The sequence below is a fragment of the Castor canadensis genome, chromosome 1 (assembly GCF_047511655.1).
Source record: "Castor canadensis chromosome 1, mCasCan1.hap1v2, whole genome shotgun sequence".
In the NCBI taxonomy this organism is placed as follows: domain Eukaryota; kingdom Metazoa; phylum Chordata; class Mammalia; order Rodentia; family Castoridae; genus Castor; species Castor canadensis.
In genome coordinates this window covers 81,114,059-81,186,147 of record NC_133386.1, presented here as the reverse complement: position 1 = coordinate 81,186,147, position 72,089 = coordinate 81,114,059, and the positions used below count along the sequence as shown (strand labels likewise).

At 37.6% G+C, this 72,089-nt stretch overlaps 1 long non-coding RNA gene and 2 pseudogenes across 1 annotated transcript; 1 reads left to right on the top strand and 2 right to left on the bottom strand.

Moving 5' to 3' along the window:
• Positions 1 to 42,794: 42,794 nt before the first annotated feature.
• On the top strand, positions 42,795 to 43,686 carry LOC141421576 (flotillin-2-like; annotated as a pseudogene).
• A 505-nt stretch (positions 43,687 to 44,191) lies between these two features.
• On the bottom strand, positions 44,192 to 54,941 carry LOC141420782 (uncharacterized). Its single transcript, XR_012445417.1, has 3 exons — positions 54,841 to 54,941; positions 54,344 to 54,439; positions 44,192 to 44,271 (listed from the first exon to the last, which is right to left on the bottom strand). It is a non-coding gene; the product is annotated as an uncharacterized lncRNA (long non-coding RNA).
• Positions 54,942 to 69,435: 14,494 nt separating this feature from the next.
• Positions 69,436 to 70,327, bottom strand: LOC109674692 (flotillin-2-like; annotated as a pseudogene).
• Between the last annotated feature and the right edge of the window lie 1,762 nt (positions 70,328 to 72,089).

The window sequence follows — 72,089 nt, the reverse complement described above, 5'->3', positions numbered from 1 at the left end:
TTAATGATCTTTCTGTACTTGTTCTTATTATGTCGTCACACAGCTTGAAAAGTGAGTTCTGGTTGAAAACATATCACATGGAATCAAGAAAAGACTAAATAGAAGAAATGTGAATTAACTACTGGAAATTAAATCCAGTTTAACCCAGATGTTTCCAGTGATTTATTTATCTCTTTTTAGCTAAGCAATAAAATTTCTTACCTCATACCAAAGAACATGGCTTTAAGAAGAGAAAACATCAGACCTCTACTTAAAAATCAAGAAGATTTTGTTCTTCATAACCCTTCATATTTCCTAGAATAACATAACCAGGAATGGGAATGCATAGTATTTTATAAGTTAAATAGATTTTTTAAATTTAATATAAAAGTGCCTCAAAATTACAGATATCTGCCAGAGATTCCTCCTCATTTTTCTCCTTTTTTCTCATCCCATGTAAAACCATAGTTGGTGTGGGAGAAATATCATTTAGTGTAGAATGTAACACTTAGTTTAATATTAAGATTTGATAGCATGAAACGAAAATATGTAGAAAAAAACCAAAAAGTTCTCCAAATGCATATTTTAGCAGCCCCAAATGAAACTCAAATACTTCAGGCTGAGCTACAACTTTAGAAGTTGTAATTTCTCAGTATATTCAATATTTGTAAACATACTTTCACAGCTATACTCTTATCTGGAGATGCACATTAGAGAGACTTCCTGGTTAAGACCTGACATGTGACAGACATCCTTTGCTTCTTTTCTGCACCAGTGTCTTCTTAAAAACCTACCTGTAAATTCCGCTACAAAACAATGAGAAAGTTTGCATACAAAGGGCAAATGACAGCCTTTACTAGCACGGGGAATTCTCAGCATTCTGATTAAAATTTAATTTTGGAAAAGTCAGCCTAAATTAATGTTTACTAATTTTTTTCTCATGTTGTAGTTTTCCATCTTTCGTCATTCTGATTTTAAGTAAATAAGACATAAAAAATGATTGTTCACATCACGAAGAGAATTGCTCTTTTTTAGATAATTTTGTCAAGTTTGTAATAAGGAACTAAACATAGAGGGGGTATAATTTAATTTTTTTCAATCTGAAACAGAATTTTGTTTATTATTCCAAAGAATATTAAAGTAGACTGAAAAAATTATATCAACCAGATCTCTGTACAATTAAACATATATGTGATTTGAAATACATTCTCTTTTTCCATTTCAGAATATTCACTTTGCATACCATTAAGTCTGGCAGTTCTAGAATAGTTTAATAAATTATATTATAATTTTTGTTCTTTCACAGACTTACTTCTTCTCATTTTCTTTCTATTATAAATAGCAAGTAACTAAACACATTATTGCATTCAGCTTTTGATTTTTTTTACAATTTTCCATTACAAACTTTAAAAAAAAATTTTTAATTTTATTTTGAATTAGCATACATTAAAAATACAAGGGAATTTCATTGTGATAATTCCATACATGTGTACAGTAACTGTTTTTTATACTGTGGATTGAACTCAGGTCCTTATATTTGGTGGACAAACACTATCTCTTGACCCATACTACCAATTCTTTTTATCCTTTCATTTTGTATTCAGATAGGATCTCTCACTTTTGCATAGACTGGCCTCAGACTATGATCCTCCTACCTTCTCCTTCTGAGTAGCTGTAATCTCAGGTGTGTGCAAGCACACCCAGATGGTTTTTGAAGATAGAGTCTTGGTAACTTTTTTCCCATTCTGGCCTCAAACTGCAATCCTCCTATCTCTTCATCAGTAGCTGGGTAACAGGTGTATTCCGCCATGCCTGGCCAACTTTTTAACTTCTGGAAATACTTTGCTTAATAGCATTCAAAGCTAATCTACACATTACCAGTACTTTGCATTTACCAGTTTCATCACAATTGGCTGGCAATGTGGAATTTTCTCCTCTTTTGCCTATCCAGTAAGTTGAAAAGTCACTCATTATTTTACTTAACAAATATTCTCTAAGCATTATTTTGTTTGAGGCATTATTCTAATTCCAGAGCAGCTAACTATGAAAAGACACAAAAATTAATTGGTTTTTAAATTTTTTAAAAACATTTTTATGAACATAAGTTAATTGTACAAAATAGTGGGTTTCCCGTGACATTCTCATATATGAATTTAACATACTTACCTTCTTGATTCAAAAATATGTTTAGTCCAGAGAGACAAAATTGAAACATACACAAGACGGCCTTAATAGGAGAACTGGATCCCTTGATTATGGAAGCTGAAAAGTCCCACAACAGATCACGTGAAAACTAGAGATCCAAGAAATCTGGTATCACAGTTCTGTCCAAGTTCAAAAACCTCAGAACCAAGCAACCCTATGATATAACTCTTAGTCTAAGGCCAAAGATCTAACAGCCCAGCAGACCACTGGTATACCTTAGATTCGAAATGCTTAGGAATGTTGAATTCTGATGTCTAAAAACCAAAGAAGAGAGGCATTTGAGTTCTTGACTCTGGAATCTATACCAACATACATTTTAGTTTTGATTTGTTTTTAAGAAAATACATAACACTTGTTTTGACTGGGAACCATTGTAATGGCTTCATTTACATTAAATGACTTAATCTTCAGAATACTCTTGCAATTTTATAGAGTGATATAAAGATATGTTAGATGTATATTCCCATCTTTCAGGGAAATTAAAGAACAAAGAAGATCTCGCAGCTAGAAAAGGTTGGACACAAGACTGAGCCCAGGGAGTCTGACTCCAGGAGCTGTGTGCCTATTGATTACATTCTGTATATTTTCCATGATTATCAGTGGGGATGGTTATTTCTCAATATACATTTTGTCATACTTAGATCAAAAAATCATGCCATACACCATAGATATAGACACAGTTGTTAACTTAAAAATATTTATTTTTAAAAGAAATGACTGGACATGTCAAATTCATTTCTAATTTATAGAGAATTGTTAGTGTATTCAATTCATCAAAGTCAGATAGAAAGTTTGTGAGAGAGGAGAATTCTCTTGGTTCGTCATCTGATTAGTCTGGTTCCCAACCTCATTTTGAAAGACATGTGCCAAATTCTGACTTCCTCACTGGAAAAGCTAGCTGGCTAACCCCCTCTCTTTTGTCTCCACAGAACAGATGTGCACATGGAATGAAGTAGAGAGAGTATGTACAACTGAGTTATACAGAAGCCACAATAATTTGGTTGAGAAGTGGAAGAGAATGAGAAGGGAGTGGACAGAATATATACTAGCACTACACAGACCTTCATTATTTTACACAGTTTCATAACAAGCAGAGTTCTCTTGAAACTTCAAAGCTAGCAGCATAAATAAAATTGGTGCCAGCATTTTAATGCAGTCTGTATAGCATTACTTATTAATAAGGAAACTACCTTCTACATAGAGCTTTAGTTATTGTGATAATTAAACATGTTAGGTATTAGTGGCCAGGTGAAATTATTGAGCATCATTATTCCTATTTCATTATGAGAAAATTATGTCATGCAGGGAAGCAAAATCATTTTCATAAGCCTACAATTAAGAGCTATTGTTAACCCAACAAATCTTTATCTTTTCCATCTGTAGCCTCTCTCACATTGCCTGTCCTTCCCCACTCTGTCACCCTGGAATTAAAATTGAGAAAGCTCTTTACACAGCTCTGTGCTGATGTGTTCAGCAACAATGAGTCTTCCCAAATCCTTCTCTAAAGTGGACAGGATATAAATAAAATCTAAATGAACAGACATCACTTAAAACACATGTACGTTTTAAGAATGATCTCACATGAATGCAAAGACCAAGGGAGCTGTAATTGAGCTGAAAGAATGACAAGGTTGCAGCTGTCTTTTAAAATGGTTCAACAGGGAATTTCAAAAATCAAGGAAACTGTGCTGTGGCAAGAGAGACTGAAATATATTCTATAAGTCCTTAAAGAACTAAAAGTAGGTGTGGAAATGGAAAAGAGATTCTTGGAAGCTGTCTATACTGGGAATGTCTTCATCTGTCTCTGACACATAGAAAGTGAGCAGCACTTGTTAGGTTCTGAGCTCTTAAAAACAAATGAGTAGAAGGCAAGAATGAGCAGTGTAATGGTGCTACAGACTTAATTCACTATCATCATTCATCAGGGAAGTACCTCTATGACCTAATCACCTCTAACTTTGGAGGGAACATTCAATCTATAGCCAATACCAGGTGCAAATAAAATTGCAATGTTTCTACGTTTGCAAAAATACATTGTTAAAAAAGATGTAACAAAACTTGGTAAACATTCACCCTCCAAAATTGAAGGGTAAATTTCCAGAAACCCAGAATGATGGATTGCTGTTGTCAGGCTAACAGAGAGTTATTTTGTTTCATAATTATTTTACTCTTAGTTTTGTTTGTAGGGGAAGATTTAACATGTGAGAGTTCATAACAACCAAAGAAAGGAAAGAAGGAGGAAGGGGGAAAAATGAAAGAAAGAAGAAATGAAGAAGGGAGGGAAACAAGAAGATTGACCATTTTTTAACTCATATCTCAAGAGGAAAAGTTTTCTAAAACTGAATCCTCTGGAAAAACACTTCTGAAAAATCACTTCTGAAAAATCGTATTTAAAAAAAGGATGCTAGCAAGATACTCAAAGTTTGTGAACAATTATTTCACTCTGGTCCCTCAGGCCTGAGTCTTTTTTACAGTCCAAAATCATCAATCCAAATAATATCTCTCAACCCTCTTTGCTTCCTAAGAAACTATTCAAATGCGCTTCACTGACTGTTTCACAGCCTTATAAATATTTCCCCTGAATGAACCCTTTGCAGGACAGTCCACAAGCATGCAAATTGTCTTCTGGATGTGACGGGACCACAGCCTAGCCACAAAACTCTAGCCCTCGGCAGTGCTAACTGGTTCTGCAGGACAGGCATTGCAGCAAACATTGGGAGGAGAGCTTAACCAAAATGATGCTGTCAATTTTTGTTATAAGCAAAGTTCCATATCATGTCAAAAATAAATTCAAACCCAAAAATGCAACACTTGTCTTATTCAGTCTTCTATCATATCTCCCACATGTTGACCTCAGATTAGAAAGTGTTTGTGCCTATTCTTTTCAGACTTTTGCCTCACAGGCGTGTATTTGAGGTTAAAAAAATACAATAAAAATTTAATGCATAAGAGAATTTTAATTTGCTTTTCTAATTAATACCTTGCTTTGATAATCATCTTGCATCATAAACTTAAGTATTTTCATTTAATACAACTTTAACACATACCTATTTTATTTTATATGTAAACTGGCTAATAATATTTTTCAAAAATTAATTTGTTATATCTAACCTTAGGACTAGGAAGAAACTTTCCAAACCAAACTTGAAAAGAAAAATCATAAAAGTTGCCAAAATTATGTGAAAGTGGAAGCTAAAGACTACTCTGAAAAAATTATCTTTAAACATATGATACTTGGTATATTGTAAGAAAAATTGTAAATGCTACAATGTACCCACACCCAGCACAATAATTTTTTAAAAAAAGAAAACACAAACACAAACAAAGTTAATTAGGATGAAACATAAAGATCTTTTAAAATTAATAAGATAGACATACTAATAGAAAACGACAAAGATGTAAACAGGTAATTAATTATACAGAATTCAACCTCACAATCAAAAGTGAAAATTCAGCATGGGCATAAAATGTTCTTTTTCATCTATCAAGCAGTCAAATATAAAAAAAAAATAATGTCCACAGCTTCTAAGGGAGTAGAGTAATTGGCCCATTGTAAGTATATACATTCACAGTTAATACTGTAACAGTTTGTAGAAAAAAAATGTAGAAGTAGGCATTTTAAGCTTGTTAATAATATTTATACCTTCAAAAGTTGAGACCAGCACAGAGATTTAGTCAAAGAAAACTCTAGATTTGTATGAAATGTGTTAATTTTGTTTTGATTTTTTTACTTATTCAACTATAAGAAGACTCTATAGTACTCACGTGATTTTAAAAAGCTATGCCCAAATAATCTTACATTAAAATGTCATATATACCTGAGAACTTAGTCATAAAATATTTTGAGAAAGACCCAAGCACCAATACCAGGAAAAATTTGACAAACCTAAGCTGGGTGTGGTGGCTCACTCCTGTAACCCTATCTACTTGGGAGACTAAATTGGGAGGATCATGGCTACAGCCCAGTTGGGCAAAAATTTTTGTGAGACTCTATCAGAACAGAAAGAAGTTGGGCATGGTGGCATGCACCTGTCACTCTAGGGATGCTGAGAAGCATAAAATAGGAAGACTGTGGTCCCTGCCAGTCTGGGCATAAAACAAGACCCTATCTCCAAAAAGGACTGAAGGAGTGGCTCAGGCAATTGAGCGCCTGTGCTGAGTTCAAACCCCAGTACTGCCAAAAAACGAAAAGTTGACAAATCTACAGGAACTGTCTAGGTGCCTGGGTACAACACCCAAGGATACAGTTTCATCCTTTGGTCCAAGTTTGCTTGGGACTATGGTGAGATGGCATTCATTCAGATAAAGAACACAGCAGTGAAAAATACAGGCACCAGTCAAAACTTAAGAGTCAGGAAGATGACCATACACAAATACCTACATAGCCATACAGCTACTTTAGCTGAGTTTTGACATAGAGACCTCAAGGCAGGGTAAAATAAATTCTGCAAATAATAGCAGGATAGTTATATATTAAGTATGAATTACCAGGGCAAACTGGGGAAGAAGGTTCAAATCAGTCCTGTAGACTGTTTTTTATTTATGAAAGAAATATTTGTATACCACTTCAGAAAAGAATAAATGAAAAAGCAGGCTTTTATCCTGCCTTTGCTCAGTCGCACTTCTGACAAGTAAACTCAGTCATTTCTTAGTTTAAATTTTGTTATAGATGCTGTATCATTCCAAATAATTAAGTTTTACCTTGATTAATATAATTAAATTTTATCTCTAAGACACGTGTATCTTTTTGCTTGAAAAATTAGGAATTTAGCTTATGATATTCCTGTCTACATTCCTGTGTGTACATTGTTATTTTTCAGTCATTTCTAGATTTACTTACATGTGTATACACTTCTTGGGCCACCGCCCCTTCCCTCCTCCCCCTTCCTCCCCCCACTCCTGCTTCTACATGGAACCTGTTCCACCCTCTTGTTGTCCAACTTTGTTGAAGAGCAAACATAAGAGATAATAAGAAAAACAGCCTTTTTGCTAGTTTGAGATACAGATAGCTATACAAAGAGATTCCTAGTGTTGTTACCATGCACATGTGTGTTATAACCCATATTGGTTCATCTCTACCAGACCTCTTCACTACTTCCTAGTCCCCATCCCACAGTGGCCTCTGCCAGTTTAACATTACTATATTAGCTTCTATACAGTGAGCATACCAGCCTCATTTAAGTTTTACGTTTCCTTCCCTTTCCCTATTCCACTCTTGTGCTGTCTCCTCTTAGTGTGTGGCCCATGCCCAATAATATGACTGCATTTGTTTTCAGTTTATAATCTGTATATGAGGGAGAACATGCGATTTTTGGCCTTCTGAGCCTGACTAACTTCACTTAAGATGATGTTCTACAGTTCCATCCATTCACTTGTGAATGACAAAAGTTCATTCTTCTTTGTGGCTGAATAATAATCCATTGTGCATAAAAACCACATTTTCTTAATCAATTTGTCAGTAGTGGGGCATCTTGATTGTTTCCATAGCTTGGCTGCTGTGAATAATGCTGCAATAAACATGGGTGTGCAGGTGCATTTGTAATAACCTGAGTCGCATTCTTTTGGGTATATCCCTAGGAGTAGGATTGCTGGATCATATGGCAGATCTATATTTAGTTTTTTAAGAAGCCTCCATATTGTTTTCTATAGTGGTTGTACTAGCTTGCATTTCCGCCAGCAGTGTATGAGGGTTCCTTTTTCCCCACATCCTTGCCAACATTTTTTGTTGGTGGTGTTCTTCATGGTAGCTATTCTAACAGGAGTGAGGTAGAATCTTAATGTGGTTTTGACTTGCATTTCCTTTATGGTCAGGGATGGTGAGCATTTTTTCTTGTGTGTTTTGGCCATTTGGACTTCTTCCTTTGAAAAAGCTCTGTTTACTTCAGTTGCCCACTTCTTTATTGGTTCATTGATTTTTGACAATGGAGAAAATACAGCTTCTTTGACAAATGTCACTAGGAAAAGTGGTTATCTGCCTGCAGAAAACTAAAATTAGATCCATGCCTCTCACCCTGTACTAGTATCAACTCAAAGTGGATTAAGGACTTTAATCTCAGACCCAAAACCTTGAGGTTAGTACAGGTAAGAGCAGGGAATACATTGGAAGCAAATAGGTAAAGGCAACGACTTCCTCAGTAGAACTCAAGTGGCTCAGCAACTAAGAGAAAGGATTGATGGATGGAAATGCATGAAATTAAAAAGCTTCTGCACAACAAAAGAGATGGTCTCTAAATTGAAGAGACCACCCACAGAACAGGTGAAAATCTTTGCTAGCTGTACATCAGACAGGGGACTGATAACCAGAATATACAGGGAGCTCAAAAAACTAAACTCCCCCCAAATCTATGAACCAATGCATTGTTATGGTGTTATTTTTAGTTTTTCTACTAGTTGTAACGACTCTCCACATAGACAATCTTAGCAACTGCTATGAGAAACCCACAATCCAAATGACTTAAGATAAAAAGATTTCCTATCCATATTACAGTTTCCCATATACTTTGTTATTTCAAGGCTCAAACTGGTGGAGCAATCAATATCTTGAAACTTCCTAGTTGGCAGGACAAAGAGTAATTAAATGTCAGTTGGCCCAGAAGTAACAGTTGTCATCTTTTGTTCAAAACTCACAGGTCGAAATTGTTAAAAGTTTGAATTCAGCTTTCACACATTCTTCTTAGATTTTGTAAATATAAACATTTATACACAATGGAAGTCTCATCTGATTTTTATAACACTACAATCTGAGACCAATCTAGACATATTTCATAAAATACAGTTTTAACCTGTCTAACTCTCCCTGTAAATCAATCTAACTCACTTTTGAAAACCAACTAATATTTATAGCTATGCTTCTAAAATAATAATAGCCACAACTAAATTTTAATTAATTTAAGTGAAATTTAAATTTTAGTTCATTTGCACAAGTCACACTTCAGCTTTTCAAATGAATCTAATAGCAACTGTGCTAATAGTGCAGTTATAGAACATTGCCATCATTCTAAAACTTCAGAAAGTTCTATTAGTCAGAGAAAGTTTATTGTATGAATATATGGTTCACTCAGTCATCCTCCTATTTCCTAATCAGTTCTTTGCTTTCAGTTCCATGGGACTATGAACAATGTTGAAAATATGCCCTTGCTCACAGCACCACATATATAATTAACTTTTGTTGGATTGAATTCAAAACAGGACCTTTATTATGACTTTTAGTTCTCATCAGTTCTTTTTTAGCAAAAGTATCCATCTTATATTGCCCATATGTTATTGTATGTTTTTTTACCTTTTCCATTAGAGTATATTGATGCTAATGAACATATTAGTCACAGCTAGTTTAAGTTATCAGTCTTGTTCCAAAATCTCTGTTGTATTTGAATCTGGTTCTGATGCTGCCTTGTGCTCTGTGTGTGTGTGTGTGTGTGCACTCTTCTTTTTGCAGGCCTTGTAATTTTTTTCTGAAAATCCAACATGATATGTCAGGCAAAAGAAGATAAGGAGTACAGTTGTATTTTGTTCTGAGAAGGGTCTGTGTTTATTATTTGCTGTAACTCTCATAACTGAGGCTAAAATTTCCTGTAATTTTCTTGGCTTGGTTTCTTCTGTTGTTTTTGGGCTTCCCTAGAGATTCTTCTTAATAAGGGTCTTCAGTTTATAGTACTTTTTAGATATAAACCAGGAGCTCTATTGATGTAGTGGTAAGACATAGGGGTCTAGGAAGCATTCTATAATTCTATGAATAGGTCTCAGTCTTGTGAAACAGAATACCTGAACTCTGACCTTCATAGTTATCAGTTCACCTTCCTTGAGTACAATTGGAAGAGTTGAGGTTGGTAGAGTTGGGTAATTCCTTTCTTCCATGTTGAAGGCTAGGAGAGGCTCGTATGAGGGTTTTGCTTTCTCCTAAGTGGTTAGATTCTAATAAAACAAAGTTGATTAGGTCATGGGAAAATAGTTTCCTTGAGGTCAGGCTTTTGTTAAGGAAGATATAATGCTTGGGCTATATTGCTGCTGGAAGCACAAGGGATTTTATCCACCTTTTACCCTGATAATCCATTGGAGCTTTGAATATAAAAATTTAGCAAAGGATATGCCCACTAGAGCCCATCTCCCAAACTATTCCACACTCACTCTCCAGCAATTACTCAATTATTTTTTAATTGCCCTTACAAGATGCTGGTTATAAGGGCCCCATTCACAGTAAACTGTAATTCTTTTACCTGCCCTTTCAGTTTTGGGGGTCCCAGTTTATTCTGGAACTCAATTATCTGATGGATCTAAGAAGAGTAATTGATTTTCAATTTTTCAGACATTTTTCTTGTTGCAATAATAAGAATGATGACATCAAGTTCTTTTCATGTCATACCAGAAACTAGAAGTCTCAGACTTTTTCTTATCTCTGCTTTGAACATAGCAAAATTATAAAACTGTCATCTTAATATTTGTTTTAATAAATACTGAGGGTCTCCTTTGTACCAGATACGTGATAGGGACTGGTTATTCAAATCTTGAGTCTTTCTCTTCTAGAAACTTGTGACTGAATGGTTAACCTTAGGTGATGCGGCCAGGAGATCAGGTGGCATGAGTAAAAGGGAAAATGTGTGTTCATTTTGCCATTGCAGAGCAGTTTCAGTCAGGAGCTGATGGCAGCAGTCATACTGTGGAGGCTTAGAACTCAATGAAGGGAAGAAGTAAGAGAAAGATTAGAGTATTGAGTTGCGAACAAGATTATTTTTATGATCCTGACAACTCTAGTACTTTTAAGTATTGATGTAATAAAACAAATTACAACAGAGATGCAGAAAAATTAGGATACAATTGAAATACCAAGACTCTCTACATAAGAGAATGAAATTCAAAACATCGGCGATCAAAACTAGCTTTTGTCAAAAGGAAAGAGATCACTTCATACACAAATGTGTAATTTTGGTTCAGAATTCCATAAGGTTTTTTTTCAATCATTTCTGTAAAAGTTTTTGTGTATTAACAGTACCTCTGATATAAAGAGAAACTCTTCTACTAAAAGGGGAAGTGTTTGGTCAAAAAAGAGAGATAAGGAGATAATGAGAGGATCAAAACTTTCAAAGTATAGAACTTTATAAACAATTATTGTTACCTGAAGAACCACAACAGTAACAAAATATGATGGCACCATGAAGTAGCACTTAAGTCCCCTTGGGTTGTTTGCCATCATGTATAAAGTGATCAATATGTCTGGTTGTGGTGTTTTCTCCAGGCAAGGAAGAAGCAGTTACTAGAATTTCCCTGGGAATGTGCAAAAAGGAAAAATGTGTCATGGAACAAAGAAAATTAGAATAGGAACAGGAGAATAGTCAGCGATAACATAATGTCACTTGGGAGGAAATGAAGAAGACAAAAGTAATATGAATGGAAGGTTCAAAGTAGTTAAAGAACACATGTTTTGGTTGTTATTGAGCCCATTACTCAAGTGGACTCAGAAGGACCTCTGAGTTATAATTTCTATGACAAGTCAGAGGCATGGCAATGTGAGTAATTAAAAACAAAAAAGGAAGCAGAAAAGATGTTTGGTGGAGATATGGACATAAAGGAATCCAGACAATAATGGAACAATCAATCTTATGGATGGAGATGTTGCTTGGAGCATTGTTAACATTTAGACTATTAAGAAAACAGGAACAGATGACAAAAATTTCAAAAATGAGGAGAAAGACTAGGAATGTGTGGAATTCATGGACACTATGAGTGGATCATGCTCAGTGTAATTCACCAGCCTCACAACAACTATACTATCTCATGAGGAAAGAGGGACATGTTGGAAGCAGTGGGGAAGAGCGGAATGAAGTAAATGCATGAATATAGTCCCCAATGTACTAAAAACAGCACTGACTGAATTAGATGTTCATTATTTAAAACTTTTATATATCTTAAGGGTGGAGATATTATTTAATCATTTTATCATATTATATGACATAGAAGATGCAAATATTTAATTTTTCTAAAAAATAGAAAATTAACATAGTAGTTGAATTTTTCATTGCTGTGAAGAATACCTGAGAAAAACAATTTTAAAAAGGAAAGATTTTATTTTGGTCCACAGTTTAAGAAGTTTTAGTCCACAGTAGTCCACAGTCAGCTGAATCCATTACTTTGGGCCTGAGATGAGACAGGAATGTGAAGAATAAACCTCCTTATCTTATGGCAGGTGAGAAACAGAGCCAGAAGGAAAAAGAAAGAAGCCTTCCTTCAAAGGCATGAGCCCAGTAACCTACTTCCTCCAATAAGGCCCCAACTCCTAGCTTCCACTTCCTTCAATAATACAATCAAATTATGAATCTACCAGTGGTTTAATCCATTTACTAGATCTTAGAATGCAAAATCCAATAACTTCTCAATGACTGAATCCACTGGCTAGATAACAAGCCTTCAACACATGAGACTTTTGAGGAATATCTCATATCCAAACTTAACCACTAATTTACAAAAGATCTTTCTGACACTAAAACTTCCCCATTATTGACATGTCAGTCATAAAAATCTAATTTAAGAAAGGTAAGTTATAAGTCTTCTCCATTATAAGATTCTAAATTCAAATATGTAGTTCATTACATGTCTCTTCACCTTTAGGATACAGCGTAGAGTAGGAAAAAATCACCAATGCATTTTTTCTAGTCACTTTTAACCAAGCTATATTAAATCTGATTACCAAGTTTTATTTGATCTTGATCCTGAATAAGTGTTTCAGAAAGTCAATAATTCAATGATTTCAACTGGAGAACTCATGCTTAGAAAAAGAAAGAAAAATGGCCTCATGTCACATAACCAAATGAGCTGATCAAGAAGATGGGTGAAGCATGGCTATTGGTAAAGAAAAGAATTCCTTGGCTGTGAAAACTACCAAATAATGAGTGGAAAAAGAGAGAGTACCAAGTGACAGTCAACAGCTTTGATTTCAACATTATTCTGTGTCTTTCATGATATAACTATTTAGAAAGTCATTTAACTTGAATTTTCTCTCATCACTTATGCAATTAGGTTAGGTTATAACCTCCTCAAAAAGTCTTTTAAGTTCATAATTAACAATTTTATTGTTTTCTGATCCTCAATAAACTCATCCCCTGTCTTAGTTGATAGCAACTCATTCCCTACTTCAGTTTTCAGTACATTTCTCTCCTTTGCCTTCTCATAGGGCAACTTGGGTCTAACAATACTGATTTAAAGCACTATACTTGGAAAAATTTAAGATAAGATCTGAAATAACCTAAATTAAGTGAATTAACTTTTCATCATTGCTGCCTAAAAGTCTTGAAACTAAGCCACCACCTCTTCTCATTTGAGAATGAGATAGTTTCCTGCACAGTGAAATTATCTTAGTGTAGTGCCAGAATGTAGTGTGTAGTAATTAAATATTAGCTCCTCTTTCCAGACCATATGTGCCTTTAACTAAAGCTAAATGCCTGCCTTCAACCAGGATGAAACATAAGCACCCCAAATTTAAAATGAAATTAATTAAGCTCAGAGTAAAAATAGAGTTTATCTGGCCCTGGTCCTGTTCCTCTGACTTTTATTTTCTCAAGAAGTAGGAACTAATTTGAGATTGAGGTGGAGTGGTTTTCTGACTTCTAGTTACAGTTCAAGTATAAACTGAAAATATTAAGCTGCTTTCTTTAAACCTTATAATCAGTTCAATTTTGTACAAAGAGAAAATTCTTTAGCGTTCATGTTTTCTATATGGAAGCTTAATTTGTCTGCTACTGACAACAACACAATTGCTTTATAAAAGAAATACTACTTCAGATAATTTCTAACATTGCTCTGATGATACAATGGCATAACAGATTGTATCCTGTGTTAATACTTACAAGTTTTAGTTTAAGAGATAATACTACATAAAATAGGATTACTTTGAATCAGTAAGAATATTACTTAAGTAGTACTTCATTAAGTAGTACTTAACCCTCTATAATTACTGAAGCACTAGACTGTAATGGAAATTCTGAATGTATGAATGTCCTACAATAATTTTATCTACCTGCAAAAACATAATATAGATCCTCTCAGAAAAAGATAAAAGCATCAGCAAAATATAGACAGGAAGGGTGTGTGTGCGTGTGTGTGTTATGTGTGTACAGCTATGTAGTATACATTTGCACACAGTGAAATAAGTAAAAGTTTAAATAAGTTGACCTTTTGGTACTTATTGAAGAATGCATAAGAGAATGGGGAAGTGGGAGAGAATTCATTACCAATAATAATTTTAGAAATACTGTGTTACCAGAGTAAAAGAGATATTTTCCCCTGAAAATCTTGCCTTAAAGTTACCTTGAATCTAATGCCCGGTTGCTATAGACAGTCAGTCAGCCATCAGTGGATTGATTTGCCTTCAGAGAGATGTTCACAGCCTGTAGAATTCATGCCAATAATATTCAGCAATATTTTAAAACTCTTACACTATTGAGCTAACTCTGAGATGACTACATTATCTCTTTCTTGTGCACTTTAAATTTCTTTTTAAGTTAGGAACATTTTGAGGAATATTCTTAGTGAGCATTCTTACTTAATATAACTCACTGTGCTTACATGTTAATTTCTCCAAAAAAACTCTACTCATTTTAGGTAAATATGAAATAAAAATGATTTAAATCCCTTTGAACTATGATTTTTAACTTAAAATAGGAATATTTTTACATCTTTCACATAAAGGAAAATATGAGGTCTTTGACAGTCAATCCCTTTAATAACAAAAAGGTGGAATACTGGAGCTTCTTTGAATATTCACAAACAATATCACTATCCAAATTGAGAATGAAAACCGTGTGTTTGGACATTTCCTGTTGATATGGACTAGTAGTGAGATAAAAAAGATCAGCTTTCAAAATTTGCCGTAGTTTTATTAAACACACACGATGTTGTTCCCTTCCGTTTGGTATAATTAACTGCTTTAACCAGAACAGAATTATTTTCCATTTGAAAGAGTTAAATGCTTCAAAAATGCACTCAACAAAAGGAGTTGTTAAATTCTGGTTACCAATAACTCTGATGCTAATAGTTAAAAGTCTAGATTTTACTTATTAAAGATAAAATCAATTTTGCCTCCAATAAAGTTTCCTTCCCCATACATTAGCACCTATCCTACAAAACAAATAAGATGGAACTAGTCTTGGGCCATATTAGGAAAAGTACTACTCCAATGGAAATACCAACTTTGTGGATGGAGATTCTGAGCCCCACCATCTTCTATTTGTATCTCATTCTCTGCTTGAAGTCTTAGATGACCATAACTTTTTCCCATTTTGAAATATTTTAGCTTTTATGTTTTACTTCTGAAGAACCTGACCTACCTTGGTTGACAGCTCTAACATTTATAGAGAAGTCTCCCTCTTCTGCATACAATGCCCAAAGGACATGTTCCAGAGCTTAACCACCCAAGTTCAGCTCCCACAGCTTTCACTTACTTTGTATCTCACCACAAGCAAGTTAATTCACTTCTCTGTGTCTTTCTTTCCTTATTTGTAAAATAGAGACAATAGTACTATCTCAAATTTTTTTCCAAAAAATAATGCCTGTAACAGGTCTAGCACATTTGTCTAGAACTTACAGACATTCAACTCATATCAGCTGTTATGACTTTGCAGGTGTGGAGGAGGAGCAGATAGGAGTGCAGTTAATGTTCTCTGTTGTTTCTGATGATTCGTATTATCTTCTTTTCTTTTGGCACACAGCTAGTGCCTTCAGGAACTGGATAAGTTCTAGAGACCTGTAGATTCCTATATTATTATATATTTCATAGCTCATATCTCAATATCAAATGATTTATTCCTAATTTTTACATTTACAAATGCTTTTTGACATTTTAATACTTCCATTTATTCTTCACTTGTTTATACAGAAGAGATGCATGCCTTTTCAAACATGAGATCTTTGTCATCCCTGATAAGATATGAAGTGCTTAATAAAGTCTTTCCATTAGGGATATTAGGGATAGTACATCATGTCATTTGCCATTCAAAAAAGCTACAATTTATCTCATGGTCTTTTTATCGGTAAGGTATTTCTTCTAGTCATGACAATACATTTCCCTCAGTCTCTTAATATATCATTTCCAATAACTTTTGGCAATAAAACTTTGGCAAAGAAACTTGCTCAAAATCTTTTGTTTTTCTTTTCCAAAACTGAAGTAATACCCAGTTGTTTCTCTTTTCCATATGTTCACATGAAGTTACTTCAAATGATTTCACTTTAAAAAATAATCCCAAAGGGTTAAGATTAAAGTGAATAAAATTAAAAATGTAATAAAGATAAGCTTAGATCTGTTGATCAGATTCTAAAAGGCACCAGTAGATTTAAGAAATTTTCCTGGAATTGAAAATAAAATTATTAACTCACAAAAGGACTCTACCAATTCACTCAAAAGGCAATGCATAAGAGAAATATACAGCCTAAAAGACACAGAGCATGAAAATATATATATAAGTATACAAATCAAATACTTCCTTAAAAATCATTCCAGGATTCTGAGAAAGCCCAAAATTACCTGAGGCTTATTCTTATTAGTAATTCTTCAATGTTTAAGACAAGATGGTGTTAACATCTACAATCTGGCTAGGCTTTGTACACAGACACACTAAATATTGTGTAGAAATTTCATTTTCAGCCAAAACTGCCAATCTTTTCAAAGACCTCTGCATTTCTTTTTTAGGGTTTTTATTCAATGTCATTTCCAAAGCACTTTGGTTGTTTAGCATCTGGCAGGAGCACCGTGAGAATGGGGTTAGTGTCAGTGATGCGTGTATCAGGGAAGGAGGTAATTCTATATATGCCAATCATATGAGCTTTGAGCTACAGATTAAATCTGAAGTTTTGCATATTTGAGTTTGTTTTTCTTTGGCAAAATAAGTTCTTCTGTTCTCAGAAGAGAAAATTGCTGAAACACACCTTCTTGAGAAAACAGCTAAAATTGGTTCTACATCAAAAAGCTCATAAAACTAATAATTGATGATATAAATGCAAATAAATTAAAAGCACATGGTTGAAAATTCCCTTAAAATACACAAAGTTGTAGAATATGTATTGGGATTTTCCTTAGTCTGGCATGGTTGAAAATTAATTTAAAATGATTGGAGCATTAAAAAACGTGGCCAGGCTCAGTGACTCGTCAGACATGTGCTACAAAAATAGTATTTTATTTTCACTCAGAGTTTTTGTGGTTGGGGATCATCTACCTCTTTGTTTTTATGGACCCCCAATTGTAAAGAGCCTCTAGGGGACCAACAAATATGTAAAAAGAACCAAGACCTAAGGGTTACTTATTAAGGGTGAAACAGATTTTAAAACAACCCACTTGTGAATGATTCATCTCAAACCTAGATGTAGCTCTCTACTTACAATTCATTAGATTAATGAAATCACTTCCATAGTTCATAAATCACTAGCTGACAGCATATGTACAAACTTTATTTAGAGTTTTCTTTTATTTAAAGTATTCTTATTTCTACAAAATTCTCGTCCAATTTCTGTACAAGTTGTGTGACTAAAGATTAGAGTCACTCAGAACTACATATTGACATATAAATTTTTCTCTTCGTTCAGTTTCACCTAGCTAAGAGCCATAGATAGAGAGAACCTGTTGTCAACGCATACAACTTTATAGAAAAACTACTGACTAATTCCAAGATAAGTGCCATGATTTGGAAATCTCCCCCAAAGTCTTATGTGTCAAAAGTTTGGTCCCCAAACCATGGTGCTATTGATCGGTGATGGAAACTTTAAAAGATGGGATTTAAAGTTCTGGTTGTCAGGGGCTTGCCCTTGAATGGGACATTAGGGCACTTTTTCTCTCTTTCATTCCTTGTAGTAAGATAACCAACTTTGTTCCACTACTCACTCCTCCCATGAACTGTCTCACCACAGGTCCAAAAGTAATGGAGCCAATAAATCATGAACTAAAATCCATGAGCCAAGATAAAACTTACTGCTTTATAAGCTGATTATCTCAGGCATTTGTCTCAGTGATGGACAGTTGACCAACACAGAGCACATTTTATATATGTCCACACAGACAGCCCACCGCTATAAACATTCTGGGAGTCACATAGCTCTATAGTCAAGATTTTCTGACATTTACCTGCCTTGTACACAGCCTCCTTTAAAGATCAGTCCAAGCCCCACAACATGAATACTATCCTGGTTTCCATCATCCCCCACCCCGGCTTGCTCCTTCCTGCCTTTGGTATCTCTTGTTTCTTCCCATTCTTCTACAGATCATTTATCCTGGGTGACCATATTCAAATCATTCTGTTTATGAAGATATTCTGAAGACAGCATCCTATGTTAAGTACTCCTTTCTTAAACTTACATCTTATTTTCCCCTGTCTACTTGTTTTTTTTTTTTTATATAGGTGGTCAATCTTTCTCAACATTAAAATTGTAAGCAGTTAGAAGACAGGACAATGCCCATTATTTTCTTCCTATCTTTCTTTGCATAGATGCAGAAAATCAAGTCTGGGTGTTCTGTAACTAGGAACTTCGTTACTTGCTACCAGGATTACCAATATGCTTTTTGGCTTTTAGAAGCTCTACTCTCTTCCTCCACAGATAGATGAAAACGTCCTCAAGTCCACATAGATGTACACACCTCTGGGTATGCAAAGAAGAATAAAGATGCCTTTGACGAGAAATGCCTCTTCTGGATAGACCCTTCATAATGAGAAAGAAGCTTCCTGTGCAGTAGGGTCATTTCCTGAGAAAGTCCAACCCACATCCTTGTAGATTTTATAATGAACATTTGCTTAAAGTCTCTTCTATGGTCTTGTCTCTTCCGTCCTCTTCTTGACCATTTGCTATTGCATATTTATTAGGTGTGCATTTTCTAAGATGAAATACTGAAAAATAAATAAATCAGCTACTTCTCAATTCAAAGTGCTTCTTTGGGTATGTTACATAATTTTACATGGTGCGTGGAGAATTTAACTCATTGTGAATTATTGCTTCACCTAATACTGTGGTTCTTATATGCTTCACACACTTTACACTTTTTATTTTGTATGTTTCTGTATTTCCTTCTCATCTGGCTTTTCCTGCTTGGATTATGTTATTTTTCTTTTGTTTTCTCCAGAGGTTTGGATGATATGTGTGTCCCATTTATAATTCTGCCATTTTAAATAGAAAACATAAAGAGTATTTCCAGAATTATCAGAGGCATGATCTGATATTTTAATGCCGTTTCTATTTAGTCCATCCTTACTCTACATAATTTTTACTACCTGTGCACTTATCCTCTTAATGATTTTCTTTCATGTGTAAAGAGTGATTTAATTTCAAATTATTGAATCTTTTGCTCTGTACAATACATTGTTGTCATTTTTTAATTGTACATACTTTTTCAATGACTGAGATCAGTGATGAAAGGCAAATATATGCTACATTTAATAATGCCTTTCCATTTTCTTGCAGCATCTCAACCCCTTTGCAAAGCAGAGCATTTTACAGAGAAGTAACTAACCATATTGAACACTTCCTCGTCAAATGTCTATTTGAGCAGTACTGCAAATCGCAATTTACATTTTGGAGACCTCAAGACTTCGATTTTCTTTTCTTTTTCAGTAAAAAGGTTTTTTTCGAATAGCTTATTTCAGGAAAATAAACTAGGTGCTATATTTTGTTCAGTCTGGGAATCTTATTAAATCTTTTTATGAAATATTTAACTTTATATGAATGACATTTTAAAACATTTTCAGTATTTTGCATTGAGGTAATATTTACATAAAATAATTTGAAACCCTTTTAAGTGGATGAGTTTTAATAAAAGTCAAAACATCACCACTATCACAACTAGAATGTTATCTCAAAGGTTTGCAGTCAATCCTATCCCTTCTTTTGACCCCAATCAACCTACCTTAGTTTATTTCTGTCACTATAGATTAGTTTTACCTGTTCAGGAAAAACTAGCAAGATGTAAGCTCTTATGCCTGGCATCTTTTATTCTGTCTGCTTTTGAAATTGGCTATTTGTTCTATGAATTAGGAGTTTGTTCCTATGGTTTGTTGGGTAGTAGTCTATTGGATGGATGAACCCCCCAAAATTTTTTAAGCCAGTCACTTGTTGATGAGCACTTAGGTGGCTTCCAGGTTGGGACAATAATAAGTAAAGTAAGTGAACATTCATGTACAAGGCTCTTTGTGGACATATGTTTCATCTGGGAGTAGATGAAGAGTAGAGTTACTCAGTTATATGGTAACTGAATGTTTAACTTCACAAGAAACTTGCAAATTGTTTTCCAAAATGGTTCTACTATACTGCATTGCTACCAGCAGCTCATAGGCTTTCTGCCTGTCCTATCTGTGCAGGAATAGTAGCTTTGGTTTTGGTTTTCATTTGTTTATTAGCCATTCTACTAATTATGTAAAAGAATCTCATTAAGATTCAACTTGTATAGATTGACTATGTTAAATAACTTTCATATTTGTTATTCATACCAATATTTTATTTTGTGAAATATCTATTTAAATCATTTACTCATTGTTATTGGGCTCTTTGGTTTTTATTTTAGGGAGTTCTTTATATATTATAAATATAAATATTTTGTCAAATATATAGATTACATATTATTTTCAGTTAGTCTTTGGTTTTCGTTTTTGCTTTTTTAATGGATTATTTTACAGAACATAATCTTTAATTCTGATGAAATCCAAGATATCAAATTTTTCATCTATAGCTAGTGGTTTTTGTTCTAAAAAATTTTATTAAAAATTATTATAAAGTGTACTTATATTATATAATTATATTTTTAAAGATACTTATTATTGTATCAACCTGGAAAGCCACCTAAGTGCTTATCAACAGGTGACTTGTTTAAAATTTTATTTTTTGGTTCATCCATCCAATAGAATACTACTCAGCAAACCCTAGGAATAAACTCCTAATTCATAGAACAAATAGCCAGTCTCAAAGCAGACATAATAAAAGATGCCAGTGTATCCCCCAAACTAGGAAAACTGTCTTTTAAATACATAAATTCATTCCCTTAGGCCTCATATTTGATTGTTTTTAGATATCTTTTTTGTTTTGTTTTGCTGAGTCAGGGTTTTGTTATGCGATGCAGGTTCATCTTAAAAAAACTTCTTTGTAGCTCACGCTTGCCTCACACTTGACTTGCAGTTCTCCTGCCTCAGCCTTCAAGTGTGAGGAATACAGCTGTGAACCACCATTCCCAGCAAGCCTTTTGCAATTCTTTCAAACTACCAAAGATAATATTTATCAAACATTTATAATTCACCACGCATTTATAAACAAATTATCTTACATAAACTCTAAACAATTGAAATGAATTGTTATCTTCATTTTGGATAAAAAATGTGAAAAATAGCTTAAATAAGCTAAAGTCCAGATTTCAAAACAAGTAGTCTTTTTCCAAGGCCATCCTATGTGATCTCATATTTCATTTTATCCAATAAGATATCCAGTGCATTGCTTTTTTTAAATTTATCTTTTGTCTTCATCCAAATTTGTCTATCTTTGTATCTGCACCTGACTTATAGTTCTTTAAACCCACTGAAAACTTCATGAAATTTTCTTTTTTATCCCATAGTGTACTTTTTAGGGCTAGTTTATTTTCCTTCACTAATTCTTTACCACTCTTTCCCCCATTCATGTCATTAGATACCAGATTTCAAATAATTATTGCATTTCCTTGTTCAAGCATGCTAAAATAAATTCAAATTTAATTTCTCAATACAAAGCATATAATGTCCTTGTAAGATTTTTATATACCTCATAAACATTGTAATAGTCTATTTTGTGATACTGTAACAGAAAACCTGATGCTGGATAATTTATAAGCAAAAGAGGTTTATTTGGCTTATAATTTTGGAGGCAAAAGGTCCAAAATTAGGCTGCCTCATCTATTTGGCTTTCATTACCTGCTCCCCTGGCTACTTCACAGCATGGAAAAGAAGCAGAAAAGTGTTAAAAAAAAAAACTTGGGTCATCAGAAAAGAATTTAAGGATAGACACAGAGAAGACTTAAATAAGAGTAGGTTTATCAATTCAAAAACAAAGTGAAACCAAAATATAGGGAAAGTACACCCTTCAGATGGCAGGGCAGGCAGGCAAAGAAGGCGTGCTATATCACCACTAAAAAACAAGGTGAATGATCCTGCATAAGGGCCAGGCACCATGGCTCACTTCTATAATCCCAGCTACTCAAGAGGCAGAGTGAGAGATCAAAGTTCAAGGCTAGTCTGAACAAAATGTTAATGGGACCCCATCTCAACAAATAACCAGGCCATGGTGGTGCATACAGTAATCTCAGCTACATATGAGGCAAATTGTAGGAGAATGATGGTCTGAGCTTAGCTCTGAGCAAAAACAGAAGACTCTAATCCAAACAATAATAACTAAAGCAAAAAGGGACTTGGGAAGTGGCTCAAGTGATAGAATGCCTGCTTAGCACGTATGAGATCCTGAGTTGAAACCCCAGTCCGAGAGAGAGAGAGAGAGAGAGAGAGAGAGAGAGAGAGAGAGAGAATGAGAGAGAAAGGAGAGATTTCTCGTCATTCATCTCTTAATGGACACTTAAGCTGACTCCACATATTATATTATGTATCTGTGCATCATATATTTGTGTAATAAAATACATGACATGCAGAAACCTGTTACCTGTGCAAGTGACGCGCTGATGGTTAAGCCGTCGGTTGATCCTCCAACACTTCTAAATTCCAGCAGAGAGCCTTACCGTACTTGCACAGCTCCCTGGGGCATGCTACCCAAGCATTCTTGACCGCAGATTTGTGTTTTGTCAGAGACATGCAGGACAATTAAAAACAGGAAACCTTTCTGATTTAGGATTTCAAATATGCGCCATGTGTGACAACCAATGACAAAGGCGAAACTGTGTGTCACCATTGCCACCACTTCTTCACTGGCACTATGGAGCTGCAGTCCCTGTCAGGTTGTCCTTCCTTCCTTGTGACGTCATGCTCCAGGATTGCACACACCACTATGGGTTATGATTTCAACAGTTCAGTCCTCTCAACGCAAAGGAGCATTTTCCAGTCATACTAGTTTTACAACAAACGCTTAAAAGTTTTTCCTTAGGACATTGTAAAAAGTAGCATAAGATTTTAGAAATTAAAATTTTCTGCTTTTTCTCTTTCTTTACAATAATTAGATGCTATAATTTCAAGCTAGAACATTTTCCCTCCAAAATGACATTCCATGATGGTGATTAATCACTACTGAAAGAAAATTACAAAGAAGAAATAAAATTTACTCCAATGACAAAAATGTGAAACATTTTTATTATTTATTTTTTATTAAATAAATGTTTAATGTTGAATTAATATTTGATAAATTAATATTAAATTAGTAAAACACATCTAAAATTTAACATGACAATTTAAAATAAATTAACACAGAAAACTAGGCCATTCCTTTCATAAACTGCACTTTCTAAAATTACATGCTAACACATATTAACTCTACAAATGGAGGTTTTCTCTGACATTCCCATACACGCCTACACCATGCACTAACCATTTCCACCCTCCCTTCTCCCCTCTGTCTTACTTTCCCCTCTAATGGCATTTTTTAGCTTTTCATGATTCTAGATTTATAAATAAATTTAGTTTATTTAACTCATGCTATTCTAATTTTAAATTTAAATGAAACTCAATATGTATTTAATGTTTTTTTCATGGCCTATATAACTTATGACCTTTTTGGAATACATTAAAAATAGTAAGTAGACCGACTCAGTCCAGGGGAAAAATGTTATTTTCTAAAACATCAGTTTTCTGGTTGTAGGAAAGCTTATTATGATGTAAGAGCATACAGCGATTCACACAGAGATGGTTATACTTACATTAAAATATTTTTCCTGGCAGTGGACTTGTTATACATTTGTATATATACATATATATATACACACATATATATATACACATATGTATATAATGTAATAATCAGTACAAGCACATATTAACAAAAAGGGGCAAAACATACAATATTCAGGAACCCTAATACACTTATGAGACCAGTTTAATGAAAATAAGGGTTATTATACTTGTTTTCCTAGTGTGAGCTGTGCCACCTATCTTAGGATATAATTAACATCCAGATTCTCTCCATTGGATTGATGATTTTTCCAAGGAAGAAATAGCAAATGCTTGCCAGAAATATATGGATCCTTTAACCAAGTTTCGCATAATAGCTATCTCCACATGGGGACTACAAAGATACCTTAAAAGATAGGCCTCCACATCAGTGCATGAACCCACATAAAGACTACGAAAACAACTCTTGGTGAAAGAAATACTCTCATAGTTTAGAAGTAAGCATATACACACCCACTGAGAATTGCCTAACAAACACCTTTCCTTTAAATTTTTTGTGTAAACTTATTTTTAACTGATACATAGAAAAACAAAAGGTAAACATTATTTAAAGAGTGTCATATGTTTTGATGCATCTATATTTTGTATAATGTTTAAATCAGGGTAAACATTTTTATGTCAGGAAACATTTATCATTTCTTTGTCATGAAAACATTCAAAATTCTTTCTTCTAACTTTTTGAAATACATGGTACATTAGTATTACCTGTAGCCATCCTACTGTGTAAATCACCCTGGAAATTTTCCCTGTTAAGTACGACTTTTTGTGGTACGGGGGTTTGAACTCCTGGCCTCATGCTCACCACTCCACCAGCCATTTTTGGTGTTTGGCAGTTTCAAGATAGGGTCTCACAAATTATTTTCCTGGACTGGCTTTAAATCTCAATTCTCCTGAACTCTGCCTCCTTAGTAGTTAGGACTGCCTGTGTGGGCATCAGTGCTCAGTTTCTATTAAGTATACTTCATACTCAATGATCAACTTTTCCCCATATCTGCAAATTTGGAAGCAAATATTAAAAAGGAGAAGGGAAAAATATCCCTCCTTTCTAAAAGGAGGATATGTTTAGTAAGGATCAGACAAACTCAACTAGCATCCCCCATCTCTGGTAATCACTATCTACTCTCACCTTTTCTGAGGTCAACTTTTTTAGAGTCCACTCTCTTGATTTAATTTAAAAAAATAATTAAATTTTGAAAAACCAAAATATTATATATTTTCTACATTAAAAATCTCAACCTGATTTCTACTTGGATAATTTCATCCATGGCTTCCCCATCTTGTTAGTTCATTGCTTGAGTTTCATTTTATCTTTCACATTCTGAATTTCAATTGGTTCTTCATGATTGCATCTTGCTTTATGCTATTTTATGCATATTTTAAATTATGGACTTGTGTATTTTATTAACTTTTACTTGTGTGATGAGATTATCCATTTGGTCTTTATTTTTTTTGCTTCCTCAACCCTACTGAATGCTCCTATAGTTGCATTTTCACCAGAATAGTTGACACAATGCATCCATTAACTTTAGTAAAACAGAGAAATTTTCAGAGGAACCACACATAGAAAATTGACCAAAATTAAACTAGGCAAACATGGACTAAAGAGCTGGTTTTTCCATACATGGAGTTAACATTGTTTACCCTTGACTTTGGAGAATACATTCAAGTCAGATTCTGAGACCACAGGGTCAGAAAACAACCATCTTACTGGGGGTGAGAATTTCCTTCTGAGAAGATTAGAAATTTCCGTAGCCAGTTGTCAATACTGGAAATTGGATTAAAATTTTGGAAGCAAATATTAAAAAGGAGAGGGGAAAAATATCCCTCCTTTCTAAAAGGAGGGTATGTTTAGTAAGGATCAGACAAACTCAACTAGACATGGCCTTGACAGTCTAATATCAAGTTTCAGGCAATTGTTTTAGGAGTTCCCCTCTGATTTCAACACATAAACACAATGATGGAGTGCCATATCATGGTTCTGCTTTCCCCAGAAATAGACATTGTACAGTCCAGACATAGAGCTTGTGTCAGGTACAAGCAAATCACCAAATCCATGATAATCAACAATAGAAACTATTTCATTTTTAATCATAACAGAGATATATGCTTATTTCTGGGGAGCATTTTCAGGATGATGTAAGCTTAGTGATCTTTCAATAAGTGTAAGTTGGGAAAGCTGGCCTGAGAGTTAAAGTAACCCAGAAGCAAGTAAGCAAAAGAAAAGGGGAGAGACAGAAAAATGATAAAAGGAGAAAGAATTGGTAAAATTATTAACATATCTGAATCCATCTGTGCCTTAAACTGTAAAAGTTTGTTGGTTTGCATGTGTGGTTTTGACTTAAACAAGTTTGAGTTATAAACAAACAATGTAATAAAGAAAAAAGTAAAGGAGAGAAATAATAAAAATAAGAGCTGAAATCAATGAAATAGAAACCAAAAAAAAATTCAAAGAATTAATGAAACAAAAAGTTGGTTCTTTGAAAAAATAAACAAGATCGATAGACCCCTGGAAAACCTGACCAAACTGAGGAGAGAAAAAACCCAAATTAGTAGAATCAGGAATGCAAAAGGGAAGATAACAACAAACACCATGGATGTCCAGGAAATCATCAGAGACAACTTCGAGAACCTATATTCAAATAAATTTGAAAATCTTAAAGAAATGGACAGATTTCTAGATATATATGATCATCCAAAACTGAACCAAGAGGAAATTAATCACCTGAATAGACCTATAACACAAAATGAAATTGAAGCAGCAATCAACAGTCTCCCCAAAAAGAAAAGTCCAGGACCTGATGGACTCTCTGCTGAATTCTATCAGACCTTTAAAGAAGAACTGATACCAACCCCCCTTAAACTGTTCCACAAAATAGAAAGGGAAGGAAAACTGGCAAACTCATTTTATGAAGCCAGTATTACACTTATCCCAAAACCAGGCAAAGACACCTCCAAAAAGGTGAACTATAGGCCAATCTCCTTAATGAACATTGATGCAAAAATTCTCAATAAAATAATGGCAAACCGAATTCAACAACACATCAAAAAGATTATTCACCATGACCAAGTTGGCTTCATCCCAGGGATGCAGGGGTGGTTCAACATACGAAAATCAATAAATGTAATAAACCACATTAACAGAAACAAAGACAAAAACCACTTGATCATCTCAATAGATGCAGAAAAAGCCTCTGATAAGATCCAACACAATTTCATGATAAAAGCTCTAAGAAAACAAGGAATAGAAGGAAAGTTCCTCAACATTATAAAAGCTATATATGACAAACCTACAGCCAGCATTATACTTAACGGAGAAAAACTGAAACGATTCCCTCTAAAATCAGGAACTAGACAAGGATGCCCACTATCTCCACTCCTATTCAACATAGTACTGGAATTCCTAGCCAGAGCAATTAGGCAAGAAGAAGGAATAAAAGGAATACAAATAGGTAAAGAAACTGTCAAAATATCCCTATTTGCAGATGACATGATCCTATACCTTAAAGACCCAAAAAACTCTACTCAGAGCTTCTAGACATCATCAATAGCTATAGCAAGGTAGCAGGATATAAAATCAACATACAAAAATCATTAGCATTTCTATACACTAACGATGAGCAAACTGAAAAAGAATGTATGAAAACAATTCCATTTACAATAGCTTCAAAAAAAAATCAAATACCTAGGTGTAAACCTAACAAAACATGTGAATGACCTCTACAAGGAAAACTATACACTTCTGAAGAAAGAGATTGAGGAAGACTATAGAAAGTGGAGAGATCTCCCATGCTCATGGATTGGTAGAATCAACATAGTAAAAATGTCGATACTCCCAAAAGTGATCTACATGCTTAATGCAATTCCCATCAAAATTCCAATGACATTCATTAAAGAGATTGAAAAAATCTACCGTGAAATTTACATGGAAACACAAGAGGCCACGAATAGCCAAGGCAATACTCAGTCAAGAGAACAATGCTGGAGGTATCACAATACCTGACTTCAAACTATATTGCAAAGCAATAACAATAAAAACAGCATGGTACTGGCACAAAAACAGACATGAAGACCAGTGGAACAGAATAGAGGACCCAGATATGAAGCCACACAACTATAACCAACTTGTCTTTGACAAAGGTGCTAAAAATATACAATGGAGAAATAGCAGCCTCTTCAACAAAAACTGCTGGGAAAACTGGTTAGCAGTCTGCAAAAAACTGAAACTAGATCCATGTATATCACCCTATACCAAGATTAACTCAAAATGGATCAAGGATCTTAATATCAGAGAACAAACTCTAAAGTTGATACAGGAAAGAGTAGGAAATACTCTGGAGTTGGTAGGTATAGGTAAGAACTTTCTCAATGAAACACCAGCAGCACAGCAACTAATAGATAGCATAGATAAACGGGACATCATAAAGCTAAAAAGCTTCTGTTCATCAAAAGAAATGGTCTCTAAACTGAAGAGAGCACCCACAGAGTGGGAGAAAATATTTGCCAAATATACATCAGACAAAGGACTGATAACCAGAATATATAGGGAACTTAAAAAACTAAATTCTCCCAAAACTAATGAACCAATAAAGAAATGGGCAAGTGAACTAAACAGAACTTTCTCAAAAGATGAAATTCAAATGGCCAAAAAACACATGAAAAAATGCTCACCATCTCTAGCAATAAAGGAAATGCAAATTAAAACCACTCTAAGATTCCACCTCACCCCTGTTAGAATAGCCATCATCAGCAACACCACCAACAACAGGTGTTGGTGAGGATGCGGGGAAAAAGGAACCCTCTTACACTGTTGGTGGGAATGTAGACTAGTACAACCACTCTGGAAAAAAATTTGGAGGCTACTTAAAAAGCTAAATATTGATCTACCATTTGATCCAGCAATAGCATTCTTGGGGATATACCCAAAAGACTGTGACACAGGTTACTCCAGAGGCACCTGCACTCCCATGTTTATTGCAGCACTATTCACAATAGCCCAGTTATGGAAATAGCCAAGATGTCCCACCACTGATGAATGGGTTAAGAAAATGTGGTATTTATACACAATGGAATTTTATGCAGCCATGAAGAAGAACGAAATGTTATCATTCACTGGTAAATGGATGGAATTGGAGAACATCATTCTGAGTGAGGTTAGCCTGGCCCAAAAGACCAAAAATCATGTGTTCTCCCTCATATGTAGACATTAGATCAAGGGCAAACACAACAATGGAATTGGACTTTGAGCACATGATAAAAGCGAGAGCACACAAGGGAGGGGTGAGGATAGGCAAGACACCTAAAAAACTAGCTAGCATTTGTTGCCCTTAACGCAGAGAAGCTAGAGCAGATACCTTAAAAGCAACTGAGGCCAATAGGAAAAGGGGACCAGGAACTAGAGAAAAGGTTAGATCAAAAAGAATTAACCTAGAAGGTAACACCCACGCACAGGAAATTAATGTGAGTCAATGCCCTGTATAGCTATCCTTATCTCAACCAGCAAAAACCCTTGTTCCTTCCTATTATTGCTTATACTCTCTCTACAACAAAATTAGAAATAAGGGCAAAATAGTTTCTGCTGGGTATTGGGGGGGGAGAGGGAGGGAGAGGAGTGGGTGGTAAGGGAGGGGGTGGGGGCAGGGGGGAGAATAACCCAAGCCTTGTATGCACATATGAATAATAAAACAATAAAAAAAAGAATAAAGTAATCCTGGCTACTAATCATGTCTAACATAAAAATTGGTACAAGTAGTGAAATCCTTAAAATAATGAACTGGCTCATTTTAAACTCACTGGGATAAGTGCACAAAAATGTAACTATGCTTAACACTGATGAATCATTGCATAAAATGGCTAACATGGTAAATTTTGCATTATTTTATCATATTTTCTTTAATTTTCAAAAAGACGGTATGTTGCTATTGACCAACCAAAGGGAAACTTCAGCAGAAATTTTTCTTATCTCTGGGCCACCAGTTCTTTTAAAAGTTCTTCTTCTGCTTGGAAAATATCCCATGCTCTGTGTCCATGCCAGGGAGTTATTTTCTCAATTTTTCCTGTAGTCAGAGAGCAAACATACAGATGACTTAAAAGCAACAAACAGATTCACCCTTGCCAAGCTTCAGTTCCAATGCAATGTGTCGAAGCGGTCACCTCCTAGGATTTGTTCCACTAAAGGTGAGGCATATAAATCAGCTTTCAGAAGCAGAAATCCAGTGGTGTGCCTCTCACTGTCTGTGCCTGGTAATAACCATGAGATCTCTAAAAGGGCACCCCAGAGTATGATAGGTGTTTTATTCTCAATGCTGCAGGGTCTACATCTGACCCTCTGCCTCTCCAGGATATTCTGTGAGATTCCTACTGTCTTCAACAAATTATTTTTCTGGTTAAATTGACTCTACATCTTTACACTGGGCTTCCCAAAACACAGCCTGAGGCAAACATTAAGATATATGCTACTAATTTGTTATTTATGCCTATGTGTAGTTAACATAATTATAACTTTTAAAATTGATTACAAAGGCTAGAGAGAAAAAAATAGCAAACTGACTGTATTAAGGTAAATTACATTAAAATTGTAAACAGTAAGAAGACAGGACAATGCCCATTATTTCCTTCCTATCTTTCTTTGCATAGATGCAGAATACACACACCACCTACATACAGACACACCCACCACACATACACACACACACCACAAACATACACACACCACATACACATACACACAATACACACACAACACACATACACCACACACACATAAACATAAACGCACAGCACACAGACATACACACAATACACACCACACATACACACAATACACAAACACCACCTACAGACATATACTCACTACACACACCACACACACATACAGACACCACACACATTCATACACACAATACACACCCCCACACATACATACACACAATACACCCCCCACATACATACTCACATACCACACACACATAGAACCACACCACACACATACACACAACACACACAACACACACATACTCACTTCCACAACATGCCTTACTTATCTTTATGCTGCAGACCTTCTGCCACCATGAGAACAAGTCAGGGTCAGTATCTGGAGAGAACTTGGTAGACATGGAAATGCACTACCTCCAAAAAACTTATTGTCTCACTATAAAAAAAAACATGGTCAGCAGCCAGCCATCAGTCGCCAGCTCCTTCAGGGTCCACTCAGCTGCAGAGGGCATACCCTTGCCAAAGTACACAGACTCTAACACAATAGTAGTGGAAGACTTCAATATCCCATTCTCATCAATAGATGGATCATCCAGACCCCTCCCACCCAAAAAATAAACAAAGACACCAATAAACTAATTGACATGATAGACCAAATGGATTTAACAAGCATCCACAGAGTATTTCATCCAGCAGCTGCACAATACACATTCTTTTCAGCAGCCCATGGAATTTTCTCCAAAATAGATCATATTTTAGGGCACAAAGCAAATCTTAGCAAATGTAAAAAAGTCGAAATAACCCCGTGTATTCTATCAGACCATAAGGGATAAAACTAGAACTCAACAACAAAAGAAATTAGAAACTATTTAAACACATGGAAACCGAACAACACATTATTGAATTACTAGCAGGCTATTGAAGAAATAAAGGTCAAGGGGGTGTGGATCAAAAAGTTCCTATATCTAATGAAAATGAAAACACAACCTACCTACTGCAAAGGCAGTGCTGAGAGGAAAGTTTAAAGATTTGAGTACCTAATTTTTAAAAAAAGAACTCAAATAACATAATTAACCTAATGATGGACCTCAAGCTCTTAGAATAAGAAGAACAAGTACTGAAATTGTTAGCCAGACCAATAAGAAGCAAGAAAAAGAAATAAAAGGGACTCAAATAGGGAAGGAAGGAGACAAACTATCCCTAGTTTGCTCCTAGTTAGTATGCTCCTAGTTAGTATGCTCCTATACTTAAAAGACCCTTAAAACTTCACCAAAAAAATTTAGATCACATAAATACTTTCAGCAAAGTAGCAGAATAAAAAATCAATATACAAAAATCAGAAGCTTTTCTATACACCATGAACAAGCAGAGAAAGAAATTAGGAAAACAATTACATTCACAAAAGCCTAAGAAAAAAATCTCGGAATAAATTTAATGAAGGAAGTGAAAGAAGATTGCAATGAAACTAATACAGATTTGAAAGAAATCTAAGAAGTCCTCAGAAGAAATACTTCAGATCTCATGGATCTGCAGAATCAATGTGGGAAAAATGGCTATATTAATGAAAGCAACCTACATGTTTGATGAAATTCCCATCAAAATTGCAATGATATTCTTCACAGAGATAGAAAAATCAATCCTAAGGATCAAATACAAGCACAAAAGACCTCAAATAGCAAAAGCGATTCTGAGCAAAAAGAGCAACACTGGAGGTATCACAATACCTGACTTCAAACTACAATATAGAACCATAATAATAAAAACAGCATGGTGCCAGGCAAAACCATACATGATTACCAATGGAACAGAAGACCCAGATTTGAATCCATGCAGCTACAGCTGTTTGATTTTTGACAAAGGAGCTCACAACATATGTTTGAGAAAAGAGCCTCTTCTTCAACAAACGGTGCTGGAAAAACTGTATTTCCACATGTAGAAGACTGAAATTAGATTTCTGTCTCTTATCCTGTACTTATATCAACTAAAAGTTGATCAAAGATCTTAAAGTAAGACCTAAAACTTGGAAAGTATTACAGGAGAGTAGGGGATACATTAGGATACATAGGCATAGGCAATAACTTTCTGAACAAATCTCTAATACCTCAACTATTAAGAGAAAGGATTGACAAATGCAACTTCATCAAACCAGAAAGCTTCTGCACAGTAAAGAAAACAGTCACTGGACTGAAGGGACAGCCTACAGAATGGAAGAAAATCTCTGCCAGCTCTACAAGGAATCTGACAAGGGATTAGCAGCCAGAATATGCAAGGGGTTGAAAAACTAAGTTCCCAAAGACTCAACAGCCCAATTAATAAATGAGCAAATGAACTGAACAGACAATTCTCAAAAGAAGAAGTACAAATGGCCAATAAATTCACAAAAAATGCTCAACATCCTTGACCAGAAAGGAAGTGCAAATCAAAATGACACTGAGACTTCACCTCACTCTAGTCAGAATGGCTATGATCAATAACATAAACAAGAACGAATGCTGACAAGGATGTGGGGGGGCGGGGTGGGGGGAAGAAACTATTGTACACTGTTGGTGAGAATGTAAATTAGTGTAACCACCTAAGTATGGCAGTTCCTCAAAACACTAAAAATAGAATCATCACATGATCCAGAGATACCATTTCTGAGCATATAGCTGAAGAAATGTATGTCAGGATACAAGAGACACCTTCACACCCATGTCCATTGCAGTGCTATTCACAATAGCCAAGCCATGGAAACAGCCTAAATGTCCTATGACTGATGAATGGATTAAGAAAATGTGTATCTAATCGAGAACACCACCAACAATAAATGTTGGTGAGGATGCGGGGGAAAAAGGAGCCCTCATACACTGCTGGTGGGAAAGTAAGCTAGTACAACCACTTTGGAAAACAATATGGAGGCTTCTTAAAAAACTAAACACAGGTCTGCCATATGATCCAGAGCAGTCCCACTCCTAGGGATTTACCCAAAGGAATGTGACACAGGTTACTCCAGAGGCACCTGCACACCCATGTTTATTGCGGCACTATTCAGAATAGTCAAGTTATAGAAACAGCCAAGATGCCCCACTACTGATGAATGGTTGAAGAAAATGCGGCATTTATACACAATGGAATTTTATTCAACCACAAAGAGTAATAAAATTTTGTCATTCGCAAGTAAATGGATAGAACTGGAGAACATCATCTTAAGCGAAGTTAAGTCAGGCTCAGAAGGCCAAAAATTGCATGTTCTCCCTCATATGTGGATTATAGACCTAAAACAAATGCAGTAATATTATTAGACATGGGTCACACACTAAGGGGAGAATGTGAATGGGTGGCACAGGGAAAGGGAAGGAACCCTAAAACTTGTATGTGGTAGATGTGCTCCCTGTTGAGGAGCAAATAAAGTAATCTTAAATTAGCAGAGGCCATTAGGGGAAGGGGACAAGAAAGTAGTGAAGGGTCTGGTAGAGATGAACCAATGTGGGTTACGATACACATGTGCATGGAGGCAATGCAAGGAATCTCTCTATGTAGCTATCTTTATCTCAAACTACCAAAAACACTATGTCTTTTTCTTATCTCCCATGTTTTCTCTTCAACAAAATTGGATACAAGAGGGCAAACAGGTTCTGTACAGTGGGGGTTGGGGAAGAAGTCCCAAACAATGTATATACATGTACACATGTAAGCAAATGTAAAAATGATAAAATAAAAGAAAGGAAAGTGTGTATTTATACATGGAGTATTTTTCAGCTATAAAAAGGTATAAAATTATGTCATTTTTCAGGTAAATTAATGGAGGTAGAGATCATCATGTTAAGCAAAGTTAGCCACGTCCAGAAGGACAAAGGTCACACATTTTCTCTCAGATGTGGAAGCTAGACCTATGTATGTATATATTAATACATACATGATTGTGTGTGTGTGTGTGTGTGTGTAAAAACATGTTTGCAATAGTGGGACTGTTTGAGGAGACTAGGGAAAGGCGAGAGAGGAAAAGAGATGATTGAAAGTGAATAATACAAAAATATATTGCTTCTGTGTGTGAAGATGGCAAAATGAAAGCTGTTGAGTAAAGGGGGTGGAGGGAGAGGGAAAGAGTAATAGAGGGGCTTAATGTGATCGAAGTACGTCATATTCATGTGTGAAATACCACAGTGAAACCCCTTTGAACAATGAATATGCAGTTAAAAATGAAGGCCAGTGATGTAAAACAGGTCCTGTGCGTAGTGGGTATTCTGGGAGTGGGGAGGGGTGGACAGAAAGGTGAAGGAGAGCAAACATGGTAGGTGTACCTTTCATTCTTCTGTGAAAATAGAACAAGTAAACTGTTGACATTGTTCTAAGAAGAGGGGATGCGATGAGGGAGAAGAATGGAGAGGTGAATGCAATCAAGGAACACTGTAAGCACATGTGAAGTGTCACCACGAACCCCCGTACAACTAACGTATGGCGAAAAAATATTAAATCAGTAAATAGTTGACAAAATGCTCAACCTCACCACTGAACGGGAACATTGAATAGTAAACGTGTTTTAACTAATAACATTAACTCTAAGAGATGCTGAAGATTAGTAACTGTTCTTACACCAATAGTGGGAATATCCACATAAAACTTTGAAGAAAAGCCTTTTTCTTTTTGTCAGGATTTTGTAGTCAAATATCCACACAACCTACAACTTAACAATCCTCCTTCTAAACATATACCTTACAGAAACTTACACATGAGCCATGAGGCACAAGTTTTTAAAAACAAAAATAAGCTGAATATTGTGGTGCATGCATGTAATCCCAACACTCAGGAGGCAGAAGCAAGCAGATTGTCGTAAGTTCGAGGCCCCAGGTATATGTAGTGCGTTCCAAGTCAGCCTGGGCTACATAGCAAGACTCTGTCTCAAAAAACCAATAATTAATAAAAATAAAAACTGCAAGCTACAAATATCCACTGACAGGAGAATAAATTTTTGTAAGTTCATTGAATGAACAATTATACTATGATAGCATATGGTGTCATAGAACACTAGACTATAAAATATGCCTGATAAGATATTTTTGAATTAAACTGAGTGAAGACTGAATGATAAAAGGCAGTCCCAGAAGAGTAAACAGTTTTATGACAGCGATTTTACAAAGCTCTGAAACTTCAAAATGCAAGCATACATATCTTCTGGTTAACATTCTTCTTGTAGAACACATCTTGGTTTTTACTATTCAGACTTCACAGGCTGTATATATTTTAGGCGATGTTTCTATAGGGAAATTTTAAATAACTAAAATTCAATTTAAAAATTAGCATAAGTATGTATGGGGAAAACTCACATTTCATTCTGATACAATTGCAGGAATGCCAGGTTCAGTGGCACAGTTTGTCAAGCAAGACATTGCTGGTGCTGAGAGACAGTGTGATTAGGTTGTGAACTCATGTTCATTATTTAGCAATCAGGAAGTGATTTTAAATATTGTTATTCTAACTTGACTGTCCCATTTTACTGTTTGGGAGACATGCAATACATTGTAATTTTTTCATTTAATGTAATACAAAATAGTTCCCTCACAATCTTCTTATTTTCTTTTTGCACAGAACATCTGATTATTTAGGAATACCTTGAATAGGAGATTCTATGGGTTGGAGGTGTGGCTCAAATGGTAGAGCCTAGCAAGCATGAAGCCCTGAGTTCAAACCCCAATACCACCATAAATAAATAAATAAGGAGATGCCAGTATATTAGTATATTGTTTAAGAATGTGTACATATGTGGTAAAACTATCTTTAAAAAAACAAGGGAAAAGGTAATTTATACCAGCACTCCTGAGGATAAACAAAGTGGATATGCAATAGAAAAATGAATCATGAGAGGAAAAGAGAGCCATCAGTTTGTGCCAAGAACCTCAGAGATGGCCCATGATGATCTCTGCCTCCTACTAGTCACATCGTGTGCTATTCCTTCCTCTTGTGTGTGGGTTAGCCTAGTGACTCACTTTTAACAACAAAACATGGCCAAAAGTGAAGGGATGTCACTTCCAAGATTAGGTTACAAATACACTAGATTCCATTTTGGGCACCAATTCTTTATGGCTTGCTCAGAGTGAAGTCAGCTAGCACACTGTGAGTTACTGTATGGAGAAGGTCATCAGGCAAGAAACGTAAGGAGGACGTTTTCCAACAGCCAGAGAGGAGCTGAGGTCCTCAGTATAGCCCACAGGGAACTGCATCCTCCTGACAACCTCACGAATGGACAGATCTTGTTGCTCCATGGGAGCCTTCAGGGAGACTGCATCCTGGTAACAGTCTGATGGAACACAAGAGGGTCCTTGACCAAGAGGCACCGTTTACATCATACCAACATTCCTAACCTGCAGAAACTGTGAGACAATAAACGTTTGTGGTTTTAAAGCACAAAGTTTTAGGAGGTAAATCTGTTATGCAAGAAAAAGACGACTAAAAAGCAATTGGTAAGATGATGGGATCAAAATACTGATGGAGGTGAAAACCCAGCGAAGCAAGCACAGCTGAGTATTTGCTAATTCAGAAGAAACATCTGTGAAACTGAGCTATAGGTTTGGCAATCTCATGGAGTATGATAAACAAGACTCAAAGTCCAGGAACTTCCCAACAACAGTCTTACATCCCCAACATTCACCATGAGGTGGAGCCCATGGTTTGCCAAGATTCAATGCCCTTTCATGATAAAAGCACTGAAGAGCCAGGCACCAGTGGCTTATACCTGTAATCCTAGCTACTCTGGAGGCAGAGATCAGGAGGATTGTGGTTCGAAGCCAGCCTGGGAAAATAGTTTGCAAGACCCTATCTTGAAAAAAACACATCACAAAAATAGGGCTGATGGAATGGCTCAAGGTGAAGGTCCTGAGTTCAAACCCTAGTACCACAAAAAAAAAACTCTGAAGAAACTAGGAATAGAAGGAAAGTACCTCAAGATAATAAAGGTTATATATGACAAACCTACATCATACTAAATGGGGAAAAACTGAAGCCATTTCTTCTAAAGTTAGATTAAAACAAGCATGTCCACTCTCCCTTCTCTTATTCAGTACAGTACTGGAATTCCAACCAGAGCAATTACAAGCAAAAGAAATAAACAGGATTCAAGTAGGGGAGGAAGAAGTCAATTTATACCTATTTGCAGATGACATGATTCTATACTTAAAAGACCCTAAAGATTCCACCTAAAAAGTTTCTAAATCTAAGTACTTTCAGCACTGTAGCAGGATATAACATTAGCCTACAAAAATCAGTAGATTTTCTACATACCAAAAATGAACAGCTGAGAAAGAAATCAGGAAAACAATTCCATTCATAATATTCTCAAGAAAAAAAATTAGCATGAACTTAATCACACTGGTGAAAGACCTCTATGATAAACTTGAAGACACCAGAAGATGAAAAGCCCTGCCATGTTCATGGATTGACAGAAATATAGTGAAAATTGCTATACCACCAAAAGCAATCTAGATTCAACGCAATGCCCAGCAAGATCCCAATATCCTTCACAGAAAAATAAAAATCAATCCTAAAGTTCATATGAAAGCATAGAAAAGTAATTCTAAGAGAAAAGAGCAATGCTGTAGGTATCATAATATCAGATTTCAAATTATACTGCAGAGATATAGTAACCAAAACAGCATGGTACCGACACAAAAATAGACACAGCTTCCAATGGAACAGAATAGAAGACCCAGAAATAAAAATACCACACAGCTACAACCATCTGAGCTTTGACAAAGGAGCCAAAATCATACACTGGAGAAAAGACAGCCTCTTCAACAAATGATACTAGAAAATTGGCTATCTATATACAGAAGACTGACCATTACCCATTTCTTATCTTGTACAAAAAGCAACCCCAAGTAGATCAGAGATCTTTATATAAGATGGAAAACTGAAAACAATACAGGTTAAAAAAAAGGGAAAATTCTAGAAGACATAGGTAATTATTTTCTGAATAGGACTTATTTGCCATGAATTAAGGGGAAAAACTTATTTTAAAAAAAGACTGCATCAAATTAAAGTCTCTGCCCAAAAAAGAGGAAACAATTATCAGAATGAAGAGACAACCCACAGAACAGGAGAAAATCTTCATTAGCTATTCAATATAGAAAGAGCTAAAAAAAAAAAAACTACAGCAGAACAAATCATTCAGTCAATAAATCGGCAAGTTGGACAGTTCTCTGAACTGAAATTCAAATGGCGAATAAATACATGAAAAAACGTTTAACATCCTTAGACATACAGGAAATGCACATGAAAACTACACTAAGATTTCCTCCGTCTAACACTGTGTTCTCAGAGGGCCTGGCTGCCCGGAGTGAAGAGGTCAGAGGGGTTCCTGGAGCCCAGGTCACTCAGGGCTTTGTAGATCATTATAAGTTGTTGATTTCAGTCAGAGTAAAGATGAGAGCCACTGTAGGGATTTGAATCAAGGAAAAATGGATCTAAGTGTGACTTGTTTTAAAATAGTCATTCTGGCTGTTAGGTTGAGGGTTAACTTTAAGGAGAAAAAATGTAGAATTCAGCAAGACCAGTTAGGAGGCTGTTACAGAAATACAAGTGACAGATGATACTCAGAACAGGGTAGCAGCGGTGAGATGGCAACAAGTGGTCAGATTGCAAATATATTTAGAAAATAGGGCAAACATTTTCTGATGGAATGAATGAGGGTCCTAAGAAAAAAGTGAGGAGTTAAAGATGGATCCAAGATTTTATACCTGAGTAATTGAAGGATGGAATTGACATCAGTTGAGATGGGGAAGAATTTGAAGGGAGCAGAGTTGGGTTTTTTGTTGTTGTTTTTTTGGTGTCTTTGATTTTTCGAGACAGGCTTTTGCTGTGTAGCCCAGGCTGGCCCTCTTGAATGGCTGGGATTACAGGCATGTGTCACCATGCCTAGACTAAGAAGCAGGTTTCGACAAAGGCCAATTGTATTTTTGTACACATTGAGTTTGAGATGTAGGACATCCCAAGTGAAGATGACAAACAGCCAATTGAATGTATAAGTTCAAGAGATAAGTCTAGGTTGTAGATATAAATAGGGGAATTATCCACACATATGAGCTTTTAAATCATGTTAAGACAAGAGATGAAGAGATTGCATATTGATCTAGATCGCTCTCTCATTAGGCAGAAAGTTTCTAGAAAACATGGACTGAGGAGTTTACTGTTCAGATGTAAGCACTTGACCCAACTTTTGGTAGATGCTCAGTATTAAGATTTCTTACCCACAATCTCAGCCTACTAAATACAGATAAAAAGCTAAAACTTCAAGACCTGATTAAATACCCAACCTAAGCCCACAGCAACACATTCTAAGTTTCATGTACTCTTTCTCCTGTTGTGATTATAGATTCACTGAACCAGCAGGCAGAATAGGAGGGGATGAGGCCAGAATACCAAGTATTCCTATAGCCTTTCTCCGTGGAGGTGGAGAATGCCCAATACAGCAATAGTGGGGGCTAGGCTGGGCATAAGGACTATACCTAAAGATGAAAGATTGCCTCTTTCTTCTGTACATTCTTTGGGATGTCTCAAGCAAGGAAACTTCAGAACCCCAAATCTAGCTTCCTAATTGTGGACTCAAGCAGAAAAGTTGTCACCTCATAAATCTAAAGAATTTCTTTCCTGTTTCCCACCTAAATTTATTTTTCATGTAAGAGTTCACAGATTAAGTGAGACTGAGAGAAGACCTAGGAACTCATGTAACCCTTTGTTTTAATTGCACTAATTAAGGATATCAAGTTTTGAAGTCACTCAGCAAGTGGCCCAGGCCCACAAGCTTACCAGAGAATGCTTCAAGCTGAGTCTTTCTCCTTCCTCCTGGCTAGACTGAATAGCTACAAGACAAAAGGTGCTCTTCTTAAACCCCAAGTAGGTTCAGAAGAAAAAAGTTTAACTGCAGAAAATCCTACTAAGGAGCATTACTTTGTTTAGCCTAAGCAAGTAGAGGGGAACATAAAATTGCCAATGAAAATTCTTCTTACTGAATGCCAACATACACTAACTACTGAAATTCAGTGCACATAGATTATTTACTATAAAAGACTATCAAAGTAGGAGAGTACTGATGACACTCAAACTTGATGCCTCCGTCACAAAGCTGGGACATAGCTGATTCAATTCAGTTAAGATGGAACTTATGCTTGGAAATGTATGAATCTAGGTAAATTTTTCATTGCTTAACTTCAAAGGAAACAGTTGTTTTTCAATACTGAGATTGAAAGATTTTATTTATTCTAGGTTCACAAGTACTATTGTGAGGTGATAAGGAACACCTTTTCCAACTGAGAATCTTTATAACTCTTACTATGACAAGCATCAAAAAATTGATGGTAATTTCAAGATGATCTGAAAAAGAAAAAAAAAATAACAGTAGTTCTAAGGGGTAGATATGAGATAAATTTCTGACTTTGAGGTTGGATTTTTACTATGCTCTCTCCACCAGCAGGTTTACAGAACTTCAATTTAAATTTACTAACTATCTACTATGTTAACTTAAAATTCCAAACCCCAAAAACCACAAAATTGAAGAAATATTTGCAAAAGACATACTTGAGAAAGGACTGCTATTCAAAAATATACAGAACTCTTAAACTTCTACAATAAAATGAACCAGATTAAAAAAATAGGCAGAAGACCACTGAACTGATACCTGACCAAGGGAGATAAGCACATGACAAATTAGCATATGAAAATGAAAATATGTCACGTCATTAAGGAAATCAATACTATATACTTAATAGAACAACCAAAATTCAAAGCATAGATCACATCAAAGGCTAGTGAGGATATAGAATGAGAGGAATTCTCATTCATTGCTAGTGGGAATGTTAGACGGAACAGCCACTTTGGAAGAGTTTGATTGTTTCTTACAAAACTAAACACTCTTACCATAGAATCTAGCAATCATGCTCCTTAGTATCTACCAAAAGTAGTTGAAAATATGTCCACACAAAACCTATGGAGATCTTTATAGTAGCTTTATTCACAACTGCCCAAACTTGGGAGCAACCAAGATGTCTTTTAGTAGGTGACTGGATAAACAAAGTGTGATTCATCCCTACAATGGACTATTAATCGGCGTTAAAAAGAAATGAGCTATCAAGTCATAAAGACGTGGAGGAAGCTTACATGCATATTACTAGTGAAAGAAGTCACTATATGATTCCACCTATAACATTCATGGAAAAGAAAAATGACTAGAAGTTGCCAAGGGTTGAGGGGCAGGGAAGGAGGAGGAAGGGCAAGGGAATTATCAGGGAACTGAGACTACTTTGTAGGATATATGATGGTAGATACAAGTCATTCAACATATGAAAAGCCATAGGACATACAGCACCAAGAATGCTAAAAGTGGTGGAGGCTGTCTGTGAATGAAGGTAAAGGATATACAGGAATTCTGTATTTTCTGCTTAATTTTGCTGTGAACATAAAACTGCTCTTAAAGAAAAAGTCTATTAAAAATCTTTTTGAAAATTAACAGAGTAGTTTGTGATAACACAGATTTGACTATCCTTGCTGGAAATCTTGTGGACTAGCAGTGTTTTGGATTTTTTCTGATTTTGGAATATTTGCATGTACACAATGAAATTCTTGGGGATGAGACCCAAGTCCAAATACAAAATCCATATATTTCACATACACCTTATACGTGTAGCCTAAAGGTCATTAAAAAATTTTTGTGTGTGTGCCTGTGTTTTGACTGCAATCTACCACAAGGGATCAGTTGTAAACTTTTCCGCTTGTGGGTCACAGTGGTGCTCGAAGTTTAAAATTTTGAAGCATTTTGGATTTTCAGATTAGAGATGCTCAATTTGTACCTTTAAGTAAGTTATGAGACTGAGTCAAGAGACTCTAAGGAGGATTGGGGTTTAGTGCAGACCATTTGCCTAGCATGCACAAGGCCCTGGGTTTGAGCCCCAGCACTTAAAAAAGAGGGGGGAGCAACAGATAAAGAAAACCAGGGGTGGCAGGATGGGCTGGGCGTCCCCCACTGCTACTGTCCAGGTCCGCGTGGCGAGGGCCTTCCCTCACACCAGCGCCATGGAAAATTACCACATGGTGGGGCCCAACGAGGCGCTGGCGGTTTCAGGGGGCTGCTGTGGTTCCATCTATAGACAGTACATGTTTGGCGGCTGGGCCTGAGTCTGGTGGCGTTTCCCCGAGGCTCAGAGGAGTCCCCTAGAGATTGCTGGCATTGCAGCTCAGCTGTGAGGACACAGAGATGCGGAGGCATAGCCTTAACCCTGGAGGGGCATCTGCGCTCCATCCTTGGGGCCCTGACTCTGGAGCAGGTTTCTCAGGACCGAGACCAGTTTGCCAAGCTGGTGTGGGAGGTGCCAGCCCCTGACATTGGCCACATGGGCATCGAGACCCTCAGCTTTACCATCAGGGGCGTGTATGACAAAATGGACTATCTAAGCTCCCTGGGCAAGACACAGACTGCCGTGGTCCAAAGAGATGGTGACACTAGCGAGGCTGAGGCTGAACAGGAAGCAGGCATCTCTGTGAAGCTGAGTGCAAGAAGGAAATGCTGGACGTGAAATGCATGCAGCACAAAGATTGTTGACTCCAAGGGAGCCTTTAAACCGCAAAAGTCAGCGTTCAGTGAGGAGGTCAGCGTCAAGTCTGCTGGGGCCCAGTTGGCCTATGAACTGCAAGGAGGCCCTGAGCAGCCGAAGACAGGGGAGGAAGAGATTGAGATTGAGGGTCATGCAGCGTAAGAAGCAGACAGCTGTAGAGGCTCAGGAAGTCCGTGCACTGACAAGGAACTCATTGTCACAGGGCACTGGCCTGCTGAGGCCGAGGCCACTGCATCCAGCAAACCGCTGAGGGAGAAAAGGTGAAGCAAGTCCTCTTGGCACAAGCAGAGGCTGTGCAGAAGATCTGCAAAATTGGGGGGCGGGCAGAGGCAGCAGTAATTGAGGCGACTTAAATTCATTGGGAATTTTATTTTTTACAAGTTCATTTACTAAGCTGAAGCTCATCTTAGTTAGATGAAGTTCATTTACTAAGCTTCAAGACTTCCCTTAATCATTAAGAATTTTACTACCATGCTAACACTACATTTGCTTGAAGAAAATAACTTTACAATTTTGAAATTTTGGTGTCACTTAAAGCTTTATTTACATAGTTCTTGGGAATATATTTCAGTTGTCCACCCTCTTCCAAGTGGACAACTTGGTGGACTTGGAAATACTATCAAATAGATTAATTTACAGGAAAAAGCACAAAACAGATAAAAACTTATTTAATTTAATATATACAGTAACATTAGTGGTTATTTTTACAGTTTTGTTTTGCAGAAAATCTACTGATATTTTACCGATAACATTTCAGAATAAAGTTGTTTTCAAGAGTAGATTTCCAGAGAATGAAGAATATAAAGGTTCAGTATATTTTATAGTGTCATTTGACAGCTTCTAAGTAGCTACATATCATTTTTTTCCAACTTTTTTTCAAATGTCTTGGATGCTGAAGAATCATGACTTTCACCACTACTGTACCGTTCATATAAAGTCTGTAATTTAAAAAGTTTGTTTTATAACTTTTTAGTTCATTGTATTATCTATCAGATTGAGTAAAGGTAACTTGGTATATTCCAAATATAATAAATTTCTCTTTTCTTATAATCAGAAAATTATCACACACTACTAGCTAAGAATTCTGAACGTTTAACTTGATATTATGAAATGCAGCTCAATACTCCCATAAGAGAAATACAATATATTATTAATAAACAGGTATCAAACCTTCAACATATCCTCAAGTCCCTCACTTTTCCTCAAATATCAAGCTATACTTAGCTAAATTCCCATAGGTAAAGCATACTAGTATGAAACTTAGTATATATTTTCAGATGATATGTAAACTAATGATCAGAGGACATGGAAAATTATAATTACGGGCTGGGGGCAAGGCTCAAGAGCTAAACCCAGCAAGCCTAGCAAGCGCATGGCCTTAAGTTCAGCTCCAGTACAACGCGCACATGCGCACACACACACACACACACACACACACACACACACATACCCCACACATGCATACACAAGATACACACACCACACAAACACCAGACACACACATAAACACAATGCACACACACAATACACATACACATACATACACACACCACATACACACACACATACACAAACACACACACACATGCATACACCACACACACACGTACATACATACACCACACATGCATACACAAACACATACACACACCACACACATACAGACAATGCACACACCACACACAAGACACACATACATACACCACACACACCACACACACAGCACACATACACACATACCACACACAATCACACACCACACATACACATACATACACACACACCACACACACAACCTAAACACATACCACAGTACACACACACCACACACATACACAAACACACATGGCACATACGCACACCACAGACACACCCACACATATGCACACACAAATACATACCTACACACATACACACACGACACAGAAGCACATACACACACTACACCCACCACACACATGTATGCATACATACACACCCACCACACACACAATCTACACACAGCACATACATACAATACACACACCACCTACATACAGACACACCCACCAAACACATACACACACACACCACACACATACACACACCACATACACATACACACAATACACACACAACACACATACACCACACACACATAAACATAAACGCACAGCACACAGACATACACACAATACACACCACACCTACACACAATACACAAACACCACCTACAGACATATACTCACTACACACCACACACACATACAGACACCACACACATTCATACACACAATACACACCCCCACACATACATACACACAATACACCCCCCACATACATACTCACATACCACACACACATAGAACCACACCACACACATGCACACAACACACACATACTCACATACACCACACACCACACACACCACATGCATACACCACACACACCACACACATACCCACACCCCCACAGAAACATACACCCCACACCCTTTCACACACTACACACTAATACAACACACATACAACACACACATATACACACCACACACACATACAAATAATACACACACACCACCTACTCACATACACCCAGCACACATACACACACATGTACACACACAATACACAGACACCTACACATATACACAAACACCACACACGCACATACATACACACAATATACCTGCCACACACAAAACACACACACATACACACAATACACACACGCTGCACATACACACAATACACACACACAAATACCTACACACAATACCCCCCACACACCACACACACAAACACACACAAAACACCCACCACACACATACATACACACAATACAAACACCACACACACAGTACACACCACACAAATAAACACAATACACACAAACACAGAAATACACACACCACACACATACACACAATGCACACACCACTCCCACTACACACTACACACACATACCCACCGTCCCACACATACACTCCACACACTTACACACTACACACTCACACAACACACACGCAAACAGTACGCACACACCATCTACACGCATACACCACACACATACACACAGATATACACACAATATACCCACCACACACACACAAACACAAACCACACACTCATACAAACACTACACCCACATACATACACACAATACACACAGAGCGCACATACACACCATATATACAACACACACAGACATACACAGACATACACACACAATGCACCCGCCACACACACTACACAAACACATACATACACACAATACACACACACCACACACACTACACACACACCACCTACACACATACCCACACACCCACACCCCACACACACATCCATAATACACACACATACAAACAATACACACACCACCTAAACACATACACACACATACACACACATGTACACACACAAGACACACACACCTACACACAAAATACACACCAACACCACACACACATAGAGACACATGTACACACACAATACACATGCACCTACACACAAAATACACACAGCACACTCACATACATACAACATACCCACCACACACATACACAAACCACACACGCTTACAAACAGTACACCCACACACATACACACAGTACACCCACCACACACACATACACACAAAAACCACAGACACATACAAAACACACACACACACATTCGCACAATACACTCACGCTGCACATACACACAATACACAAAAGCACACACACATACCTACACACAATACCCCCACACACAACACACACATACGCAGAAAATACACACACCACACGCACACATACACACACCACACACACTACACACACAACACACAAACATGCATGCATGTACATACACACACCACACACATACACACAATACACGCACACACAAATACACACACCATACACAGACCACACACTACACACACCACACACACACATACCCACACACACATACACACCACACACTTACATACACTACACACAACACACACATACACACACATGTACACACACACAATACAGATGCACCTACGCCCAAAATACACACACACCACACACTCACATACATACACACAATATACCCACCACACACACATACACAAACACACATAAACCACACACACACAAACAATATGCCCACATACATGCACACAATACACACATGCTGCACATACACACAGTACACACAAACACACACAACCCTACACACAATATCACCCACACAGATACACACACACCACACACATACACACACAATACACCCACCACATACACACCACACACATACATACACACATCACACACACAATACACAGCACACATAAACACAATACACACAGATGCACACAAATACACACACCACACACATAATGCACGCACCACTCACACACTACCCACACTACACACACACATACACACTCCCCCCAAATACACGCCCCCACACACTACCCACTCACACAACACACATACAACACACACATACTGACACCACACACACATACACACATGTACACACACAATACACACACTCCTACACACAAAATACACACACGCACACACCACACACATATACACATACATGTACACACACAATACCCATGCACCTACACACAAAATACACACACCACACTCACATACAAAGACACAATATACCCATCACACACATACAGAAACACACAAACCACACACACAAACAATACACCCACACACATACACACAATACACACACGCCACACATACACACATTACACTCAAACACACACACACACACACACCTTTACACAATACCCACTCACACACATACACACACACCACACATACATACACACCACACATACATGCATACACACATACACACACATACACAAAATACACCCTCCCACACACATACACACAATACACTCACCACACACTACACACACACAATGCACACGCACCACTTACAAACACAATACACACACCACACATACATACTCATACCACAGACACACCCATACACAAACACCAAACAGAAACACATACACACACTACAAACCACACGTACACACACCACACACACACAATACACATACACACACGACACACACAAATATACATAGAAATGATTAGTACATACACACCACACACATTACACACACACGCATACACCACACACGCATGCAATCAATACACACATCACCTACACACACATACACACAATAAAGCCACCACACACACATCCAAAAACACACACAAACCACACACTCATACAAACAATACACCCAGGTACATACACACAAAACACACATGCTGCACATACAAACAATGCACACAAACACACACACCTACACACAATATCTCACACACACCACACACTCACATGCAGTACATCCACCGCACACACCACAGACATACATACACGCAATACACACACCACACACCATACACACCACACACATACACACAATACACACACATTCACACAAATACACACACCACACACATACACACAATACACACACCACTCACACACTACACACACACACACTCCCCAATCACATACACTCACCACACTACACACTCACCCAACACACATTCAACACACACATACACACACCACACACACATACACAAAATACATGCACCACCTACACACATGCACACACAACTCACATATACAAACACATGTACACACAGAACACACGCACCTACACACAAAATACTCATACACACACCACACATACATACACACACATGTACACATGCAATACACACGTACCAACACACAAAATACACATACCACTCGCACATATGTACAATATACCCACCACACACAAATACACCCACACACATACACAGAATATACACACGCCACATACACACAATACACACAAACACACACACATATCTACACACATTACCAACATACACATAAACACACACCACACACACATACACACAATACACCCACCACACACACCACACTCAGATACCCACACACATACACACACCCCACACACATATATCACAGACACACTCATACATACACAAACGTACACACATACACACACTGCACAGAAACACATACACACCCACAACACACACCTCATACATACACACACAATACACACACACGACCTACACACAATACACACACCACACACGCAGACATACACACAATACACACACACCACACACATACACACAATACACTCTCCACACACACACACACACCACAGACACACATACACACAATACACACAATACACCCACAAAGATACCCACACATATGCACACAGCCCACACACATACACCACAGACACACCCATACATACACACACTACACACATACACACACCATCTACACACAATACACACACCACACATGCAGACATACACACACACCACCTACACACACAATACACACACAATACACACACACACATACACACATACACGTACATACAAACATGTATACACACACCACACACACACGTATACATAAACATACAGACACACATACACACACCACACAAATATATACACACAATACAACCCCCACATACACACACACACCAAACGCACCCCACCCTTGCACACAATACACACATCACACATGCACATACATACACACAATACACATACCACACACATACACACACCCCACACATATATACATACCACACACTTGCATGCATACACACATACACACAGACACACACACATACATTCACACTCCACACACCACACTCCAGACACATACACACACCCACATGCATATAGATACCTGCACACACTACACACCACACTCTAGACACACATACACACACCCACATGCATACACATACATACACACACAACACACCACACACACAATACACGGACCATACACATACAATACACACACCACACATACAATAAACACACATACCAAACATACCACTCATGTAGATACCCATACACACACACCCATAAATACACACACACTACACATACACAGACATACACACACAATACACCCACCCTGCACTGCGCACACACTGTACACACTATACACACACCACACACACACCACACACATACATACGCACACACAAACCACACACATACATACGCACACACAAACCACACACATACACACACCACACACAAAATACTACTCACACACAACCTACATATATACACACACCCCACACAGACACACTATACACACACAGCACACACACCACACATATACACACCACATCACACTTATATACAACACACACTCAATACACATGTATCACCTACACACAATACACACACCACACATAGACACACCCATACATACACAAACACATACATACACACATACCACAAACACATACATACACACACTACACATGCACCCCACATACACATACACACATACACACCACATACACATACACACATGCACACCACACACAATACACACATGCCACACACACACAATATACACACCACCTACACCCATTACACACACACATACACACCACAAACATACATACAATACACTCACCACACCATATACCACACAAGTACATACACACACAGAAACATATACATAAAATACACGCACCACACACTACACACACCACCTACACACATATACACACCCCACACACATACACACACTACACACAGCATGCACATACATACACCAGACACACACATACACACTTGTACACACACCACACACACACACCACCTACACACACAATACACACACACCACACAGGCTCATACACACAATACATACACAACACACTCAATACACACACCACACACATACACAAACACACACCACACATACATACACACACCACACACAGACACACCCATATATAAACAGAAATACATACCCACATACACACCACACACAAACACATACACACAACCCACACGGACATACACATTATACACACAACACCTATACACAATAAACACACACCACGTACAGACACATACACACACTACACACATACACATACACACACCATATGCACATACACACCCACCACACCTACACACAATACACCACCCACACACACAAATACAGAAACCACACAGGTATACACAATCCACACACCACACACACACATACATATACACAATGCACACACCACATACACACACATCAAAAACATACATGCATAGACACACATACACACCATACACATACATACACACAATACACCCCACATACATACATACACACAATACACCCCAAACACACACCACACACATACACACACTACACACACTACACACACTACATACTTACACACAATACACACACCACACACACCCCCACACACACCACACACACCACACACATATATACACACATACACAGCACACACAAATACCCACCATACAGACATACACACATATACACACACATACACACCACACATGCATACATACCCATAATACATGCACTACACAAAGTATATACACACACACCACCAACATACACACACCACAGACACACCCATACATACACACAAATACATACACACATACCCAGTACACCCACATCCACACCACACACGTACATACACATACACACACCCCACACAACCCACATACACACACATACACACACCACATGCACCTACATCTACACAAAACATACACCACACACACCAAACACACCACGCACACATACACATACATTCAAACAATACACACCACACACACACACACACAATACAGACACCATCTATACACATACACACACCACACACACATACATACACACAATACACCCCTACACACAGACATACAAACTATACACCCACACAGACATACACACACACCACACATACACACAATACACACACCACATACCCCCCCACAAACACATATAATACACACACTACACACACAATTCACACAGCACACACACACACATGCACACACCACACACAATACACACACCACCTACACACATGCACACACACCACACACACAAATACACATAATCCACAAACTCCACACACACTTATACAGCACACACCCCACACACATACAAACATACATACACACACGCATACACACACCACACACAAATAAACACAATACACACGTACATGCACATACATACACATTACATACACACACAATCATACACACACACCACTCATACATACACACAATACACACACATACACACACTACACACACACTACACACACATCACAAACATGCATACACACATCACACACATACACCACACCCATACATAGACACACATACACATATATACACCCATCACATACATGCACATGCATCTCACATACACACACATCACAGACATACATACACATGTGCACACATACACGCATGCATGCACACACTCAAACCAGTAGTAAATAATTATGTAAACAAACATAATTAGGTACAGTTGTTCTTGGTATCTCTGGGGGACTGGTTGAAAAATCTTCACCCCACAGATTCCAAAACATACATGTTCTAGTCTCTTATGTAGAGTGCACACTATTTGCATGTATGTATGTATATCCTCCTGTATACTTTAAAATCTCTAGATCACTTATAACAACTAATACAATGTGAACATGATATAAATCATTGTTATGCTGTATTTTTTACGGAGTAATAAGAAAAAAGTTTATATATGTTCTTTACTCATGCAATTTGAGGGGGAGGGCATATTTTTGAATTGCACTTTATTTAATCTATGGATGTGGAACTCATGGATACAAAAGGCCAACTATATATTAAAGTCTATGTATTATAAAAAGATTGAAGGCTTAGCCAACATCTAATTTATGAAAATGACATTTTTGCCTTTTAGTGATAAAGGTGACTGATTATCTCAATTTTATTTTTAAAAGTTTTGAACAATACATTGGTATGAATTTTAAATGTGTAGATATAAAATACAAAGCAATTAAAAAACACACTGTGCCCAATCTTAATTCCTAAAGCCACTGATTCAGCCAGAAGCACTTGAGAAAGTTTAAGAAAAATTTTACCTTATTTGAATGTAAATGTAATATTTCATTCAGACGTGTGTCCAGGCTCTTAGTAACGTAGATTGAGCCAGAGAGCTAAGAATGTTAATTCACACTTCCATAATTTTATAATACTGTTGTAACTGAAATATATCATTAGTAATCTCTTGGCAGCTAAACCAGTTGATCAATGAACTTTCACAATATTCTAGAAATGACTAGGTGTTTGAGACAGTGAAAGACAAATATAATAGTGCAGACACAAATAGGTAATGGGAGTCTGAAAGCCTGAGGCATGTGCTCATGGCTACGTACAACTTTACAGAAGTGCTGCAAATACTATAGTATCTCTAAAGTTTCATAAGAAATTGACTAGAAGGAATGAATTCAAAAGCTGTGTTAAGAATGGTATTGAGAATGATTTAAAAGATAAAGTGCTATACTAAATTTATCCAACTGAGGCCTGACAGTAATCTTTTGAATGTACCTTTTTTGAAAACCCACTCTGACCTGTGCTATATGCACAGAACAGGAATCAAGCCTGGCATGGTGGCTCACGCTTATTATCCTAGGTTCTTGGGAGGTGGAGATCAGGAAGTCTGTGGTTTGAAGCATGCGTGGACTGGCGAGACCACATCTCAACCAATAAAAAGCTGTGTGTGGTGGCACAATGCTGCCACTCCAGTTACTCAGCAAGTATAAATAGGAGGAGAGCAGTCCAGGCACACACAGGCATAAAAACAAGAACTTCTTAGAAAAATAAAGAAAGCAAAAAAGGGCTGGGGGCATGGCTCATTACGTAACTAGTAAGAGCAAGGCCCTCAAGTTCAAACCCCAGACTGTGTGTCCCCCATCTCCTGCCAAAATAAATAAATAAATAAATAAGACAGGTACTTGTCAAATAGGATGTGTTGAATACCTAAGCGCAGAAATAAAGACTTCAAGACCACTGGCCCAACTTTCCTTTGGGTTACCTGTTTCTCTAAGTGTGTAACCAATTAAGCTATATTGAAATAGTTAATTAACACAGAGAACAAACATACTTACTTTAGCAGCTTTCAAAATAGAATTAGGAGAATTCAGACCAACAAGTTGACCCAGGACATTTCATTTCATCAGTGGTTCCCTTAGCTATCTGGTTACCTACAAAATATACATCATCAACACAGTGATACTAATAAACATATAAATTCAATTAAAAGTACATACTCTAGCAACTTAGGTAGGCAAATAATTAGTTGGAGGCCAGCCTGGGATACATAAAAGTGAGTTCCTGTCTCAAGACAAAAAAATAAAGCAACAAAAATATATTCTCTGCTTAACAACACAATGAATGGCATTCTTAAAATTTACTACCAATCACTGTCCCCTATGCAGGATAATTAAAACTGAATGACATCAATGAAGAAAGACATTTTTATTTACATTACTGTTTGGCAAGAGGGCAGGCAGCAAAAGAGTAGCCAATTTAGATTCTAGTTTTGTTACACTTAATAGGCTGTTCATAGGAACCTAGTAATAAGTAATTTTTAAAGAAGCAGTACCTGCATGAGTTTGAATTTGGACATATGGATGTACCAGGAGCTCAGGAATGGATATCCTCTGTTTAGGGTCCCTTATTAAACAACACTATAAAAAATAATGATTAATTTTTTTTAAAGCAGATTTTCTTTGATACTTTCCAGACACATCATATTACAGAAGTTCCATTCTAGACATTCACTCAAAAGAATGATGCTTTTACTCCAAGTCACTTTTGTAAAATTCCCAACATGAATTGTTTTAAAACACCTTCAAAGTAACTAACTATCCCCTAAAACCTGTCATCCATTTCCTTCAACAGATCAGTTACATTCAAGCCAGTTACATAATTCCAATTGTTTCAACTATTTCTTCTAGAACATTCCTTTCAATCCATGTACTACTGATGTTACCTTTAATATATTTTGAAGATCTTTCTCTGGAATATCAGGAAACTCAATTTCATGATTAGGATCTATTATGGCATGCAATTTAGAAATCTGATTAATTTTATGCTGAAATGGTGTTTTCCCATAAGTCATATAATACAAAATGCATCCTAAAGACCAGACATCACTTTTGGGGTTTATCTAAGAAAGGGAAAAGAAAAAGAAAAAACAAGCTGTTTTATTTTAATATAAAATATAAAAATGATATTTAAAGTCATAATTATCATACAAATATAATTAAATATCAATGAATGTGAAAGTACTGTATTATGTTTACAAGAAAAACATCATTTTATAGTTTTCATAAGTTATTCATCAAGAGATGAGCTTCACTTTCAACAAACTCATAATTACTTCAAATGAGATCAAATAATAAATTCTTCTAAGCTTATGCACATACAAGACTCAAAATCATAACCATAAACTTCTTTTGTTGTTTTTCTGAGACAAAGTCTTGCTATGTAGTCCAGGCTCACCTTGAACTTGCTTTGTAGCTCCACCTCAGCCTCTCCAGTGCTAGGATAACAAGCATGAGCCACTATGCCCAACTAACATAAATTTGTATGCAAATTCATAGCACATACTTATATAAAAAAGGTTGTTTAAACTGAGCAACACTAAACCCAGGAGCATAAACTGTAGAATCAGGCCAGGCAGAACTTTACTGCTTGAGCCAAGCCTATAGCCCTTAACAAATATTATAACTTTACCCACAGGAAGAGATTTTAATATCATGTTGATGGATTGTGTGCACTGCTTCCAACATATTTTTCCAGTAACTCTTGCGTTCCCATGGATTGATGGATTTTTTTCTTTTTAAGCCAACTATTCAAGTCAATATTTCCACATTCCATTGCCATGTAGATATACTGGTCGGTGATTTCACTGCAATTAAAACCAAACCAAAGAATAAATAGCTAGGTTATATTAAGATTTACTTAACACTTACATGAAGAACTATAGCAAAAAATTTTTTTTTAATTGAAAAAAGAATTCTTACTAATCATAAAGTTGGATGATCTTATCACTGTGTTGTTGTAGTTTATTTAAATATGCTATTTCATTCTGGTAACTATCGATAGTTTGGTTATCTGCTTCTTCTAAGTTCACATACTTTATAGCATATATCTGTTTCTTCTCATTCAATACCTGAAATACCTATACAGTATGACAAAGAAGAAAGTTTAGAATGTACTATCTGTATACTATCACAATACTTCTAAACTTGTTAGACAGAATTTTAGGCTGAGAAAATTCTGAAACAAATCCTGGGTCTACTTTGAATATAAAAGGAAAAAATAATCATGATACAAGAATAACAGTCCACTTCCAATCACATATGGAAATTCAGTAACTCATAGACATATAAACCACAAAACTTTCTATGTTAACACAAAAGAAAAACAATTTAAATTTGACATGTTCATAATACTCTTTTGGGTGCCTTAACCAGAAAAATTAACATACAGAAAAGCACATTCAAAAATGTTAAGGATGACTAAGGCTGTGATGAACAGAAAATTCACTTCATAGATGATGTTTTCCCACTGTGCCTGATGTTGACAAGCTCATCCATGTAACAGATAATATGCTATCAGTGTATTTCGATTGTGGAAAAAAGGACAGGTCCAATTTTCAAGAACAAGATGTTCTTATAACTACATTGTCAGGATCTCTAGTGTCAAGGTGAAATAGTTCTGGCTATAATGAACAGTCAATTTCTAAGAACAAAACATCAGAATGTGCCTAACTTTCACCAAACATGGAACAATAGTGCTCCTTCAAGACTTCATAAATTCAAATACAAATACATTTATACCCTTTGACACATTGAAGCAAAAAGTCACTTAACCTTGACTACCCAGCAGATACAGGAAAGAAGTAAGGGGGAGGCTCATGGGTTAGAACTAAACTAATAAATAAGGTCTATCACAAACCCTTAAGTACAACTCAGTTACATTTCATCTTCAAGTATAAAACTCTAAATGAATATTGTTGAGCTTATTTGGACACAGGAAAATTAGGAGATGGAATGTAAAACAGTGGTAGGGTAATAGCAGAAAATAACAATGAAAGGGACAAAATGAATTTTAAAATAGCAGCACAAAGCCATTTTGTATAGGGTAAATTGCCTCACAAAGCTGAATGAATTGAAAGCACTGTTGTGTGGTACAATACGACACTACTAACCCTAAACCTAATGATTAAATTTTATGTGTATGCTGTTTAATAAGATGTGAGGTAGTATATTCATTCAGTGAAACAGCTTTGTAGCCTAACAGTAAAATTTAAAGATTATAGATAATATTACACAAGTACATACACACATACAAATAAAACATACAAAACTTACAAAAGGCTAGAGGAAAGCACCTGCATTTGAATTCCGGCTCACTCCATCAGCAATCTAACTTTGGACACGTTTCTTAATTCTCAAAAATAAAATACTGTTAGTAATACCTACTGCACAGGGTTTGAAAAATGACAGAGATGACTGACATTTGCCCAGTATTCTACAGTGTGTCCATAGTATAGCAAATGTTTGCTATCATCATTAAAAACATTCAGGACAGAATAGACATTTTTAAACATTTAAAGTTGGATATATCAGAAAAACTTGAAGGATACTATAGATAGAAATACACATATGTATGATCTAAAATTTTTCAGTAAATGAAAACTTTCAACTTTTTGTATGCATGTATTACCCCTCAAATATCCCTAATTTTGGCAAAACTCTTGCAATAAATAACCTCTATGGTCTTGACTGGGTAGGCTTCATTTTCTCACCACAGAGATGTCAATTACTTTGGTTTATTTGGTTTTGGAGGTTTTTTTGAGATGGGTCTCATTATGTTGCCTGACCTTGAACTCCTGTGCTCAAATGATCCTGACTCAGCCTCCCAAGGACAGCGGCCAGTTAGTGTCAGAAATATGCTCTGTCAATTTCACAGGGAATTAATAAAGTAGAAATAGATTGGGTACACCAGTGTCTTGACCATGTTCATGAGCTCCATGACCATTCTAGATGTTCTTAATAAATACAGTGTAAGTTGGTAACAGCCTAAACTCACCCTCTTCTAAGGCATGCTGGTTTTTTAACTCCATAATTATTAAGTTGAATCATAATTTAATTGGACTCAGAAAATATGGGCCAGTATAGCTTTATCACTTGGCCCTTGACTTAAGTAAGCTTACAGCTTCAATATACTACAAGGGAAAAAAACACCACTAAAATGATTCTTCATCTCTGAAAACATGCCACTAAGTAACAAGTGTCAACACCCTCACGTTACGGAACATAATAAAATAACTAATAAATATTAACCAAAGAATGTCTCTAAAAGCAATTAAATCAGGTATTTAAATAAAATGATTCCTTTATTCCCATGACTGAAATTTGATATAAGGAGGAGAAAGGGAGTGTATAAATAAAATATTTATTGAAGATTGCTCTACATGGTAATGTACAGGCTTTATTTATTTTTTTTGTATTCATTGGGTTTTCTGTGGTGCTAGAGATTATACCCAAATTGCACACATGCTAAGCACATGTTCTACCACTATCCATACAGTCTACATGCCTCATATAACCCAGACTAGCCCCAAACTTGCACTCCTCCTGCCTCAGCCTTCTAAATACTGAGATTATAGATACATGCCATCAGGCAGACACTTATTTATATTTTGGCAGTACTGGGGTGTGAACTCAGGCCCTTATGCTTGCTATGCAGGTGCTCCATCACTTAAATCACATCCCCACCCTTTTTTGCCTTACTTATTTTTTGAATAGGGTCTCACATTTATTCGCCAGAGCTGGTCTGGATTGAGATCATCCTATTTACACTTCCTACCTACCTGGGATGACAGGCGTATGCCACCATGCCCAGGTTTTATTGGTTGAAATGCATCTCACATACTTTTTGCCCAGGATGGCCTCAAACATTGATCCTCCTGATCTCCACCTCCCAAATATCTAGGATTACTGGCACTTCCTTATTTTTAATAAATTAGTAAGATAGTCACAATAAGTCTAGTCATTATTAGCTGACTTAGAAACCTATAGCAAAGCTTAAAATAAGTCCAGTAGCCTTTGTTTCATGTTACCCACAGCACAATTGCTGAGGGAGGCAGTTTATTCATTCAGCTACTATTCTGTTGTATTCTGGATACCAGGGCTAGGATCACTGAGCAAATCAAACACTGCTATCTTCATGGAGCTCACATTCGTGTGTAGAGGGACAAAAGCAAATCAAATAAATATAAGAGCATGTTAAAAGGTATGCTACAGAGAAAAAGCAGATAGGGAAACGGAGAACACTGTGTGTGTGGTGTGTGTGTCGTGTGTGCATTGTGTATATGTATGTGTGTATGGTGTGTGTGTGATGTGTGTATTGTGTGTATGTGTGTGGTTTGTGTATTCGTGTGTGAGGGAGTGTATTGTGTGTATGTGTGGTGGATGTGCATGTGCATGTGGTGTGCGTATGTGTGTGTGTAGTGTGTGTATGTGTTGGCAGGTGGTGTGTGTGTACTGTGTGTATTATGTGTATGTCTGTGTGGTGTGTATGTGTGTATGTATGTGTGTGGTGTGTGTATTGTATGTATGTGTTTGTGTGTATGTATGGGTGCGTCTGTGTGTGGTGTATGTATGTATCTGTGGTGTGTATTTGTGTATGTGTGTGTTGTGTGTGTATTTTATGTGTGTGTGGTGTATTGTATGAGTGTGTGTGGTGTGTATTGTGTGTGTAGGTGGTGCATGTGTATTGTGTGTGTGATGTGGGTACATGTGGTGTGTATGTGTGTGTAGCATGTATGTACGTGTGCAATGTGTGTGTAGGTGGTGTGTGTATTGTGTGTGTGTGGTATGTGTGGATTGTGTATGGTGTATATGTGTGTATGTGTATGTGCTGTGTATGTGTAGTGTGTGTATGTATGTCTGGTGTGTATGTGTGTATGTATATATTTGTGTGTGTATATATGGGTGTGTCTGTGTGTGGTGTATGGATATGTGTGGTTTGTGTATTGTGTGTGTGGAATGTGTGTATTGTGTATATGTAAGTGCATGCATGTTGTGTGTGTATTGTGTGCAGGTAGTGCGTGTGTATACATGTAGTGTGTATGTGTGCAGTGTGTGTATTGTGTGTGTGTAGTGTGTCTGTGGTGGGGTGTGTGGGGTGTGTGTATCTGTGTGGGTTGTGTGTGTGTAGTATTTTGTGTATGGTGTGTGTATGTGTGTGATGAGTGTGGTGTATGTATGTGTGTGTACAGGGTGTGGTGGGTGTATTGTGTGTGTATGTCTGTATATGTACGTCTGGTGTGAGTATTTTGTGTGTGGTGTGTGTGGTTTTTGTGTGCATATGTATGTGTGTGGTGTGTGGGGTGTGTGTGTATGTGTGTGGTGAGTGTTGTGTGTGTACTTTGTGTGTGGTGTGTGTGTGGTTTGTGTGTATTGTGTGTGTGGTGTGTACATGTGGGATGTGTGTGGGGTGTGTGTGTAGTAAGTGTGTAGTGTATGTGCGGGGTGTGTGTAGGTTGTGTGTGTAGTGTGTATTTTGTGTGTGTGGTGTGTGTGGTGTGGTGTGTGTATGTGTGTGGTGTGGTGTGTGTATGTGTGTGGTGTGTGTATGTGTGTGTATGTGGTGTGTTTGCAGTGTGTGGTGTGTGTGTGTGGTGTGTGTGTATGTGTGGGGTGTGAGGTTGTGTGTATGTGTATAGTAGGTGTGTGTATTGTGTGTGCTGTGTGTGTGTAGTGTGTGTAGTCGGTGTATTTTGTGTGTAGGTGTGTGTATGTCTGGTGTGTGTATTTTGTGGGTGGTGTGTGTGTAGTATGTATGTGTGTGTGGTTTGTATGGTGTATGTGTGTATGTGTGCGGTATGTATATGTGTGTGGTGCGCATATTGTGTGTATGTCTGTGCTGCTGGTGTATTGTGTGTATATGTGTGTGCTGTGTGTGTGTAGTGTGTGTGTGTGGTGTGTATTGTGTGTATGTATGTGTGTGGTGTGTTTCTGTATAGTGTGTGTGGTGTGTGTATTGTGTGTATGTGTCTGTGTCGTGTATTTATGTGCATGTGTGGTGTGTGTATTGTATGTATGTATGTGTGTGTGTGGAGTGTGTTTTGTATGTATGTGTGTGTGCATGTGGTGGGGTGTATTGTGTGTGTGTGTGTGGTGTGTGTATGCGTGTCGGTATGTTTGGTGTGTGTGTCATGTATGTGTGTATGTGTGTGTGGTGTGTGTAGTGTGTGCATTTGTGCTGTGTGCATGTGTGTGGAGGCATGTATTGTGTGTATGTGGGGGGGTGTATTTTGTGTGTGTATATTAATTGGGTGTGTGTATGTGTGTAGGTAGTGTGTGTGGTGTGTGAATTGTGTGTATGTGTTTGAATGTGTTGTGTGTATGTTTGGGTGTGTCTGTGTGGTTTGTATGTAATATTTCTGTGTGTATGTTTGGGGGGTGTGCATTTGTGTCTATATGTGTGGTGTGTGTTATCTGTTTGTGTAGTGTGTGTGTTGTGTGTGTGGTGTGTGTATTGTATGGGTGTGGTCGGTGTGTATTGTGAGTGCGGTGTGTTTATTTGTGTAGGTGGTGTGTGTATACTCTGTTTGGTGTGTAGTGTGTGTATGTACGTGTATGTATGTGAATGTGTGTATGTGTGTCTGGAGTGTGGTGTGTTATGTATGTGTGTGTATGTCTGCATGTATGTGTGTATGCATGTATGTGTGTTGTGTGTATGTATGTGTAGCGTGTGTATATTTGTGTGGTGTGTGTATTGTGTGTATGTAGATGTGTGTGTAGGGTGTGTTTTGTGTGTATGTTGGGGGTGTATTGTGTGTATGTATGTGTGGCATTTGTGTATGTGTGTGGTGTGTGTATTCTGTGTGTGTGGTGTGTATTGTGTACATGTATGTGCATGTGTGTTGGTTGCAGGTGATTCGTGTGTATTGTGTGTGTGGTGTGTAACCATGTGGTGTGTTTGTCTTGTGTGAGTAGTGTGTGTCTCTGTGGGGTGTGTGTATGTGTGTGAGGTATTTTGTGTGTGTTTGTGTGTATTGTGTGTATGTGCAGCTTGTGTGTATTGTGTGTATGTGTATGGGTGTGTTGTTTGTATGTGTGTGGTTGGTGTGTGTTTGTGTATTTGTGTGGTGGTTATATCGTATGTATGTGTGTGTGGTATGTGTGCATTTTATGTGTAGTTGCATGTGTATTGTGTGTGTATATGTGTGTGTATGTGTGTGTGTTGTATGTATGTTTGTATTTTGTGTGAAGGTGTGTGTAGTGTGTGTATGTGTGTACTGTGTGTAGTGTGTATGTGTGTTGTGTGTATGTATGTGTGTAGGTGTGTTTGTGGTATGTGTATCCATGTTTATGTGTGTGTATGTTTGCGTATATGTATGTGTGTGGTGTATGTGTATGTGTGCTGTATTTGTGTATGTGTGGGGGTGTGTGTGGTGTGTGTATTGTGTGCACGTGTGTATATCTGTGTGTATGTGTGTAGGTGGGTGGATTGTGTGGATTGTGTATGTTGTGTATATGTATGAATGTGGTTGTATTGTATATATGTATGTGTGTGGTGTGTGTATGTGTGCTGTACTTGTGTATGTGTGGGGGTGTGTATGGTGTGTGTATTGTGTGCATGTGTATATATCTGTGTGTATGTGTGTAGGTGTATGGATTGTGTGGATTGTGTATGGTGTGTATATGTATGAATCTGCTTGTATTGTTTACATGTATGTGTGTTGTGTGTATTTGTGTGTACTGTGTGTGGGGGTATATGTGAATTGTGTGTATGTGTGAATATCTGTGTAGTATGTGCATGTGTGTAGGTGGTGAGTGAGACTTGTGTGTATTGTGTGTGGTGTGTCTATGTGTGGTGTGTGTGGTTTGTGTGTATTGTGTCTGCGTGAAGGTGTGTATTGTGTTTATATGTGTGGATGTGTGTAATGTGTACATGTATGTGTTTGGTGTATGTGTGTATTGTGTGTATATCTGTGTATGTGTCTGCATGTGTGTGGGTAGTGTGCATACAGTGTGTATTTTGTGTGTGGTGTGTATCTGTGGTGACTGTGGTGTGTGTGTAGTGTGTTTGGTGTATGTATGTGTGTGTGTTGTGTATGTATATGTGTGTGGTGTGTGAGTGTGGTGTGTGGTGGGTATATTTTGTGTATGTGTGTATGTGGGGGGGTATTGTGTATAGATATGTGTGTGTATTTGTGTGTATGTGGTGTGTGTATATTGTGTGTATGTATGTGCCAGTGGTATGTGTATTTTCTGTATAGGTGTGTGCATTGTGTGTGTATGTGTGTGTGGTGTGTGTATGTGCATTTTGTGCGTAAGTGTGTGTGTTGTGTGTATAAATGTGTTTGAATATGTGTTGGGTGTGTGTATGTGTGTAGGAGGAGCGTGAATTTTGTTTATGTGTGTGTGGTGTGTGTATGTGTGTGTTGAATTGGGTTTTGTGAGTGTGTAGTGTGTGGTGGGGTGTATGTGAGTAGGGAGTGTGGGTATGTGTGTAAATTGTGTCTATGTGTGTGGTGTGTATTGTGTGTGGTGTGTGTATTGTGTGTATGTATGTATGTGTTTGGTGTGTGCAGTGGGTGTATTGTGTGTGAGTGTGTGGTGGGTGTGTATGTGTGTGTGTGAGATACTGTGAGTAGGTGTGTGTGTTTGTGTGCATGTGTATTTGTGGCATGTGTGTATTGTGTGTATGTGTGTGTGGTGGGTATATTGCATGTATGTATGTGTGTGTTGTGTGTGTGTATTTTGTGTGAAGTTGAGAATGTATTGTGTGTATGTGTGTGTGGTGTGTGTATGTGTGTAGGTGGTGTGTGTGTATTGACTGTATGTGTGTGTGGTGTATGCGTGTGTGTGTGTAATGTGTGTGCAGTGGGTGTATTGTGTGTGAGTGTGTGGTGGGTGTGTATGTCTGTGTGTGTGGTGTGTGTATTGTGTGTAGATGGTGTGTGTATGTGTGTACTGTGTGTATGTATGGGTGTGTCTGTGGTGTATGTGTGTGGGCTGTGTGTATATGTGTGAGTATCTTTGTGGGTGTATTGTGTGTATTGTTTGTATGTGTGTCTGTGGTGTGTGTGTGTGTGGAGGGTGTATTGTGTGTATGTGTGTGGTGTGTGTATTGTGTGTATGTCTGCATGTGTGGTGTGTGTATTGTGTGTATGTATGTGCAGGGTGGGGTGCGTTTGGTGTGTGTGTGTATGTGGGGGTTGTATTGTGTGTATATATTTGTGTGGTGTGTGTATGTGTGTCTGCATGTTTGTGTATACATGTGTGTGTGGTGTGTGTATAGATGTTTGTATGTACGTGTATGTGTGTATGTGTGTGTATGTATTGTGTGTGTATTGTGTGTCTGTAGGTGGTGTGTGTGTATGTCTGTGTGTGTGGTGTGTGTATTGTGTGTAGATGGTGTGTGTATGTGTGATTGTGTGTATTGATTGCATGCGTGTGTGGTGTATGCGTGTGTGTGTAATGTGTGTGGTGTGTATGTACTAATCATTTCTATGTATATTTGTGTGTGTCGTGTGTGTATGTGTATTGTGTGTGTGTGGTGTGTGTACGTGTGGTTTGTAGTGTGTGTATGTGTTTCTGTTTGGTGTTTGTGTATGGGTGTGTCTGTGGTATGAGTATGTATGTGTGGTGTGTGTATTGTGTTTGTAAGTGGTGCGTGTGCATTGTGTGTGTGTAGTGTGTGGTGAGTGTATTGTGTGTATGTGTGTGGGAGGGTGTATTTTGTGTATGTGTGTGTATGTGTGTATGCATGTATGTGTGGTGTGTATGTATGTGTGGTGTGTGTGTATGTGTGTGAGTGGGTATTGTGTAAAGGTGTGTGTGTGTGTGTGTGTTTGAGTGTAATGTGTGTATGTGTGGCGTGTGTGTATTGTGTGTATGTGTGTGGGTGTATTGTTTGTGTGTGTGGTTTGTGTGTTTCTGTATGTGTGTGATGGGTATATTGTGTCTTTGTATGTGAGTGTGGTGTGTGTATTTTGTGTGTAGGTGCATGGGTATTGTGTGTGTACATGTATGTGTATATGTGTGTGGTGTGTGCGTGTGTGTATTTTGTGTGTAGGAGTGTGTGTATTGTGTGTGTACATGTGTGTATGTGTGTGTGGTGTCAGTATGTGTGTGTTGTATGTGTGTTGTGTGAGTGGGTAGTGTGTGGGGGCGTGTATTTGGGGGGAGTGTGTATGTGTGTGTGTAGTGTGGGTAGTGTGTGAGTGGTGCGTGCATTATGTGTGTGGTGTGTGTATTTGTGTGCATCTGTGTGTATTGTGTTTATGTGTGCTGTGTATTGTGTGTGTGATGTGTGTATGTATGTGTGTGGTGTGTATGTGGTGGGTGTATTGTGTGTGTATGTGTGTGGTGTGTGTGTATCTGTGTGGGTGATATTGTGTGTAGGGTTGTGTGTGTTTGTGTGTACTGTGTGTATGTGCAGCATGTGTGTATTGTGTGCATGTATGTGGGCATATTGTTTGTGTGTGTGTGGTTTATGTGTGTTTGTGTATGTGTGTGTGGTGGGTATATTGTGTGTATGTATGTGAGTGTGTGGTGTGTGTGTATTTTGGGCGTAGGTGCATCTGTATTGTGTGTGTACATGTGTGTGTATGTGTGTGTTGTGTGTAGTGTATGTAAGTGTGTGGTGTGTATGTGTGTGTGGGTATGTGTGTGTGTGGTGTGTGTAGTGTGTGGTCTGTGTATGGTGTGTGTATTTGTGTGTGCGTGTATTGTGTGTATGTGTGTGGTGTGTGTATGTACATGCATGCATGTTTGTGTGTTGTGTGTGTAGTGTGTGTGGTGTGTGTATGTGTGCGTGTGGTGTGTGTATTTTCTGCGTATGTGTGTGTTGTGTGTGGGGGTATTGTGTGTAGGTATGTGTGTGTGCTTTTGTGTATTGTGTGTATGTGCAGCGTGAGTGTATTGTGCGAATGTGTGTGTGTGTGTTTTGTATGTGTCTGTGGTTTTTGTGTGTATGTGTGTGTGGTGGGTGTACTGTGTGTATGTGTGTGGGTGTACTGTTTGTAAGCGTGTGTGGTTTGTGTATGTGTGTGGTGGGTATGTTGTATGTATGTGAGTGTGCTGTGTGTATTTTGTGTGTAGGTGCATGTGTATTGTGTGTGTACATGTGTGTGTATGTGTGTGTATGTGTTTAGGTGGTGTGTGTATTGTTTGTATGTGTGTGTATTATGGATGTGTGTGTGGGGTGTGGGTGTGTGGGTATGTGTGTAGGTGGTGTGTGTGTAGTGTGTGTGGTGTGTGTGTATTGTGTGTATGTATGTGTTTGTGTAGTGTGTGTGGCGGGTGCATTGTGTGTGTATGTCTGTGTATGTCTGTGTGTGTTGTATATATGGTGTGTATGTGCGCTCTGTGTGTATTGTGTGTATGTATGTGGGTGTAGTGTTTGTATGAGTGTGTGGTTTGTGTTTGTGTGTGTGTGGTGGGTATATTGTGTGTATATCTGTGTGTATGTGTGTGGTGTATGCGTGTAGATGGTGTGTGCGTACTGTTTGCGTGTGTGTTGTGTGAGTGTGTAGTGTGTAAGTGTGTGGAGTGTATGTGTGGGACGGTGGGTATGTGTGTGTAGTGTGTAGTGGGAGTGGTGTGTGCATTGTGTGTATGTGTGTGGTGTGTGTATTTCTGTGTTTGTGTGTATTGTGTTTATTTGTGTGGTGTGTACTGTGTGTGTGGTGTTTGTATTGTGTGTATGTATGTGTGTGGTGGGTGTTTTGTGTGTGTTTGTGTGTGTGGTGTGTGGGGGGTATTGTGTGTAGGTATTTGTGTGTGTGTATTGTGTGTATGTGCAGCGTGTGTGTATTGTGTGTATGTGTGTGTGTTTTGTGTGTGGCAGGTATATTGTGTGTATGTATGTGCGTGTGTGGTGTTTGTGTATATGTGTAGGTGTCTGTGTATTGTGTGTGTACATGTGTGTGTATGTGTGCTGGGTGTATGTGAGTAGGTGGTGTGTGTGTATTATTTGTATGTGTGTGTGGTGTGTATATGTGTGTGTTGTATGTGTGTTGTATTAGTGTGTAGTGTGTGAAAGGGTGTGGGGTGTATGTTTCTGTGGGGGTGTGGGTATGTGTGTGGTGTGTGTGGTGTATGCATGTGGTGTGTGTGGTGTGTGGTGTATGTGAGTATGTGTGTGTTGTGTGCATGTGTGTGGTGTGGTTCTATGTGTGTGTGGTATGTGAGTATGTATGTGGGGGGTGTATTGTGTGTATGTATGTGTGGGGGTGTGTATTGTGTGTATGAATGTGTGTGGTGTCTGTATGTGTGTGTGGTGTGTAGTGAGTATATGTCTGTAGGTGGTGTTTGTGTATTGTGTGTAGGTGTGGTGTGTATTGTGTGTATGTCTGTGTGCTGTGCGTTTATGTTTATGTGTGTGTGGTGTATGTGTGTTGTGTGTGTATTGTGTGTATGTGTATGTGGTGTGTGTATGTGTGTGGTGTGTGTGTGTATGTGTTTGGTGGGTGTGTCTGTATGTAGGTGGTGTGTGTATTGTATGTATGTGCTGTGTGTAGATTGTGTGTGTGGTGGGTGTGTATGTATGCATACATGTGTGTGGTGGGTGTAGTGTGTGTATGTGCTTCTGTGTCGTGTGTGTATGTGTGTAGGTATGTATTTGTGTGTGCATATGTGTGGGTGTGTCTGTGGTGTGCGTATGTGCCATGTGTGTTTGTGTATGTGTGTGGTGTGTGTGTACTGTGGTATGTGTTTAGGTTGTGTGTGTGGTGTGTGTGTATGTATGTGTATGTGTGGTGTGTGATTGTGTGTGGTATGTGTGTATGTGTGCTGTGTGTGTGGTGTGTGTGGTGTATGTATGTGTGTCTTGTGTGTGGTGTGTGCATTGTCTGTATGTGTGTGGTGTGTGTATGTGTTTGTGTATGCATGTGTGGTGTATGTATGTACGTGTGTGTGTGGTGTATGCATGTGTGTGTGTGTTTGTGTATGTGTGTGTGTATGTGGTGTGTGTATGTATGTGTATGTGTATTGTGTGTGTGCATTGTGTTTATGTGTGTGTCTGGTGTTTGTGTGGTGTGTGTATCTTGTGTATGCATGTGTGGGGTATGTGTGTGTGTGTGTGTGTGTGTGTGTGTGTGTGTGCGCATGTGCGCGTTGTACTGGAGCTGAACTTAAGGCCATGCGCTTGCTAGGCTTGCTGGGTTTAGCTCTTGAGCCTTGCCCCCAGCCCGTAATTATAATTTTCCATGTCCTCTGATCATTAGTTTACATATCATCTGAAAATATATACTAAGTTTCATACTAGTATGCTTTACCTATGGGAATTTAGCTAAGTATAGCTTGATATTTGAGGAAAAGTGAGGGACTTGAGGATATGTTGAAGGTTTGATACCTGTTTATTAATAATATATTGTATTTCTCTTATGGGAGTATTGAGCTGCATTTCATAATATCAAGTTAAACGTTCAGAATTCTTAGCTAGTAGTGTGTGATAATTTTCTGATTATAAGAAAAGAGAAATTTATTATATTTGGAATATACCAAGTTACCTTTACTCAATCTGATAGATAATACAATGAACTAAAAAGTTATAAAACAAACTTTTTAAATTACAGACTTTATATGAACGGTACAGTAGTGGTGAAAGTCATGATTCTTCAGCATCCAAGACATTTGAAAAAAAGTTGGAAAAAAATGATATGTAGCTACTTAGAAGCTGTCAAATGACACTATAAAATATACTGAACCTTTATATTCTTCATTCTCTGGAAATCTACTCTTGAAAACAACTTTATTCTGAAATGTTATCGGTAAAATATCAGTAGATTTTCTGCAAAACAAAACTGTAAAAATAACCACTAATGTTACTGTATATATTAAATTAAATAAGTTTTTATCTGTTTTGTGCTTTTTCCTGTAAATTAATCTATTTGATAGTATTTCCAAGTCCACCAAGTTGTCCACTTGGAAGAGGGTGGACAACTGAAATATATTCCCAAGAACTATGTAAATAAAGCTTTAAGTGACACCAAAATTTCAAAATTGTAAAGTTATTTTCTTCAAGCAAATGTAGTGTTAGCATGGTAGTAAAATTCTTAATGATTAAGGGAAGTCTTGAAGCTTAGTAAATGAACTTCATCTAACTAAGATGAGCTTCAGCTTAGTAAATGAACTTGTAAAAAATAAAATTCCCAATGAATTTAAGTCGCCTCAATTACTGCTGCCTCTGCCCGCCCCCCAATTTTGCAGATCTTCTGCACAGCCTCTGCTTGTGCCAAGAGGACTTGCTTCACCTTTTCTCCCTCAGCGGTTTGCTGGATGCAGTGGCCTCGGCCTCAGCAGGCCAGTGCCCTGTGACAATGAGTTCCTTGTCAGTGCACGGACTTCCTGAGCCTCTACAGCTGTCTGCTTCTTACGCTGCATGACCCTCAATCTCAATCTCTTCCTCCCCTGTCTTCGGCTGCTCAGGGCCTCCTTGCAGTTCATAGGCCAACTGGGCCCCAGCAGACTTGACGCTGACCTCCTCACTGAACGCTGACTTTTGCGGTTTAAAGGCTCCCTTGGAGTCAACAATCTTTGTGCTGCATGCATTTCACGTCCAGCATTTCCTTCTTGCACTCAGCTTCACAGAGATGCCTGCTTCCTGTTCAGCCTCAGCCTCGCTAGTGTCACCATCTCTTTGGACCACGGCAGTCTGTGTCTTGCCCAGGGAGCTTAGATAGTCCATTTTGTCATACACGCCCCTGATGGTAAAGCTGAGGGTCTCGATGCCCATGTGGCCAATGTCAGGGGCTGGCACCTCCCACACCAGCTTGGCAAACTGGTCTCGGTCCTGAGAAACCTGCTCCAGAGTCAGGGCCCCAAGGATGGAGCGCAGATGCCCCTCCAGGGTTAAGGCTATGCCTCCGCATCTCTGTGTCCTCACAGCTGAGCTGCAATGCCAGCAATCTCTAGGGGACTCCTCTGAGCCTCGGGGAAACGCCACCAGACTCAGGCCCAGCCGCCAAACATGTACTGTCTATAGATGGAACCACAGCAGCCCCCTGAAACCGCCAGCGCCTCGTTGGGCCCCACCATGTGGTAATTTTCCATGGCGCTGGTGTGAGGGAAGGCCCTCGCCACGCGGACCTGGACAGTAGCAGTGGGGGACGCCCAGCCCATCCTGCCACCCCTGGTTTTCTTTATCTGTTGCTCCCCCCTCTTTTTTAAGTGCTGGGGCTCAAACCCAGGGCCTTGTGCATGCTAGGCAAATGGTCTGCACTAAACCCCAATCCTCCTTAGAGTCTCTTGACTCAGTCTCATAACTTACTTAAAGGTACAAATTGAGCATCTCTAATCTGAAAATCCAAAATGCTTCAAAATTTTAAACTTCGAGCACCACTGTGACCCACAAGCGGAAAAGTTTACAACTGATCCCTTGTGGTAGATTGCAGTCAAAACACAGGCACACACACAAAAATTTTTTAATGACCTTTAGGCTACACGTATAAGGTGTATGTGAAATATATGGATTTTGTATTTGGACTTGGGTCTCATCCCCAAGAATTTCATTGTGTACATGCAAATATTCCAAAATCAGAAAAAATCCAAAACACTGCTAGTCCACAAGATTTCCAGCAAGGATAGTCAAATCTGTGTTATCACAAACTACTCTGTTAATTTTCAAAAAGATTTTTAATAGACTTTTTCTTTAAGAGCAGTTTTATGTTCACAGCAAAATTAAGCAGAAAATACAGAATTCCTGTATATCCTTTACCTTCATTCACAGACAGCCTCCACCACTTTTAGCATTCTTGGTGCTGTATGTCCTATGGCTTTTCATATGTTGAATGACTTGTATCTACCATCATATATCCTACAAAGTAGTCTCAGTTCCCTGATAATTCCCTTGCCCTTCCTCCTCCTTCCCTGCCCCTCAACCCTTGGCAACTTCTAGTCATTTTTCTTTTCCATGAATGTTATAGGTGGAATCATATAGTGACTTCTTTCACTAGTAATATGCATGTAAGCTTCCTCCACGTCTTTATGACTTGATAGCTCATTTCTTTTTAACGCCGATTAATAGTCCATTGTAGGGATGAATCACACTTTGTTTATCCAGTCACCTACTAAAAGACATCTTGGTTGCTCCCAAGTTTGGGCAGTTGTGAATAAAGCTACTATAAAGATCTCCATAGGTTTTGTGTGGACATATTTTCAACTACTTTTGGTAGATACTAAGGAGCATGATTGCTAGATTCTATGGTAAGAGTGTTTAGTTTTGTAAGAAACAATCAAACTCTTCCAAAGTGGCTGTTCCGTCTAACATTCCCACTAGCAATGAATGAGAATTCCTCTCATTCTATATCCTCACTAGCCTTTGATGTGATCTATGCTTTGAATTTTGGTTGTTCTATTAAGTATATAGTATTGATTTCCTTAATGACGTGACATATTTTCATTTTCATATGCTAATTTGTCATGTGCTTATCTCCCTTGGTCAGGTATCAGTTCAGTGGTCTTCTGCCTATTTTTTTAATCTGGTTCATTTTATTGTAGAAGTTTAAGAGTTCTGTATATTTTTGAATAGCAGTCCTTTCTCAAGTATGTCTTTTGCAAATATTTCTTCAATTTTGTGGTTTTTGGGGTTTGGAATTTTAAGTTAACATAGTAGATAGTTAGTAAATTTAAATTGAAGTTCTGTAAACCTGCTGGTGGAGAGAGCATAGTAAAAATCCAACCTCAAAGTCAGAAATTTATCTCATATCTACCCCTTAGAACTACTGTTATTTTTTTTTTCTTTTTCAGATCATCTTGAAATTACCATCAATTTTTTGATGCTTGTCATAGTAAGAGTTATAAAGATTCTCAGTTG